The sequence below is a fragment of the Loxodonta africana genome, chromosome 13 (genome assembly GCF_030014295.1).
Source record: "Loxodonta africana isolate mLoxAfr1 chromosome 13, mLoxAfr1.hap2, whole genome shotgun sequence".
NCBI classification, from domain to species: Eukaryota; Metazoa; Chordata; class Mammalia; order Proboscidea; family Elephantidae; genus Loxodonta; species Loxodonta africana.
In genome coordinates, this window is record NC_087354.1 from 46,395,785 (window position 1) to 46,449,383 (window position 53,599).

Consider the following 53,599-nt stretch of genomic DNA (forward strand, 5'->3'; position numbering starts at 1 on the left):
GGGCTGCCAGTTCACTATTACGAAGGAGGAGGGCTGCCAGTTCACTATTAGTATAAAGGAGGAGGGCTGCCAGTTCACTATTAGTATAAAGGAGGAGGGCTACCAGTTCACTATTAGTATAAAGGAGGAGGGCTACCAGTTCACTATTAGTATAAAGGAGGAGGGCTACCAGTTCACTATTATGAAGGAGGAGGGCTACCAGTTCACTATTATGAAGGAGGAGGGCTACCAGTTCACTATTAGTATAAAGGAGGAGGGCTACCAGTTCACTATTAGTATAAAGGAGGAGGGCTACCAGTTCACTATTAGTATAAAGGAGGAGGGCTACCAGTTCACTATTAGTATAAAGGAGGGCTACCAGTTCACTATCAGTATAAAGGAGGAGGGCTACCAGTTCACTATTAGTATAAAGGAGGAGGGCTACCAGTTCACTATTAGTATAAAGGAGGAGGGCTACCAGTTCACTATTAGTATAAAGGAGGAGGGCTACCAGTTCACTATTAGTATAAAGGAGGAGGGCTACCAGTTCACTATTAGTATAAAGGAGGAAGGCTACCAGTTCACTATTAGTATAAAGGAGGAGGGCTACCAGTTCACTATTAGTATAAAGGAGGAGGGCTACCAGTTCACTATTAGTATAAAGGAGGAGGGCTACCAGTTCACTATTAGTATAAAGGAGGAGGGCTACCAGTTCACTACTATAAAGGAGGAGGGCTACCAGTTCTAGAAAGCATACACACTCTCCAAGGAGATGAGGCCCACTCATCCAATGAGCCATTTCCAAACTTGGCCACTATGGGGCAGCACTGAGCCAATATGTGGAAAAAAAATTCTCTTAAAAATTCCTTTTTAAAGCAAAGCCATCCAGCAGGTACGCAATTCTGGGGCTAAATTTTAAAGGAATTTTTCACATAAGGCCTTATTTAGGGGACAGTAATGACACAACACGGAGTCCCAGGGTGGCACAGAGCACTCGACTACAAGCTGAAAGGTTGGCTGTTCAAATCCACCCATAGGCGCCTCGGAAGAAGGCCTGGCAATTTGCTTCCAAAAGGTCACAGCCTTGAAAATTCTATGGAGTAGTTCTACTCTGCACACACGGGGTCGCCATGAGCTGGAACAGACTGGACAGCAACGGACAACAACAACGACTCAACAGGCTCCGCAAGCTTCACAGCAAAAGCAGAAGCGGTTTTCACGTGGCTGTTTCTTCCAACAACCCTGGAGAAGAGCCAGGGCATACCACGGTACCAGAGTGGCTCCGTGACGTTCTTCTTTGTTTTTGGACCAGAAATGAACTTGAGCATATTAAGAGGAAAAGCCAAGTGTGCCAAGTACATTACACAGGAGGCAAGATCATATTAAAGTGCACTTGCTTTCCTCTTGGCTGGGTCACTGGTGAGCACACAAACATGTCTTTCCTTGCCAAGGCTGTGTGCTGACACGCTCACGCCGGGGCCAAGTAATTCCCCACCCACCACTCTCCCATGAGAAGTCCGTTCATCCAGAGCCATTCCTACGTTTGGCCACTATGGGGCAGCACTGAGCCAACTTCTGGAAAACAAATTGTTAAAAAAAAAAAAATTCCTTTTTAAAGCAAAGCCATCCAGCACGTAGGTAATTCTACCAATCTACTAATTTCATTAATCTTGCAAATCCAATATCTGACCACCCCCATAAATATTTAAAGGATGTAAAAAAAAAAACAGCCCAAGAGTAGGGATTATTTCTGATTCCCTTTTTAATATTTTAAGCATCAATTCATCGTAAGATAAAACCCACTGTCGTCATCGTAAGATAGCAAAAAAAAAAAAAAAAAAAGCTAACATTTTTTGAATAGGCACTGTGCTAAGTGTCTTATATGTACCATCTCATTTAATGCTACAAGAATTCTATGGGGTAGGTATCAGATTACCCCCATAATGCATATGAAGAAACTGAGGCACAGAGAGGTTAAACAACTTGCCCCAAATCACACAGCCCTATTTAGTGGCAGAGTGGAATTTGAGTCAACTCAAGCAGTCTGACATCAGAGCATTTAACCCTGCATCCCAGAAGACCTATGGGATCTCACAGCCGGGAGAAGTATCTAGTCCACCAAAAAAAAAAAAAACCATTGCCATCAAGTCAATTCCAACTCATAGTGACCCTACAGGACAGAATAGAATTGCCCCGTTGATTTCCAAGGAGCACCTGGTGGATTTGAACTGCCGACCTTTTGGTTAGCAGCTGTAGCTCTTAACCACTATTCCACCAGGGTTTCTGCATTTAGTCCACAGTCCCTCCCAAAGCAGACAGTCTTCCCCATTCCAACCTCAGCCCAATGCCCAGCACAGTTTTTCCTTATTTTCCTTATTTTGAGTTAAAAACTATCTCACAATTGGTCAGAATTCTTCCTTCCAGTGCTACTTGGAATAGAGCCTCCATTCCATATTTTTGAAAAATTAAAACTAATGTTTTTTAATTCATAAAAGCAAAGCAGGTTCATGGTTTTTGAAAATTCAAGCACTATGGAAGTGGTAATTTGAGACGGAAAAATCTCTGTCTCCAATCCCTCTCCTCAGAGACAATCACTGTTAATTGTCACTTTTGAGTACTTCCTGATATTTGCCTTACACAGAAAAAACATATGCGAATTTTTCTTTTTTTTATCCATATGTTGCGTTAGCTGCCGTTGAGTTGGCTCTGACTTATGGCAACCCAATGTACAGCAGAACAAAATGTTGCTGGTCCTTCACCATCTTCATGATTGCTGGCATGCCCAAGTCCATGACTTCAGCCACTGTAATTTCGAGTGTCTTCCAACCCTGGGGGCTCATCTTCCAGCACTATATTGGGCAATATTCTGGTGTATTCCATAAAGTTTTTGTTGGCTAACTTTCAGAAGTAGGTTCTCAGTCCTTTCTTCCTAGTCCGTCTTAGCCTGGAAGGTCTACTGAAACCAGCCCACCATGGGTTCCCTTCGGGTATTTGAAATACCACCAGTGGCATAGCTTCCAACGCCATGAAAACCTGTTGCCATCAAGTCGATTCCAACTCGTAATTCTATGAGTCCAGCACCACATCGACATGCAAATCCCCACAGTACAACAAACTGACAGGCCAGCTCTGCAAACTCGTCTACAGCTTCCTTTTCCACTTAACAAACTATCTTGGATATCTTTCCATAGCAGTGCTCCCTGCTTGTGACTGCAGGAAAGCATCAACATTTCTGCAACCCACTTCCTATCATTCACTTTTTTTCTGTTACAATGTTTCAATAAAATTGTACATGTATTTATAGGACCCGCCAGCGAAATTCCTGAGTAGAAGGTAAAGGCTGTTTTAATTTTGAGATAAGAACAAATTACCTTCCTTAAAAGTTGTAGCAATGTACATTCAAACCAACAGTCCATTCCCCATTGTTTTGTATATATGCCCTATTACCTAACTTTTTTAATCTTCCTCCAGAATGTGAAGAAAAGAATGTGAAGGCAATTATTAATTCACTCACTCATTAACATATTCATTCATTCTTTCAAGCAATGTTTATTATGCATCTTCCACATGTCAGGTACTGTGCTAGGAAACTAGTTGCCACGATCTGAACTTCTAATGCCCCAGCGACTAAATCTATTGTCCAACCCTCAAAAACACAGCCCTGTGGCAGGAACCGATTTACCAATCTGCCTTGCCCCGTTCCCCATGGTTAATGAAAGTGCTGGAATATCCTGACATACAGGTTTTTCACAACAGACTGGTTGCCTTAACCGACTAACCCAGAGGCTAAGAAACCAAGTAAACCATCCTTAAAACCTTTTATTAGTGGAACTGAGGCCAACGGACATGCGCAAGACTGAGGACTCGCGCGCGCCCCCAGTGGCCAATACGGTTCAGCGCAATCGAGTAGTTCTTGTTTCCTGGGCAACATTCAGCTACTAGCCCCGCCTCTCCCTCCGAGCGCGGACGTTGATTGGCGAGCGGCAGGCTGCGAAAACCTGAGCGCGGGCGTACAGCGTCCCTGCCAGTTAGGTGCTGGGTTTTCCGCGGCGTAGAAGCCCAGAAAACCATCCAGAAAGAAACCTGGTCTCAGTCTCCGAGTTTTCAGGCGTCTTCCCTCTCCTCCTAGGCGATGCACCTGACAGGAGAGGCCGCCGGGTCGCCTCGCGGTTGCTTCTGTCATTGCATCTAATTCCTAGTTGACCCCAAAGTCCTGGCTCGAGCATCTCCTGGAATCTTCACTGATGCACGCTGAGGCTTATTCGACTCCCCGTTATGTCCGCGGGGGCCGGGTCCTGCCGCTTTAAAAAACCCTCCGCCCTCGAGTTGATCCCGACCCAGAGGACAGAACCGAGCTGCCTCCTAGGGTTTCCAAAGCTCTATGAAGGAGACTGTCACATCTCCCACACGACGCCTGGTGCATTCCAACCACCACCTCTGCTACCAGCCAAGCGCTTAACCGCTATGCCAGCAGGGTCCCCTCCCGTCGCTTTAGAATGAATGTGTGAGACCAGACCTGTGCCTCCCTCATCTTGGTGGAAGCTCTCACCATAGGGCCTGAATATTTGTATCGGGAAAACCCGTAAGGTGTGTGATAACGCAATTACGACCGGGCTTGTGTTGGGTGGCAGGCTGTTTTACCATACGGTGGAAAGAGCATTTACCTGTCCAGAGACTTGGGTTCCAGTCATGGCTCTGCTCATCTTTGCTGCTGAGCAGTTTCTCCCGTCTGGGCCCTAGTTTCCTCACGTGTAAAATGGGAGTTGGACTCTGATAAACATACACTGATACCACAGCATACCAGACACTGTGTAGAAAGAAGGTCAGATACCGATCAGAAAACCAGACAGCCCTGGCCCCTTACAAGTTGTTATGGAGTGGGAGACAAAATACAAAACAACCCATCAGACACGCAATTACACGTTTTTAAACAGATGGGACAAGGAGCGCTGTGCTGGGTGGGCTTCCGCCGCAGGAGTCAGTGACTCAGGAGAGGCTACACAGCAAAGGTTTTCTAGAGTGACACACGCTTTTCAGAATGCTTCTTTATTAGACTTTTTAACACTGAAAGCAGTCAGAGAAGCGTCAGAAATTAATCAAGTACAACTTAGGAGACTCTTTGGAAGCCTGCTACTTCAGCAAGTACGTCAAGGCCCCCGGGCCTCTGCCCTAACATTAAATCCTGGATATTGTACATAACACAGGCACCAAGTGCACTGGCGTTTAGTGAAGACTGTAGATTAAAGCCAGTCAAGGTCTGAATTCTATTATGTTTCTCTTGCTCTGCTCAAACCTTTGTTCTTTCCTACTATCCCAACCAACCCTTAGATTTTCTGTCCCTCCCTTCCAGGACCCTGAAGGCCATTTAAGGAACTTGAAGCGGTTCAGCAGTGACCAGTGAGTCTTGCATGTCTTGGCATTTTATAAAGTGAATCAATTTCCATTCCATGCTATTAACTTCGTTAGTTTCTCAAAATACACATCTGAATTCTGCTTTTATCTCGTTGGTGCAGCTGAGAACTTAACTGAATCTTCCCCACTGCTTCAATATTGCTGTGAAAACCGAGCATTTGCTCACTAGGTATGAATTAAACCCTACGGATGCAGCAGCCACCAATCTACCAGAGGGTCCTCAGTCTGCAGATCCTTCCTCCCCCCAGCCCTGTCCTCAATACTGTAACTTGAGGAGATTGTGTTAAGATCTCCCATATGGGGATGGGGACAGGAAAAAAACCAGCTACTATGTCACGGCAAAAGAGGCAAGACCATCATTGCAGGCCACATTACCAAATAGCGGTAAGATCAACAGCAGCAAGGAGTTCAGGTTTTTATTGAACACGTTACAAAGGGGTTTAGTCAAAAAGACCAAAGCCCATGTCATCATCAGACTCTTCAGATTCCTCTTTCTTTGCTTCCACTTTCTTCTCCTCAGCTAAAACAGAAAAGAGTCAAAATCACATCTCAGTGTTTTAAGCTCTGGTGATTGTGCTCCAGACCCTTCAACTTACACAGCCAAAGTTACCCCCCGCCCCCCGCCACTGTACTCAGCACCACTGAGCAATGCCTCAGGTTTCAGGGTTTCCATACATCATCTCCCTGTAGCGATCTTCACCACATGACTATTTGTTGCTCTCCACTCTCCAAACAGGAAAACTTCAAAAGCTTCCTACCTGGGGCAGCAGCAGTGGAGGGGGCAGGTCCTCCGGCTGGTGCAGGGCCAGCTGCTGGGGCAGGTCCACCAGCCCCTACATTGCAGATGAGGCTCCCAACGTTGACATTAGCCAGGGCCTGCGAGATGCGCAGCATAGATAAAAACACACAGTTCTGTTCCTCTCATTGTATTACTCCACTGGCGGAAAAAAAATACTGTGTCTCCTCCCAACTTAAGAGTGGTCTATTCCCATTTTGTCTGCTAGTGAACAGATTTCTAGTTTGACTTTTTATCATCAAGACTCACTTTCCCCTGCACAAAGCTCAGATTTAAATAAGCTGTTTTAACTTGTTGGCAGGGAATTCAAGTTTCCCCAAACACTCAAACCAGTACTCTTTCCACAGTACCATGTCTCCTCAATTTTCAAGTCACAATGCAAAGAATTAGGGGCCGTTATTACTTTCACCTGCCAGAGGTTAAGTGACCCCTACAATGGCAAGCAGCCACTGCCAAAGCACCTGGGGCAGGAACCCAGTCTCCACTAGTCTTTTATATCCCTAGCACAGTGTAAGTGGTCAATAAATCCTATTTCTGTTAAACCAAATACAGGGTCACTAGGAGTGAAACTGACTCGGACAGCACTCATCATCACACTAGAAGGACTTGCCGAGAGTAACAGTGAGGACACATTTTAAAAAGAAATTACCTGGTTAAGTCTTGTTAACCCTGGTTTGAGAACAGTAGGGAAGAGAAACCAGAGTCTGAGATCAAGAGACAAAACCACACGAAGCACGATTAACTGAAACCTCAAGAGAATTATAAAGACAACACTGCAGTGAAAAAGGGGGCCTGCTGACACTTGGTGTGGAAGTCCCCTGGCATGTACATCCGCCCTAAGAAATTAGTAAACAATAGTCTTCCCCACGTTGCTTTAAGTCACTTACCCACCACTGCTGTCGAGTCGATTGCTACTCATAGTGACCCTATAGGACAGAGCAGAACTTCCCCATAGAGTTTCCAGGGAGCGCCTGGCGGATTTGAACTGCCGACCTCTTGGTTAGCAGCCGTAGCACTTAACCACTACGCCACCAGGGTTTCCTCTCAAGTCCCTCGGCCGCCATCATCTTACCTTTGCAAACAAGCCAGGCCAGAAAGGTTCCACGTTTACACCGGCCGCTTTAATGAGGGCATTGATCTTATCCTCCTAAAACAAACAAAATGCCAACCCGTCAGAGAACAAAATGTAGCTTTCGTGAACGTCTCAAAATACTGCAAATCACAAGACTCTTTAAACTCTGTACGATTTCGAGCAAGCGAAATGCACCTGCTCCGGCGAGCCAGGGACACTGCGACGCTGCCCAGCTCGCCGCCGCCACTGCACAGGCTGCGACCAGTAACCTGCCCGAGTCACACAGCTATTTCAAGTTACAAGAGACGGAGCGGAGCGCTCTCCACACCGCGCCGCCTCGCCGCAGGCGGACTACACGAGACCAAAGGGGTTCAAGGCCATCAAAGCTTTAAAAACCCACCGCGTCCCGGAACAAAACCCGGAGCGGACTAAACGCCAGGCGCCGCGGAAGGTTTGAAAGATTCTCAAGGGCAGCGAGCACGGCGGCCAGCGCAACCCAGACCCTGCGGGGCTCCCGCGTGCGCCCGCCCGCCCCGACGTCGCCCGGATGGGCCCGCCCGGTGGGACACGTGGGGAGCAGGCCGCCGCCGCCGCCGCCGCCGCCCGGGCCCGCACTCACCGTCACGGTCACCTCGTCGTCGTACAGGATGAGGGCGGAGTAGATGCAGGCGAGCTCGGAGACCGAGGCCATGGCGCGGGAGTGCTGGGCTGGCGGGTGCCGGGCGCGGTGCTAGTCGCCGGATGAAGTGAGGGCCTCACCCCAACGCGGCCTTAGCTTCCTCGGAAGGACCGAGCACCTTAACGGCAGCTGAGGAAAGGGGTCCGCGCGCTTGCGCGCAGCATCTTATAGCGGCCACGCGGACCAATCGGCGCGCGCACTTGGCGGAAGAGGCGGAGCGGGAACCGTCGGCGATGATGGCTCTAAAGCGCCTGCGCGCATCGCGTGACGCAGTTGGCGTGTTCGAACAGTTGTCAAGCGGGGGCGGGTACACACTCACTTCGTTTTGATAAAACTCAGGGCTTCTGAACGTTAAAAATATTTTCAGGGCGTCGTTCCCTAGGTAAATGGACTTCACCTCTATTGGTTTGACTTAACAAGAGCTACTGTAGCCCTTGTAACACTATTTAGATACTTATTTATGTCACCAGCCAGTCTCTTCCGGCAGATGGTGACCTCTGGGAAGGCAGGAGCTGTGTTACATCTTGGAAGCCCCAGTGGTTGCTCCGTGACTTTGTAAGTAAATATAGAAGGAAAGAAGAAGCTTCCAATTTAAGACAGCTGTAGCATTTGAGAGTCTTCTTACTGTGTATTGATCCACACACTGCAAGGATTCATTTAATCCGGCAATAACAGAAAAGGTAGGTACTCTTTCCATTTTACAGCCGGAAAAAAAAAAAAAAATTTTAATTTTATTTTGGGGAAACTGCTATTTTCAGTCAGTGCAATTATCTCGTAATCATCCCTGACCAAACTGTATCAGACTTCACCTCTTAGGATCCCGCTTGGGAAAATCATAGCCAACAGTGGTAAATACCCCAAAATTTTAAATATATAACCTTTATGTTGCTACTGGAATGTGTCGCATGTTGGCACAATCACTTTGAAAAGCAAATTGGCAAAACGTGATTAAAGTTGAAGATCAGCATAGCCGAATCTCAGCAATTCCAGTCCTAATATCTATCCTAGAGAAACTGTGGAGTGTATATATACACGGGGGTCCAAATACAAGGCTGTTTCCTGAGCACTATGTGCGTAAGTTAAATTGGAACTACTGTCTTTCAGCACGGTTATGGGTAAGTGTGGAATAGCATAAAGCAGTGAACATGAGATTTGTCAATATGGATAAATCTCAAAAACACAATTCAGTGAAAAAAAGCAAGTTGCACAAGGAATCCAAGTACTTAGGCTCCATCCATCCCTTAGCCATATGACCTAGAACAGAGTACTTTGCTTCTGTACAGTGCGAATAATGACGGCCCTCTTTGTCTTCCGCTGGCACAGATCAAATCAGATAATTACTGAAAAGTCCGGAAACTAAAACACTAAACATAAGGTATGATGACCTCACTCCCACTCATTTTTCAGTTTGTCATACTGTGGGGGCTTGTGTGTTGCTGTGATGCATGAAGTTATGGCCCCAGTATTTCAAATATCAGCAGGGTCACCCATGGTGGAGAGGTTACAGTGGAGCTTCCAGACTAAGACATTAGGAAGAAGGACCTGGCGATCTACTTCTTGAAAAAAAACTGGCACATGAAAATCTTATGAATAGCAGTGGATCGTTTTCTGATATAGTGCTCTAAGCTGAGCCTCTCAGATTGGAAGGCACTCAAAAATACAACTGGGGAAGAGCTGCCTCCTCAAAGTAGAGTCAGACCTGAATCATGTAGATGGAGTCAAGCTTTCAGGACCTTCATTTGCTGATGTGGCATGACTCAAAATGAAAAGAAACAGTTGCAAACATCCATTAGTAACTAGAATGTGGAATGTACAGTGTATGAATCCAGGAAAATTGGAACTTGTCAAAAATGAAATGGAACACTTGAAGATATTCTAGGAATCCCATACCCAGTGTCATCGAGTCGATTCTGACTCATAGCGACCCTAGGAATCAGTGAGCTTAAATGGACTGGTGTTGGCCGTTCTGAATCGAACAAGCATATCGTCTTCCTCTGGTGAGAATGACGAAGAGGGACAGCATTACATCCATTGTCAAGAAGAACATTTCAAGATACAGCTTGAAATACGGTGCTGTCAGTGATGGGATAATATCCATATGCCTACAAGGGAGAGCAGTTAATATGACTGTTACTCATATCTATGCACCAGCCACTAATGAAATTGATCAGACGTGCAATCAAGATGCATTGATAATTACCGACGATTGGAACACAAAAATTGGAAACAAAGATGAAGGACCTGGAGTTGGAAACTGGGCTTGGTGATAGAAACGATGATGGAGATCACATGATAGAATTTTGTAAGACCAACAACCTATTCACTGAAAATACTTTTCTTCAACAACATAAACAGCAGCCCTCAACATGAACCTCACCAGATGGAATACACAGGAATCAAATTGACTATATCTTTGGGAAGAGATGATGGAGAAGCTCAATATCCCCAGTTAGAACAACACCGGGGTTGACTGCAGAACAGACCATCAATTGCTCATATGCAAGTTGAAGTTGAAGAAAATCAGAACAAGTCCACAAGACCCAAAGTATCACCCTGTGTATATCCCACCTGAATTTAGAGACCATCTCAAGTAGAAATTTGACACATTGAACACTAATGATCAAAGACCAGAGGAGTTACAGGATGGCATGAAGAACATCAAACATGAAGAAAGCAAAAGGTCATTAAAAAGAAAAACCAAAACGAATGTCAGAAGAGACTATGAAATTTGCTCTTGAACACACAGTAGCTAAAGCAAATGGAAGAAATGAGAAGGTAAAAAAGCTGAACAGAAGATTTTGAAGGGCAGCTCAAGAAGACAAAGTATTAGAATGAAATATGCAAAGACCTGGAATTAGAAAACTAAAAGAGAACACACTCAGCATTTCCCAAGCTGAAAGAAGTGAAAATTCAAGCCTTGAGTAGCAGTATTTAAGGATTCTATGAGGAAAATATTGAACGATGCAGGAAAATGAAAGGAATACACGGTCACTATACCAAAAAGAATTGGTCTATGTTCACCCATTTTAGGAGGTAGCATATGAACAAGAGTTAGTGGTGCTGAAAGAAGTCCAAGCTGTACTGAAGGCATTGGCAAAGACAAGCTTTCAGAAATTGACAGAATACTAGTTTCAAAAACGAATGCAATGCTCACTTACCTACCATGAAATTTGGAAAACAGCTGCTTGGCCAACTGACTGGAAGAGATCCGTATTTGTGCCCATTCCGGAGAAAGGTGATCCAGCAGAATGCAGAGGTTATCGAACAGTATCATTAATATTACATCCAAGTAAAATTATGCTGAAGATAATTAACAGCTGCAGCAGTACATGACAGGGAACTGTCAGAAATTCAAGCTGGATTCAGAAGAGAATGTGGAATGAGGGATATATATCGTTGCTGATGTTAGATGGACCTTGCTTGAAAGCAGAGTACCAGAAGGATGTTTACCTGTGTTTTACTGACTATGCAAAGGCACGGGACTGTGTGGATCGTAACAAATTATGGCTAACATTGCAAAGAATGGGAATTCTGCAACACTTAATTGCACTCATGAGGAACCTGTACATAGACCAAGAGGCAGTTGTTCGGACACAACAAGGGGACACTGCACGGTTTAAAGTCAGGAATGGCATGCGTCAGGGTTGTATCCTTTCACCATGCCTGTTCAGTCTGTATGCTGAGCAGGTATTCTGAGCTGGACTACATGAACAAGAATGCAGCATCAGGATTGGAGGAAGGCTAATTAACAACCTGTCATATGCAGATGACATAACTTTGCTTGCTGAAAGTGAAGAGGACTCGAAGCACTTACTGATGAAGATCAGAGACTACAGCATTCAGTATGGATTACACCTCACCATAAAGAAAACAAAAATTCTCACAACCGGACCAATAAGCAACATCATAATAAACAAACAATAAGTTGTCAAGAAATTTCATTTTATTTGGATCCAAAATCAATGCCCATTGGAAATAGCAGTCAAGAAATCAAACAATACATTGCATTGGGCAAATCTGCTGCAAAAGACCTTTTTAAAGTGTTAGAAAGCAAAGATGTTACTTTAAGGATTGGGTGTGCCTCACCCAAGCCTTGGTGTTTTCAGTCACCTCATATTCATGCAAAACCTGGAAAATGAATAAGGAAAACCAAAGAAGAATTGATCCCTTTGAATTACGGTCTTGGCAAAGAATGTTGAACATACCATAGCCTGCCAAAAGAACGAACAGATGTACCTTGGAAGAAGTACAGCCAGAATGCTCCTTAAAGGCAAGGATGGTGAGACTGTGTCTCACATACTTTGGATATGTTGTCAGGAGGGATCAATCCGTGGAGAAGGACATCATGCTTGGTAGAGGGTCATCAAAAAAGAGGAAGACCCTCAATGAGGTAGACTGACACAGTGGCTGCAACAATGGGCTCAAGCATAGCAACAATTTTGAGGACCAGGCAGTGTTTTGTTCTGTTGTGCATAGGATCACTACGAGTCAGAACCGACTTGATGGCACCTAACAACAACAATGTGAAGTTTATATATGTATTACTAGTTGATGTCAAGTAGATACCTACTCATGGTGCCCCGTGTGTTTGAGCGTGGAACTGTGCTCCATGGAGTCTCAGAAGCAGATCGCCAGGCCTGTCCTCTGAGGTGGATTTGAACCGCCAACCTTTCAGTTAGTAGCTGAGCGCTTAATCGTTCACACCACCCAGGGACTCTTACATATGTACTATTATTATTGGAGCCCTGGTGGTGCCATAGTAATAATGATTTGACCAGACAGTCCTGTTTTGTAAAACATCAGAAATTGCCAACTAAAAATTAACTAGGGCTAAGAAAATTCTAGACTATAGATGAGATATAGTCATTAGCATAGCAAAGTAAGTAAAAGGGCTTTGATGTCAGGCTTGTGCTTAAGTTTCAGTTCCACCACTGACACCATTTCCAACTTTGGGGTCCTTGAGCAAATCCTAACTCTCAATTTCTTTACCTATAAATTATAGATACCTGTACAGGATTCCAGACACACAGTGAACACTCAGTAAACCACAGCTGTTCTTTAGGACTATTTGAGAAAAACGTTAATTGTCCATGCATTTCCCTTTACTTTTTGTAGCCCAAGGACTTAGTAGATTGAACATAGTATTCCTTAAAACATACTTCATCGCCCCAGATTCCTCTATCATAGTAAAAACTTACTGTGTATTAACATACGTATCTTTTCCAAAGAATAAGTAATATGCCATTTAAAAAATTATGAAATAACCCAGAAGTGGAGACTAAACCCTGCTGCACCTGCTGAAACAGGATTTAACCTTTATGGGGTGGGGTTGGGTGGCAGTCGGAAGTAGTCCAAACACACCTCTCAAGGATATTGCTTACTGTTACATGCTTAGTGAAAAATGTCGGTTTTGCCCTTTTCCTTAATCTCTAAATCTGCTTTTAGCCAAAACTAATACCACACCTTCAGCATTAATGAAAAGCTGATTTTAAAAGTATAATCTTAGTAAAAAAATAAACTCCACCTCAAGATATCCAGATTTAATCAGAAAAAAAAATTCGGCGTCATCCGTTCATGAATGAATGATTTCACTGTGCTTTCTGACCATACATTTTCTAATTTGTGTTATCCCCAAACCGCATTTTTGTTTAAATGTCTAAAAGAGCATATTTAATATGTATATACTATTTTTGTCAAACAAATGACATTGTCCATTTAACGGCCAATTACTTCATACTTTTGCTGCTTGCTTTTCATTCATCCCACAGATACCGAGTGCCAGCTACGTGCAGAGGACTCCTCTGGGTGGTGGAGTAAGTGGTGAACGACCCCCATAACCCTCTAGTTCTTGGTGCTTTGTTGTTAACTCTTTTGGCGTGTCTAACTGTCAGAACTGTCAGAAAGTGAACATATACATGCAAAACTCAAAATAACGTCCTAAAATGGTCTTATGATTGGCCAGTCACTGACATCTTTATTCTGAAAGTTTGAATTGTTAAATATGTCTAAAGTGCATTCTTACAGCTAACCAATAGCAGCATTTGTTGTTTATAAAAACCTTAAATATTGAGACCAGAGCTGGAAAAGTCACAGTGAAAAATAAGGTGTGATCTAGATATATTCTTCTTGAATCGCCCAAGACAAACACTTGCATGAATTAGTTTATATGCATACAAGAAATATACAAAAAAAATAGCATTATAAAAAAGTTCATACAGCAATGAGGAAACGGGGTCTCTGTCTCTCTTAATATTAAATACGGCAAGGCATATAATAGAAAAAGGTCGGTGAGTACTAGATGTCTTTGGAACCTAGGGGAAGCTTTGACGTAGGCCAGTGTGTGCTACATCCCTGGTCTGCGGTGCTCCACAAAGCTGGAGTTCCACAAGACGACTCAGAAGAGTGCTTTTGGCATGGCTTTGAAGAAATCACCAACACAAATAAAATGTTCTTTTGTTTCTGGGACTGTGTCAGCTTATGGCTTCTTGCGCCTGAAACATAAAAAGCAGCATTTGGTGATGAATGTTGCAATTACTGACGTGTTCATAAAACTGTATCTTTAGGAGAGCTTTGAGAATTCCTATTTTATCTTAAGGAAATTCACATCCTTCTGAGAGAGCAGGTAACTTGTAGTATAGGCTTATCTAGCATTAAATTTAATAGAAATCAGGACTTACCGTCTCTGTCTATCCTGTCTTTATGCTTTTCCAAATTCCCTCAGGAATGCGTGTGTTAAAAGTACACACATAGGCTTGTATAGGAGATATTTCAAAAGAAGGGCTTTTACTAAAATATGGAAAAATAGGCCAGACTCCGGAGTGTGTTTAATAAACCCTTTGCTGTCAAGTCGATCCCCCCTCACAGTGACCCTAATGGACAGAGTAGAACTGCCCCATAGAGTTTCCAAAGAGCGCCTGGTGGATTCAAACTGCCAACCTTTTGGTTAGCAGCCGTAGCTCTTAACCCTTCCGCCACCAGGGTTTCTGAGTGTCTTTAATAAGGGGGTAAAAAATGCGACTCCTTTGCCTACCATAAATTTCACCATTCGGCTTTATTTACCGTATTGAACATTTCTTGCTGTAACAAGATCAAGAGACAGGTCAGGAAAGAATGAATGGCACTAAATTCCACAGTAAAGCCTTGAGCCTTCCTTCATTACAGGCGATCTCAGCTCAGCCTCTGCAGGCCTTCTGAGCGGGCCAAATATCAACACTGTCCATCACCTCCTGTTCTTATCACTCTAAATGCTTTTATCCAGCCCTTCCGAGGCTCTCAGCACTGCTGCTGCCTACTGCTGTCTTCCCAGCTATCCCGAGGTGTAAACAGAAATCCCTTCTTTCCTCTTAAAAGCAAGTGGTTGGTAGGGAGAAGACGTGGTGGTGGGAACATAGAAGAGGGCAGACATACACAGCAAGGCTCCAGCTACTCACTTGGGTTGTGCGTGATGCTGATACCCAGGTCCCAGCTGAGATCCCGCTCTCATCTCCACAGCCACGGAACACTGACAGGAAAAACACAGAGAGGAAAAGATGGCTCTTCTCAGCTCTTTTTAAAGAAGAGGCTCAACCAAGATGAAAGCCAACCTTGCTTTCTATACTTCAGCGAAGATGCCTATGTTAAAACACCAGTCAGATACTTGCAATTTGTTTCTGACAAAGGCCACATCCTGGTAACTTCTCTCATTTCAAACGAGAGGAAGGGGAGTTCTTGAGAACGTCACTGGCCAGGGCTGGAACTTGGCCTCCTCGCCCCCACAGCCCCCACCTTCCCATGCTCTTTGCACATGAAGCTGTCATCAGGAACACCACAGTCACCAAGGGAATTCCCAGCAAGCTGCTTCTGAGACGATTCTCATCAATTTGATGTGAATTCTTGTTATTCTAGAGTGATACTCTCTGACTCAGCTCTGTGGCTCTGTCCCTGTGCACAAACACAGGCTTTGAACGGCAGAGCCCCATCATGGCCAGACCTAAACAAATACAAGGCATCTTCAAAAGTCTGGTAACTAACAAGCCTATAAGCTGCACGGCACCAAGAGACTGTACCTCAGCTTCTTCAAAGAGCATAATAAGCTATAGCTGTGGGGGTTAAAACATGACACCCCAATTTCTATGAAGCAGATATTTAATGTACCCCTACCCTTGTTTCTACATCGGTCCATTCGCACTCTGTACCATCTGGCTGGGCAGGTGCTTCTGTGGAAGATCTCCGCTTTCGACTACTGAAAAAGGGGAAACAATTATTTCTGCCTAGGAACAGGAAAAATATTAGAAGGTGGGAAATACTATCTACAGCCCTTTGGATAATGAATGATAAACGTTACAGGGTATTTTATACCTTAAGAGAGAGCAGCTAAGAAAACAACAGCACTGTAAAGACAGCTCTGATGATCACTCACCCACTTTGTGATTCTTGTTTTAAAGTCTCAATATCAGTAAACTGAACAGATTGTCCACCACCCCTTGTTTTATAAACATCACCCTAAAGCCAAGAGAAAAGGTCACTGTTACACTTTGATACATCCAAGTAATAAACACACATAAATATTTCAAATTGATCTCAAGGTCTGCTGTTTTATGGAAACTCCCACCCACAAAACCAGATGGTACTTGGGACTGATGAGGCTGTACTATGAAAATCCTTTAGAAATTTAAGTGTTTACCTCTTATTAAATAAGAGAAGTCAATACAATATAATCAGTAGCATTTATACTTGCAGGACAAACAGTTCCTTTTTGGTCAGTCTATATTTTAAAAACTAAACTGTACTAAGGATCAAGAAATCTGCCAGAAGCTTCTAAAAGTCCTAAGGTATTGTATTCTCTGGGTGGTGCACCCCTATATTCACTGTCAGTACTGTAATGATAAGAACCGTCCTCTAAATTGAATTCGAGATGAAAAGCTCCCCACCTCCAAGTCTTGTGTTTGACTTCCCTGATTATTGACTTGTTGATCAAAAGAGCATTCTTCCAGCGACAGGCTAGTCTCCTGGGACAGCGCTTTGCATGGCTCAGTTCTGAGTCATTGTGACAGGTCACATATTAATGTGGGCATTGAACTGACGGTAGAATTAGGAGCTCTTTGCTTAGGTTTACTTTTCCAGACGGGGTTAAAACTAAATGTGCAGTAATTAGAGAGCCAGTGTATTAAAGATCTAGCTGAAGTTCCTCTCACAAACCTGAGAATGGAAACCCCATACAGAGGAAAACAAGCAGATTTCGTCCCAGTTTAGTAGATCACAACTTAAGCCACTGTTTTGGTTTACTGCTAATAAACAAAAGTTACGTCAAATGCCCATTTATGTTGCAGCTGACACTGCCTAGTGTCAATGGAATAGTAGGGCAAATGCTTTGTATTTTTTTGGTTAGTTGACTTTTTATGTATTTTTTCCTCCTGTGTAAATTTGTTTTTACCTTAATTAGTTTAGTTTCAATCTCCCCATCGGAGGCTAGTTCCTGGTGGGTCAGCATGTACTTGTCACACTTAGCTAGAGCCTTTTCATTGGCAACAGATACTGTGATGGCATGAGGGACATGTGGCTGCATGACTGTTTCAGTTTGCACGTTAGAGGCAGGCTTATGATCTACCCATCTGTCCCCTGCAGAGCGTGATCGTCTGTGTCGGAGACGAACTGGTGGTGCGTTCTGATCAGATTGAAAGAGGAATCAAGAAACAAGCATAACCCAGAATTAGTTCAAGTGAATTGTTAGAAGTGCAGCAGGTTTGGCTGTATTAATTGATGACAACATCAAAACACATGTGCAAACATTTTCAAAAGCTAAATACGCTACTCAGGTAATTTAAATGTTCTCTTTGCGTTTGAGCACAAAAGCAACAAGTATCTTTTAATACCAGCTTGTATTTTATATATATATATATATACACGTATACATATATGTGTATATATATACACACATGTACGTGTGTGTGTGTGTGTATATATATATATATTTTTTCCTACCAAGGAGCTTCCCTTTCAAGACACAGAATGGAAGGAAAAATTCTAGTAATGCTGCTGAATCTTTCCTGCTCAGGTGGTATTCAGGACAAATAATTCATTTTGCATCCTAAATCAAAAACCAACATTTGTGTCTGGTATTATGAGGCAATCTACTAAGTCCACAACTCTTTTAAAAGCTTCAATAAGATCCATAAAAGCCCTAAACTTATCACAGACCTCTAAACAAAAGACGATGACAATCCTTACACAAAGACAGGGACAAAAAATAATAAAAGCTGACTAGGCTAAATTTTTTTTTAGCTAAATAGTACAAAATACTAAAGAGCATAAGGTATACTAAGAACTCAATATATGAGACAATTACAAGAATATAAAGTGCTTCTGAGTACTTCAGTTAATTCTTAACATTTCAAAATAGAACATGAAAAGTTCAAGGTATAGTAATGGCTAAAACATAACTGAATTTTTCCCCTAAACATTTCATAAAGATTCCAAGGTCCCAGTGAAGAACGTAGTGTATCAGTCTCTCCCATGCAATAAAAAGCTAGCTGCTTCCAGTCAAATGTCATATAAATCTGGGAAACCCAAATGTAGCACATTCAAAAAAACCAAAGCAAACCCACTGCTGTCGAGTCAATTCCGACTCCTAGCGACCCTGTAGTTCAGAGTAGAACTGCCCCACAGAGTTCCCAAGGAGCGCCCGGTGGGTTCAAACTGCCGACCTTTTGGTTAGCAGCCGTAGCACTTAACCACTACGTCACTAGGGTTTCCTAGCACATTCAGCCTAAGAAAATATCTTTACATAGTTAATAATTTGAAGCAATTAGTTATCCTTGGAATATTGTGAACATCATCTGTTTATAAAACTGAAAATAAGTGAAAAGGTCTGTCACAGCTGAAATCCTTCAAAGTTGGGCAAGTATCAAGATTCATTTTCAAAATCCATACCTGGAGAACTGCAGCATTCCCCTCTATAATGACAAGATACAGATGAAGCACTAGTGACAGCTCAAATCGTTACACTGTAAAACACGGTCGGTCTAGTTTGCCACTAAAGATGGCTGAGCCTCATAGCAAGAAACTTTCCATTCTTAAAATGGTTCCATAAAAGCTGAAGAAAAAGTCTGGCTCTTGTGATCTAACATTTAGCAAAGGCAATTGTTTTCTTGAATACATTTAGGAATATATTCTGAAACCAGCTTCAAAGCACCATGCAGGGACTTTTCGGGAAGATGTCTTTACAGTCTACTAGTATTTATGAAATAAATGATGTTTCAAATTTCTTCTTCACTGAAGTATATAAATTCAGTCCACCCAGTGTAATTTTTGACAAAAAAAAACTGAGATGCTTATATGTTAGTCTTATAGTAACTTTTCTGCTGCACTTCTAAAGAGATTTTGATTTTGGGCACGAAGTTAAAAGATCTCCAGTAAATCCTCTTAGGTATTTCCTAGCCAAATTAACTGTTACATTACATTAGTGTTGACCAGACACAAGCAGTCTGTAAACTTCATGAAATAAGGGGATTTACTGGAGTTGATCAGAAAGACCATTCACCATCATTTGTTCCCTAAAAAATGTTTGAGGCAAAATCAACACAGTGAAGTACTTAAGAGATTTTAGAATAATCTGTTGCCATGTTGCATATTTTAGCTTTCATCACCATCCCTTAATCAGGAGTGTGGGCCACATTTACAGGCCTGAATTATACAAGAAAATCTACAGCAAATATTTACTATAAGATTAATTTGTCTAGAGAAAAAAATTCTAGATGAGCTATGTTTTTACTAAATGTAAATTCACAGTATCAACTTGGTCCGTTTATTCAGATTCAAGGGAAAACTTTAATCCTTAACAACAAAAATGTAAGTGAATTTGTTTAAACACCCTTGAATGAGGCAGAGCCCTTATAAATTTGGATAAAGCAACTAAAACTGAGATTAGAAGCAATTTCTGGACATCCAAACCTTCAGTAGTTACAAAACAATAGGCCTGGCCTCTTAAAACAGTCAGTGTCATGAAAATTAAAAAAAAAAAAAGGTAAGGGGACTATTTTATACCAAGGAGATTAGAGACATAATGACCAAATGTAGTGCATACACCTTGACAGGATCACAGATTGAAAAAGGGAATTTGGGGGACAATGGGGAAAATGTAAATATGAACTGTATATAGAAGATACTTATGAACTGTCTTAAATGCTGTAAGGATAGTGGTTATGAAGGAAAATACCCTTACCCTTAAGACATGGGTGGTAAACAGTTTAGGGATTAAGTGTCATAAAGTCTATGATTTACTTTCAAAAGGTCCAAGGAAAAAATGTATATACAGCGATAAAGTGACAGTTGGTAAATCTGCATAAGGGTCACATGTTACTGTAGTAGTTTTTCAACTGTGGGTTTGAAATTTGTCAAGATAAAAGACTGGGGACAAAATGATCACTGTGCAATAAAAGTGTACAAAGGAAAAAAAAAAGACTGGGGACAACAGTTTAAAAAACAAAAGTTCAAGAACAGGAAAATAATTTGGAGAAGACAAAACCCGTTGACATTTTGTCAATTCTGACTCATAGCAACCCTACAGGACGGGGTAGAACTGCCCATAGGGTTTCCAAGGCTATAATCCTTGCGGAAGCACACTGCCACATCTTTCCCTGAGGAGCAGCCAGTGGCTTCCAACTGCTGACTTTTCGGTTAGTAGTTGAGCGCTTTGACCACTGATACCAGGGCTCCAATTTGGAGAAAGGGAACCAAAAGAAAAAATACTCAATGTGTACTCTGATTTTGATTCACTGATTTTGTGCACTACTCAGTAGCTTCTGCAGCGGAAAACCATATTGCCTTGGGACGTGCCAGATGGAGCTAAATTCACTGAATGCAAAAGGCATTATTTCTGTTCCCAAACACGTTTGTGCCTTCTCAGATGAAGAGCCAGGCCTCAATTTCAGGGTGACTTGATTCTCTGAAATTAAGATAAAGACTAGACCTTGTTTGTATTGGAGGCCCCCCCCCCATCTTTCCGTTGAGCTTTCTGAACCAAGTTATAAAAAAACATAGTAGATAAAATCTGTTGCTTCAATGCTTTAAAACAACACTGGCACTAACCCTGCAGCAAGGATCCTCTTCTATTTCTATCTCCTTTCTGAATGTAGGAACCACCTCCCTGCCTTCAGTCCAGTACATCCCTCGCCTTCTGTCTGACACGATACAAGTTTTACTTTGTCCTGGCTCCTGCTGCCTACGCCTCGCAATAGATGTGACATTGAGAGGCGAGTTGTACGGAGGAATTTTCTGCTCCCATTCCGAAATACAGGAAGCTACAGAAATGCTGCTGCAAGAGTTAGAGCGCCTATGTAGTTGTGGCTGGCTCATGAGTTGCTGGCCGTTGGAAATCTGAGCAATATAGTTACTAGAAAGCTAAAAAAAGTGAAGAGAAATTAATGAACAAGGCTGAAAAACTGAGAAACAATTCATTACTTTTCTATAATTTTAGCAAGTGAAGACAACATTATAATTATACTAAATTATTCAATTTGTGCGCTAAATTTGTATTGCGCTAAGTTTAGAAATATTTAAAAATAAAAAGCTAATAAATAGTATAAAAATAAAAATTTATATCTGCACCGAAAGTCACTTAAGCAAAGCAGATTTTCTCTAGGACTAAGTTACCGCAAAGCAGCAAGTAACTTACGGGCACTGGCGATGGAGACACCGGTCTTTGTGTAACTTTTTCTCGGTCCCGCTCCCGAGAGGGTCTCTCTGGCTTTTCCGTTTTGGGTTCGGTAACAATAGCCTTCAGTTGTTTCAATTTCTCATCTTTGACCCAGAGTTTATTCTGCATCTCCAGCTGCTTGGCTGCTACTCGCCGCTCCTACAAGTGATCAGCACCAATTCATGCCCCAATTCAGTCACAGCAGACAAGGCCCGGGCTGCCCAGTCGCTGTATTCCTCAAACTGCCAGCTCTCCAGTCCTCCTTCCCGAGAGCTAGCTGTGCTTCAGCATGCTGCCTAACCTCTCCTGGATTTTGAGGATCGTGAGATGAACTCGGTAGTGGCTATTACTGCTGGCACCATCAACACCCTACCCCAAGTATAAGGATTCAAGAATTTAAACTACAATTTCGAATAAATCGTCCAACTCAGAGATAGACATACAAGAATGACACTTACGCATTCTTTCTCCCACTTCATTGTTGTTTCTGTCACCATGCCTTGCAACCTGGCCTCTAATCTGCGCTTGTCAGAAAACTGTCGCTGAAGTTTCTGATTCTGGGTTTCAAGTTCCTGCTGCAGATTGCGCTTATCTTCTTCATAAATAGTGGTCGTTTTCTCTAAAATCTCAATCTGCAAAGGTAGAGCGTTATGTTCCACAGGTGGTAGGTACACATTCTCTATAGCTATAACACAGTGTCTGTCTTAGTTTGCTTATACAAGCATAGGTCTCGGAAGAAAAAGCACGTTTTCTCCTCTAGCATTTCATCTGTATTTCCACCTCCACTCCTAGAAATAAGAACCTATTAGACAAGTTGCTCACTGGAAGACAGACTTGACTTTCCTCTAAAATTAAGGCCTAACATTTTAATTTTCTAGGTTATTTTCAGAATAGAGAAAACTGCATTGAGATTAGCTGTGAATGTGTACCCCAACCCCTGAATGACCCCCTGTAAACGAGAGAATGAGCCTGTGTTACACACGCTGCAACAGTCCCCGACGAAACAGTAGTTCCTTCTGCCGCACAGGAAGGGGTTAATCCTGAGTTTATGCTCTTTTACAATCTGATGTGGAAGCCCAAATACGGATCCAGTTAACATTCACTGAGTATCTGTCAGACCCAACACACTGTGCTGACACTGTTATTTCATTTAATCATTTATTTCATGTGATTATTTTAGAAAATATACCGAGGAAATATTTCTAATAAATCAACAAGCAAGCCATAATTAAAGGTGAAGTCTAGAAAGTCCTGTAGAAAGCTCGCTTGTTTGGGCTGGGGAGCATTCTCTTCAGTTGCTAACGTCTAACTCACAAAGCAGGCCTGTGTATTATCCCTGTTCTCCCTTTCCTGCTTTTCACGCACATCTCCTCTTCTTTGGGATGGGATAAAGATGAGCAAATAACCAAGTGATGACTACAGTAAGCAGCAGTCAGAGACCACAGAGCAGCACAGGAGACCAGTGTTAAACGGCCAGCACATAGTTACAATAACGCCAAAACAAACCTTATATTCTAAAGTTTTGTTTTTCTTTTCCAGCCGTTCTAATTCCAATTTCTGTCCTGAGATCACCTTTTCTTTTTCATTTAGTTTTCCTTGAATGTAGTTTTCTTTATTTAAGACAGCATTGTCAAATTCTTGTAACAAAGCTTTAAAAGTAACAGCTGAAACAGAGGCACATGGGCAAAGTTTTACTCCAAATCCAAAATTACCAACAAAATAAACTTTTATTAGCAGATACTTTATAACCTATCATGGTGACCCCATGTGTGTCAGAGAGCTGCATTCCATAGGGTTTTCAATGGCTGTAATCTTAGGAAGCAGATCGCCAGGCCTTTTTTCAGAGGCACTTCTGGGCAAATGCAAACTTCCAGTGTTTCAGTTAGCAGCTGAGTGTTAACTATTTGCACCACCCCGGGAAGAGAGTTACAAACATGGAAAATAAGTTAGAATGAATTCTGAGGGGTTGGACTGCAGTTAGAGGTAGCTGTGTGAAGTCACAGGTAGATAAATCTGCTGCTGGGTGGCTTCATTAGCAGCCAAGTGCAAACCATTTGTGCTACCCAGGGACTTTATGGTGTCACTGTGAGTTGGAATTAACTCGAAGGCAACGGGTTTGGTTTTGGTTTTTGGCGTGTATGTATATACATGTGTATGTGTATGTGTGTGTGTGTGTATAAAAAATATGGCCATTCAGCAAATCTCTATTTGAAAATCTGGCTATAATCAGAAAACAAATTTGAAAGGAAATCAGGGATTTGATTCTCAAGTCTACAAAAGAGACATTCAGTTTCGCTTATTTTGGGGGATGGAGGGGAGCTAAGTCCTTCATTTTGCACTGTGGCCACCCCCTCCCATCCTGTATGACCCCTTTACTCCAGGCAGGACACCTGCTTCAGGACAACAGATGTCAGCTTAGAAACAGCACTAGATTTGGGATCAGACCAGAGCTCACCTCTAAGTTAGACCAGAGTTGAAATCCCTGGTATACCACTTACTAGTGATGTGACTCGGGGCAAATTATTTAATTTTTCTGAGTGTATTTCCTCATTTCAAAATGGGGGCTTAAGTACCACCCACCTCACAACTTTAAGATCAGAGTGCATTAGTGATGACAGGAATAGTAGGCACATTGACTGAGCACTTACTGTGTACCAGTTCTCAATGTTCTGCGTGATTTTCACACTTTATCTCATTTAGCCTCACAACCACCCCTGAGGTAGGAACACTTAATATTATCATTTTGCAGATAGGAAAAATAAGGAATATAGAGATTAAGTCATTTGCCCAAGGACACAGTTATTAAGAGGTAATAGGTCAAGTGCCTTGCAAATATACAACTACTAGGAATTAAAAACAAAGTAGCTATTATTGGCAGTGTCCATGGGAGGGCACACACACACACCCTTTTTCTTTTGTGTTACCTTCCAGGAATACAAAAGGAGCTGTGGAAGATACCCCTCCTCAGTCTCCTGAAACATTGCCTTGAGCACTATAGAGTACAGAGACAGAATAACCCCTTCTTAAATACGCACCCCACCACAGAACTGAGATTCACTGCAAAGCCCTTCAGTTTCTGAAGTGGAAATGATGACCAACAATTTTTGCTCTTACATTGTTTGTTAAACTCGTCAATCATTACTTGTCGTAGGTGATGTCGTTTCTCTAAGGCTTCAATCAGCCTGGGAAGTGTCTGCTCGTCGTTGATATCCAAAATTTCACAGGATGGTAAAGGCGGAAAACTCTGCAACACCACTTCTATAGCCAGTGGTTCTGTATAGAATTATAAGAAGTTATAACAGTTACAAAAGCTACACAGTAGAGAAAGAGCTTATTTAAACAGGTTTAACACTGTTTTCCAAGCCCCAGCCCACGTAACCATGTAATTTCTTCTCACAATCACACCTCCAACAAAATGAGAGGCATCGTAAAGTATGTAACAAGAAAAATCTCATTTATACTTGGGTTCAAATTTTTTGCACTTGGTTCTTAAAAGGATGGAAGCAGACGGTTCTCTTATGTGGAAAAGACTTAAAAAAACGAGCCAGTCAATGGTCAAGTGATAATACCACTAAGTCATACCATCTCCAACTGGACCGCCCCGAGCCTGGTTTCTGAGTCGCCTCCCAGGGGTTAAGCCACAGATTGCCTTGTCTACTGGTCTTGCTACTTCAACTTCTTGGGTCACTTCTGCAAATCTCATTACTTGCTAAGATACAAAACAAATGGAATTTTTTTTAATGAAGTCTTGCTACTTCAACTTCTTGGGTCACTTCTGCAAATCTCATTACTTGCTAAGATACAAAACAAATGGAATTTTTAAAACATAAGCATATCCAAGTCCTTCTTCAGAAATGATCAGAAAAAGGAACATAGCTTGGGTGTAAGTTCACAGTTCAGAATGTCATTCTTTGTATCCAAATAACTGTTTTCCCTACAGAAACTATGATACTTTAGAGGACAAATAAATTTAAAATTACCAAGCTTTCTTCATAATCTTCAGCCTTTGGATTCACACACACAATCATGCGCACTTTCCCTTCCCCGTCAAAGTAGTTCTTGAACAGATGGGTTAACTTGGAATCTCGATATGGAACCATCTATAAATACATTCAAATCCAAACACATAAGGCAAAAAACGCACACAGATGAAACTATAGAAATGATTAAAGAAGACTGTTGTCTACCTTGTTAGTTCCATACATTTGGTTCTCTCTGAGGACTTCCATACATGTTCTCAGCGTCATCAGTGACTGATTAATGTTACCTGACAGAAACACATAGAAGACATTTGAAAACAACAATCTAGTAGTTAAGGTATGTTCTGTTTGCCTATAAAAGCTATACTTCATAAAACCATTAGGTGGAAATTACAATAACAGATTGTGGTAGCTCTATTTAAAGAGCTGTCCATGTGCGGCCCAGCTCTTTCAACAGCCGTATTTCAGGAGAAGTTTTTTTTTTTTTTTTGAGATTCTATTAAATGGATTCTTATCTGAATGAAATGTTAGACTTAATGATCAGTGAGATTTCTTCCAAATTCTAAGAAAGAGGATATTAGATGCAGATGTTTAATATCCTCATATTAAAATATTGTCTGAAATATGACCATTTCAGGCTAGCGTTGACTCCAAGAGAGATTGCCCTTCCGCCCCAGAGGGGTTACTGCTGTTTCTAACCATCAGGTATCTTAGGAACCAGCTAACTCCGTCCCATGGACATCTGAACAAGGATTTCTTAGGAACCCACCCAATGCCGTCGAGTCGAATCCGACTCATAGCGACCCTATAGGACAGAGTAGAACTGCCCCCACAGAGTTTCCAAGGACTGCCTGGTGGATTTGAACTGCCGACCCTTTGGTTAGCAGCCATAGCACTTAACCATTTCGCCACCAGGGGAGGCATGATTAATTCTAACCACTCTTGTTTGGATTTCTGAGCAAAGGCAAGTCTGACTAATCAGCCAATCCTCCAGTAATTACAAGGTCTCACCAGCGTAGACCCCCAAAATACTTAAGAATTTGTTTATTTTGGAACATTGATTAAGTCAGCTAACTCTACCATTGCTTTTATCCTTGGCCACCTCCCAAAATATAAAACTTATCTATACACCCCATAATATTTCCATGGCTCATGATTTCTGTTCCTTGGCCCAAACTCCCAGTGATTCTTTCCTCTCCCAGTGTGCTATCAGGAACCCATGTTCCTGTCAACAGATACCTCTACTTCCTCAACCCTCTCGTAGAATGATCCATTCACCTCCCTCCCTTAACGGCCAGGGGTCCTTAACCCAGGGTCTGTGTTGTCCATGGGTAGATTTCAGGGAGCCTGCATACTTGGATAGGGATATAAATTACATCTTTATTCTCTCTGACCCCTAACTTAAATTGAGCAGTTCCTTCAATTATGAACCCAGGCCAAAAAAAATCTACAGTAGTACCTGTGGTTCTGTCAACAGAAATTTTAGGCTTTTTAATAGCACATTCCAGTTTATTGCAGATATCTCAAGATAGCTATGTTCTTCCGTACTTGAAAATTGTGTAATTGGACCTGCTGCAAGGCTATTCAAGCTCTTATTATAATACGCACATAAATTATTATAAAATGAGTTTTTTAATATTTTTAAAAAGTATTTCAGTATACATAATTGGTTGCCTTTGTAATTCTATGTATTTTATGCTACACGTGCAGAATTATTCCGAGAAGGACCCACAGGCTTCCTTCCTGCTTCCGTGGCACAAAAAAGGCTAAGAAGCTATGCAGCGTAACTGTGTCTCCCAGAAGTATAATGCTCCCCCCCCCGCCCCCGCAGCCCTGTAGCCCTTTTGAGTGAGGCTGCTTGTTTTCTAAAGCCAGACATTCTACAAGGGTGGCGAGCACAGGGAGGCAAGCAGCCCTTTCCTGGTTCCTTGCTGTTGCCTTCAAATGTTCCTCCTACAAGCCAGCTCCCAGGTTAACCTGGTATCTGTCTATAAGGATTGTCACTTTACCATGCTGGCATCAGCGGGCCCTATCCTCATCAACTCCAGTATAAACCTTCATCTCCCTGTTCCACTTTAGATGCACAGCCATGCTCAGGCCCTGAACTGTATCGCTTAGAACCGCAGCACCTCTGCAAACCGAATGCCTGTCATCGCCCCAGTCCCAATCCATTCATTCTGGTTTTCTCACTCTAACTCCTGTCACACCTATCCTTCACCCATGGTAACACTGATAGTCCTTCCCATTTTCTCCCAAAAGCATCCTTCAGGCTTTTACTTCATTCTCAATCCAGCTAAACTTCATTTCTCATCAAGGTTAATCCTACCAAAGGCGCCTAAGTGAATTACTAAAAAAGCCTCCTAAACTGTTCTTCCATATCTCCTTACTTGTTCCTGGTAAATTCATGTTCTACACTGGCAAAATGATCTTCCTAAAAGACTAGTCCTCCTCTGATTTTAAAGGAAAGTTATTTAATATAGTAGAAAGACCAGCTTGAATTTGAACCCAGACTCCGGCCTTCGGAAAATTATTTAACCTCCCCCAACGAATTCCCTCATCTGAAAAATGGGGATGAATCAATCCTGAAAAGTCAGAACCAAGACATCAAGCCTATGCCTAGTACATACTATGATACACACTAGACCCTAGACCGTCAATAATAGGTAGCCACCATTATTCCTTCGAGATAAAATTCAAGGTCTTAATATGATAGACAAGGGTCTTTATAACCCTGCCTTATTCCCCTACCTGAGTGCTCACCCACATCTCAACCCACACCTCCACTTCGGCTAAGCTGAGCTGTCATACTCTCTAAGTGTCTTCCTCCCCTGGCAACGATGCTGCCCTTAAACCCATCCTTCTTCACATAGCTCCCTGCTACTCTAAGTGTCAACTCCATGAATGCTTCCAGGAACCCCCTCCCTAATCCCAGAGGAGATCAGACCACTCTATTCTACTCTCACAGTGCCCTGGGCTCTCTCACATCACATTCCACTAGTCTACTCACTGCCTATCTCTGTACTAGGCGGGGCTCTCAAGGCAAGGCTTCATCCTTTACATCTGTATTCTGGCACACAGTAGTATTCAATAAATGTTTGTTAACCTAAAATACAACATACATGGCTGAATCAAATCAAAGATTAAAAAAACATAGATTTTCTTCAGTTGGCTTTTGTGTGAAAAGATATTTTTCCCTATCTCCAAAAGCTGATTCTTACCACTATGAATATTTGAATAACTGCTAAGTCATTTAATTTCAAGGACTCAATAGTGACCTATAATACTATCAAGAGATACTAACAGACTCTGTCAATATGAATATATATTTAGTCAATGTTCCTCATTCTTAAAAAAAATTAGATCAATACCAAAACAGTATTGCTAACGAAATAACATTGACCATTCAACTTAGTCTCTAAATGATCTAACTGAAGACAATTATGTTTAAACTCCCTATCAATAAACAGATGAACTGGCACTGCAAATTTCCGACAGCTGCAGCAATAAATAAGTACTATGCTTTATTCACCAGCTTCCCGTAGTCTGTTCCCTTCTGCTTTTGTCCGGTTGGTTCTTTCACTTCCCGCAAGATCTACCAAGGACAATTGGCTTATAGTGATTTGTTCTTTTTCCTGAAAGAAGATCATAAAGCCAGTAACGTGGGTTATAACTTGTTTACAGTGTTTAAATAGATCCAGAGGAACAAATTATTAAATCACATGAATACAACATTTGTATAATACAAAATGCAGAGAGGCAAAGGATGAATGTTTTGAGGAGAGTTTGCTAAAAGTATAAATAAAACGCATGACATTAATGATCACATGTGTATTGCCTGGTCTTCTACATTGGACTGTAAGCTCCATGAGAGCAGGGACTGTATCTGCCTTCCTTACCACTTTATTTCCAGCTCCCTGCACAGTGCCTAGCACTTACCAGGAACTCAATAAATATTTGCTGAATAAACAGTCTAGAACAGCGATATCCTAAATTTTTCTATAACCAGTTTAATAATTTTATAACAATTTAATGATTTCATAATACTCTTTATGATTTTTATAATGAATGAAAGTCAAGACGTTCATAAATGTTTTAATATTCGATGTGATTCAAACGAAATCAAGTGTATATGGAGGCTTGCCTTATAACCATGTTCTACCTACCATTTAAAAATACTGGCACTCAATTAACAACTGTGAATGCATTACCTCTTTTAAGGCTCACAACCTAGGGGGTAAGGTTCTGTTACAGGTAGGTCAGAACGTGAGTAAACGCACAGGAACCGGGACTCATGGCAGTCCTCACTCCAGAAGCAGCATTGAAACTGGCACGCTGTACCCTCTCCTCTCGCCCTCTGTAAACCTGCACAACTACAGCTCCATGATGTAACTTGAATGGAATTACACTTCAATAGCTTGAAGTTATTAAGTGACTTATATTTGGCCTCCAATGCTATTACTAATTGGTGTAAGCCTTGTAGCATGACAAGGCCCAGCAGCAAGTAGTGATCAACAGATGGGCCCTTCCTCCTCCCCGCCACGGCCTATCAGCCAAAAAGACGAACAGTTTAGAACCCAGGCCACCTCTGGAACTCTATACCCTAGCAAGTTAATTGGTGACCTTTTAAAACCATTAACTGAGTTTCCTCTATAAAATGAGTCTACGGAGATAAAATAATGAATTACACATCCTTCTCCTTTTATCTCCTTTATTAAAGAGATTTATAAAGCTTCGTAAGCCTTTCTCACAGCAGAATGCCAGGTTCTGAGGTCTACTACCCTACTTCCTAAAACTACACTATTTCATAGTACAAACATACCAACAAAAAAAGTTACCACCTACACATACATTAATTCTAGAGCAATCTTTCCTGCAATGAAACCTCCCTGATTTAACTCCAAAAATTAAGGATTCAGTTAGAACTAGAAAGACGTCACACACAACTGTACCTGTAAGACATTATCTCCGTCTGCGTCCAAGGGAGCCTGAACTAATCTAATGTTGAACACACTATGGGAACGGCTGGACTCACGATTCAAATGGGTGTTAGCAATACGCCTCTTCTTCTGGCCTGTGACAGAGAAACCACTGATCAACCCTGAGCTGAGGCATTTCACCATACATGCTTTCCATTCCTCAGAAAGGGCTGCTGTCGAATTGTAGTAGCATCTCAGAATTACATTTGTTATTTTAGATTTTTTGTAATTCTGTTTCTAACCTCTCCAGAACACTTCAAAAGCCTCCTCAGTAGATTTCACTTCAACTTCTGTACATCCTGCAACATACATGTTGTGGTTCTTATCTTCACGAAGCAATTTAGATTGTGGAGGTCTAAGAGAAAAAAAAAGTTAGCGTCCTAAATTATGAGATTCTAGTATCTTCACTTAACACAAGGACTAAAAGGACTAAAAAGAATGATCCATTCTTAAAATGAGACTAAGGTTAAGACAGACCCCAGAGAAGTGTTAAACTTTAATAAAATAAGAATACAGTCAAGATTAGTTACATAACAGGGTAACAGGAACCAATTTTATTTTAAAAGTTTGTTCTAACTCACAAAGCACATTAAACAACACTCACTAAACAACTAGAGACCAAAGCAGCATTACAGGAACACCACATGCACGGGTTACGAAGCAAAATCTAGCTTGTTTTCCTAATTTTAAAAGATCAGCAGATAGAGCTGATTCTGACCTCCTCAGCAACAGTAAAATAATGATAATAATAATTCGAAAGAATTTGGCATATACCAGGAATGGCAGTCCTTTTAAAGTGGCCTGTCAAGTTTTAGTCTGTGTGGTAGGATGAGGGTGGGAAAGGGTGCTGCTTGTTTGGCCTCAGGTCTTGCAAATAGTGGAGGTAGAACATTTTCCAGCTGCCATCATAGATGCAGGCAAGATTTTTCAGGAAGCAAGGAGGGGCTTAGAGGAGGTAGCAGCCAGCCCACTGCCAATGACAGACAATCGACATGCAAACACGCTACAGATGCCAACTACTAGTATAACTGCACCCTTCTCCCTAAGAGCCAGCCCCATCACATACATAAAATCTGTGTTCCTCATGGGAATGCTGCCACTGTTCCACCTACCAAAGGAATAAGGTATAAGTTACTGTTTCTACAGTGGCCGCCTCACAGCAACACGTTCAGTGCAGCCCATGTGACAAGGAACTGCACCCTTGTAAGTTCATGCAGGGGGTTACCAGAAAGGTTACAAGGTGACTAAGACACATTTGTCAGCCTTCCTTTTGTACAACTAAATGAAAACCATGAACGTCTCCTTTAAAATTAATCTCATTGAGTACAAACTAAACAAAAACTTGGCTCATGCACAGAAATAAAACCGGTTGGTAGCGATGAATGATATCAAAGATTTAGAAAAATAAGTAAACACACACAAAGCCAGAGTCAACACAACTGATACTTTGAAAGTAATTGGTTGGATACAAAACCATTGTTTCATGAGTTCTGTGTCATGAATTTCTCTATAACCTTACCCAAGAATCTCTTTCTTAAATACCAGCATTCCAAGGGTACATAAAGATAGGTCGCTTCAGGATAAGTCCCTTTTGTTAAAGTTCTCATTTGCGGAAGGATTAAAGAGAGCAAAAGCACAAAAGGGAACAAAGTCATCCTTCATATAAACTTGTAATCTAAATACTATTAAATCTGGTTTACTTAGCAGTTTTGTAATCATTTCCCTAATTAATGCAAATGAAAATTCAGGGACTCAAGATAACTACACCAAAATGTGACTTAGTAAGAACCACAGAAATACTTTTATCAAGTGTGGCCTCAACCAGTCTTTAAATTGCTGAATGTAAATAGAAGTGAATATACCAACATCAGTTCTCAGTCTAACGGTTTTGTAAGTCCAGCTATTTCCCCAATAATGTTTCATTAGGCGTAAACACAAAGTCAAATATAAGATACAGGTCAGCACATTATTTATGTGCTAATAGACCCTAGTGAAGACGGTATTTAAGATAACCTAAAACTCTGTCTTTAGAACACAGCCAGCAGCTAGGGAACAAGCTACTAGTACTAGACATAAGGTTCCTGAGTCAGCAGTGGCCCAAATGCAGATTTATAATTCCTGATGTCAGATATAGCTGGTCTTCAGTCCCAGCAGGGTGAGACCCTAAGAAATCTAGGAAGCAGTAATTTAACTCTGCCTCTCACAGGGGATCTGTGTTAGTTGTACAGACAACAGTTTTAGGCTCTATTATGTACAGATCACTGAGACGTAAGATGGTTACAGAGGCTACAAACTTCCGAAAGCTAGTGTCACGTTTTTCAAAGGTAACCCTTTCATAGCTCATTCGTAGGGATGCTTTCTAATTCATTAAGATCCTTCTCAAAACATAGCCCAGGGCCACAGATTTTCAAGTTATTCCTAAGATGGATATTCGGATCACTTTTTTCCTTCAATGCCTTGTCCCACTGGTTCCCTAATACAGCTGCATGTATTTAGTTAAAAAGACACACTGAGCACCAATAACTACGTGATACACAAATATCATTTCATTCTGACAACAACCCTCAAAAGTAAACATCACCCCCTTTAAAGATGAGGAAACAATGGCTCACTGAGATGAAATGACTTTCCGGAGGTTAATCAGCTAAGAAGGGGCTCTCTTCACTACTTACTTTGGCTTTATGGGATCAAATGGCACCTCTTCCAATAGATCATATATGTAATTATTATATATTTCAATATAAGAGACAAATACGCCATAAACACTGTCTTCATCAATTTCTTCTGCTTTGCAAAATTCTTGTACAGTTATCATATCTGCAAATTCTGGATCTATTTGTCGTCTGGAAAAAAAAAAGTCAAAAAAGTCTGATCTTTTACATTGTGAGTCAATATCAAAAGTAGATGATGACCCTATGGGGCATCTAAAAGATATAAACGATTTGCCATTACAAGCAGAAACGCACAAAGCAACTTTATTCACAGTCACCACCCCCAAGCAGCACGCTGTGTCCTCCCAGATACACAGCAGTCTTGGACACCCTGTCCCCACCCAGAGTGGCACCGTCTCTAACCAGTGATTGAATGGCAATGTGCTCCAAACCAAAGAGAAAATACGAACAAATAAACTTAAGAACATTCTTCAGCTTTTACCGCACTAAAGTCAACCGTCAGACCAACATCTCTATTTATTGTTCACCATTTCCTATGCCCAAGGAAACTACCTGACAAAATCCTGTGCCCCTTAGGCCAATGTATATACAAATGTAAGTACTTACTTGCTAGATGGAGTCTTTGGGTTGGGCATGGCTTCCCTTTTCTGACGTTCTAATAAGGCATCAACCTCACACTGTATATCCATGCTATTCCTATCATTAGATTTAAAAACCTGAAGTGGGGCAAAAAGCAGACCAAGTTTCTTAGACTTTGACTTTAATAAGAAGCATATTTAACATTTAGTTTACAAAATGGATCCAGCGCTTTAGTTCTTTCTTAATACCATTGTATCCATAGGATTCTTAGTGCCTGTGCTGGTAAGTGAAATGGTCACAACACAAAATAATTACTTACATATCGTTTAGCTTGAAACAACCCTATACTGTTAAAGATCATGTCCAAACAACGAGGAAGCAGCCCTCCTTCCCCAGGTGAGCCAGTCATTGTGTGAGTTTTTCCACTTCCGGTAACACCATATGTAAAAAGAAGACCTGCAATGTAGCCAGTCACAGTCAGTCAAATCTTAAAAGTTCTCCCCATATAGTTATTTCTTCATTGTATTAAAGACACTAAAAATTAACCAGCTCAAAAAAACAGGATTAATACCACCTTAACAGTTCTGAATTTAATGGCAAACATAAATCAGTCAAAAAGTTTTATCGGAAAGGGGGAAAAAATCCAACAAAAACTCCAAGAATCATACCATTTTTGCCATGAAGGAGGTCATCCACCAAGGGGTTAGCAACAACATCAAAGAGCTCCTTCTGGGTTGTGTGAGTACCAAATACTTGCTTAAATGAATACTGAGTCTGTGGAAAAGGAAAAAATGAAACTTGCATATATGGGATTCTGCTATATGTAAGTGAGAAATAATATTGGTTCCAACTTATTAAGAAAGTTCTTTATAAACATGTAAGAGCTAAACACACAAGCAATATGAATGCCTTTAAACTTGGAGCCCTTTGTTTCTTAACAACTCTCTAAAAAGTCATGACATACCTAAATTTTACCACTTACAAATTGGTAAGTATTTTCAGTGGCAACTATAGGGAATGTAGAAAATCTTAAGTCCACAAATGCTTCATAAACCAAGGCTGATTTTGTTTTAATGAAGTGATAAAGAACATCAAATGGTATCACAATGAGTCATAGTCCTAGATTTGTGAAAATCTTCAAGCATTATTTCACACACTATTTTACTGATTTTTCTTTATGAAGGCATCATTTAAAGTAGCACAGCAGGATAAAACCAAGTGTTCTGATGTACTGCATTTTAAAACCAGAAATAAGATGTTAATAATCTTACCTCTAAATTCTTATACAAAATAAATTCTGACTTTTAAGAAAGCAAGGCTACTTCAATTGTCAAATATTTTTCAAGATAAATTATAAAGTATAATTACAGTGAAACTGCCCCTGAGGCTTCTCCCCGCTCCGCTGCCCGTCAAACCTTGGTTTCTAACTGCAGTTTGGCCCGCTCGCACGGCAGCCCTAACTGCCGTTTGAATTTGGCACCGGAATCCCACGTGTGGGCAAACCAGGATCTTGGCACATGCACGGGACCTGAAGAGCAGTGGCCCTGAACTTGACCCCGGACTTCAACATCGTTGAAGAGGAAAATGTTCTCCAGCACACTGCTGCACCCAAGCCCATTTGTAAAGCTAAAAATTCCCTTGCTTTACAAATGACCCAGCACCAGGATCTCCAAATATGGACATGGGAGGGATTGGGGTGTTGAATTTTGGGCGCAAATCCTGCCTCTTGGGGACTGGCAAGCATAAAAGCTCTAAGGTCCCCTGGGGCAGGGAGCGTGTGGTCTTTCAGCTGCTAGGCTCCAAGTTGCTCCTTGTTTTCGTAAACAATAAATTTCCACTTTGTTTCCCTTGTAACTGGTGGTGTGGCGCCCATCTTATTTCAATTTGCTAATAGGACAGGACAAGAACCCTCATTGGGTTAAAATACTACCAAAAACATTACCAAACTCCCATTTGGAAAATTAGATTGGGATTTTTTTTTTTTTTTTTTTTTTTGTACTTTAGAAGAAGGTTTACAGAGCAAACTAAAAAACAAACTAGCTTCTCATTAAACAATACACATATTGTTTTGTGACACTGGTTGCCAACCCCACATGTTAACACTCCCCACTTCTCAACCTTGGTTTCCTATTAACAGCTTTCCTGTCCCCTTTTGCCTTCTTGTCCTTGCCCCTGGGCTGGTGTACCCCATCTTGTTTTGTTTTATGGGCCTGTCTTATCTTTGGCTGAAGGGTGAACCCTAGGAGTGACTTCATTACTGAGCTAAACGGGTGTCCGGGAGCCATACTCTTGGGGTTTCTCCAGTCTGTCAGAGCAGTAATTCTGGTCTTTTTTTTTTTTTTTTCTGAGCTAGAATTTTGTTCCACATTTTTCTCTAGCTCTGTCCAGGACCCTCTATTGTGATCCCCATCAGAGCAGTCGGTGGGTGGTAGCCAGGGCACCATCCAATTGTGCTTGTGCTGGACTCAGTCTGGTGGAGGCTGTGGTAGTTGTGGTCCATTAGCATTTCTTTTAGTTAAATTAAAATGTCTTAATTGCCAAGGGAATGGGAGCCCTTTTATTTCTATTTTTGTTTTAATAGATTGTACATTGCAGTTATTTCTGCAGGTTTCTTGAATTTCCTGCAGTTTTTGTTTCATGAATTTCAATGCTAAGTTCTTTGGTGCGTGAGTATATAAAATTTAATATGGTTTATAGCTTTGTCAAATGTTCACCTTTATCCTGTTTAACATCCTTTACCTTAAAATCAAGCTGCTCTGATATTAATATCATGAACCTTTGTTTTAAAAATTGGCAGTTTTATCCCTCAAAAGGAGACATGTATGGACTAGTGCTTAAATATATAATAGTAATAACCAACACTTAGTTGGCACTTACTATGTCCCAGGCCCCTTCCTAAGCACGGCATTGAATCATTTAATTCTTACAACCTCTGATGTAAATACTACTAATTATTATCCTTATTTTATAAGGATAATAGAAGAAACAGGTTAAATAACTTGTCCAAGATAATATATCTACATCAGCTAGGCAAACTCCCACCTTTGTGAAAGTTTTTATTCTGATTCCATAAGGCAGCTTTACCGTTCACAAAAAAGAACAAAAAATCTTGGGATTAAAAGGATACACACAGAATGGTGCTGAGAGGTTGAATGGCTGACCTCCAAGTCCTCATGAACAAGCCCCCCCTTAACAGGTGAAGATAACTGAGGCCCCCTCAGAGGAGGAACCTGCCTGAGCCACAAGGTAAATGGTATTAATGCCATTTCCAGTCCAATGTATTTCATTATTATATAATCTTATATTTCCATTATACAATACTGCATTATTCCGTCAGTAGTAAGAATTCTTAATCTCCACCAAACCTATTCTAAATACTTGAAATTAATTCTAACAAGTAAAATTCAGTAAGTCAGTTTTCAACTATTTCACATCCTCAAAGCCCTGCTCCTCCATGAATTCTTCCTGGACTATAATTTATTTATTTTCAATATATTTGTCCTATTTATTGAGCATCTGACAACCAGGACAGATAAGGTACATATCTTCTTGAAGATTACATTGTAATGGGAAAGAGAGACAAAATTACATTATAACGGGAGAGACAGTAAATGAGTAACTATAGATTGTGGTAAATGTGGAAATACTCAGGGTACAGACCAAGGGAGAAGAGAGGGCAGGGTGCTACTTCTCATAGGACAGACAGGACAGGCATCTCTGAGGTAACAAGCTGAAACCTAAAGATGAGGAGCTATCCGTGCTAAGATCCAAGGGGAAGAGCAGGCCAGACAGAGCATTAAGTGCCAACACGACCCTGAGGCAGGATTCTGCCTTATCCAAGGAACTTAAAAGATTGGATGAGTCAGAGTGTGGACAGACAGGCGGATTATGCCTGCCTTTTTGCCCAGTTTAAAGACTTTATTGCTTGAAAGTTTTTAAATAGGAAAAAGATGAGATCTGACTTACATTTTTAAAAGATCACCCTGGCTGCTCCATGAAAATAGATTAAAGAAAGTGTTTGGAAATGCTTCACAGTGGAAGCAGGCAGTCCAGGTAGGCATCAGGTCTTGTCAGTGCTGCTCAAAGCAAAGTCAGCAAACCAGTGGCTGCCAACTGTTTTTTGTTACCAATGTTCGAAAAGATAATTACAGAAATCTAAGATTAAATGTGTGGAAACTTTTGTAGCCATTTGACATTGCTGCAACATCCGTGCTTTCCATCTCCCGGACAGATTATAAACAGGTTCAGTGTTGTCTAACTAGCATAGTTAGTTGTGGCAAACATTTATAAAAGCATCTGTCTGTAATCATAAAGAGGCTATTCTTCCACCACAGATAGTTTGAGAAGCACTGGTCTCAGTGATGAATAGTGGAACTCAGACTAAGATGGTGGCAGTGGAGATGGAAAGGACAGTTTCAAGATACACGGGAGTAGAACCGATAGGATCTGCTGATGAACTGGATATGAGCAGCAAGAGAAAGGCTGGAGCAAGGTTTCTGGCTTGAACAACTGGACAGATGTAAGAAGAGAAGACACAGGAAGAAGTGACTTAGAGGAAGAAATATCAAGAATTCCTTTTTGGAAACAGAAAATAACAAATGTTGGAGAGGCCGAAGGGAGATTGGAACCCCATATGCACTGCTGGTGGGAATGCAAAATGGTACAACCATTTTGGAAAATGACATGGCACTTCCTTCAAAAGCTGGAAAGAGAAATATCATATGATCCAGCAATCCCATTCCTAGAAACATACCCTAGAGAAATAAGAGCCATCATATGAATAAACATATGCACACCCATGTTCACTGCAGCACTGTTCACAATAGCAAAAAGATGGAATCAACGTAGGTGCCCATCAACAGATCAATGAATGGATAAACAAACTACGGTACATAGACACGATGGAATACTACATACACAATGATAAAAACCGATTCTGAGAAGCATCTCACAACATGGATTAATCTGGAGGGCATTACGCAGAGTGAAATAAATCAATCGCAAAAGAACAAATATTGTATGACACCACTACTATAAAAACTCATGAAAAGATTTACACAGAAGAAGAAATAATCTTTGATGGTGACAAGGGAGGGAAGGGATAGGGATGGAAAAAAGCTAAATAGACAATAGATAAGTGATAGTTTAGGTGAAGGGTAAGACAGTACACAGTACTGGGGAAGCCAGCACAACTTGACGAAGGCAAGGTTATGGAAGCTCCATGGACACATCCAAACTTCCTGAAGGACCAATTACTAGGCTGAAGGCTGCGGGGACCATGGGTCTCAGGGAACATCTAGCTCAATTGGCATAACAGAGTTTATAAAGAAAATGTTCTACATCCTACTTGGTGAGTAGCATTTGGGGTCTTAAAAGCTTGTGAGCAGCCATCTAAGATACTCCACTGGTCTCACCCCATCTGGAGCAAGGGAGAATGAAGAAAGCCAAAGACACAAGGGAAAGATTAATCCAAATGACTAATGGACCACAAGTACTACAGCCTCTACCAGACTGAATCCAGCACAACTAGATGGTGCCCGGCTAGCACCACAGACTGCTCTGACAGGATCCACAATAGACGGTCCAAGACAAAGCTGGAAAAAAAATGCAGAATAAAATTCCAACTCACAAAAAAAAAAAGACCAGAGTTATTGGTCTGACAGAGACTCGAGAAACCCGAAGAGTATAGCCCCTGGACACACTTTATAGCTTAGTAATGAAGTCACTCCTGAGGTTCACCCTTCAGCCAAGGATTAGATAGGCCCCTAAAACAAAACAAGACTAAATGGGCACACCAGCCCAGGGGCAAGGATGAGAAGGCAGGAGGAGACAGGAAAGCTGGTTATGGTAAACCCAAGGTTGAGGAGAAGGGGAGTGTTGACATATCGTGGGGTTGGCAACCAATTTCGCAAAACAATATGTGTACTGATTTTTTAATGAGAAGCTAGCTTGTTCTGTAAACCTTCATCTAAAGTACAATTAAAAACAAAAACAAACAAAAAAAAGAACTCCTTTTTGGACTACGGCAAGCTACAGCTGCTAACCAAAAAAGGTCGGCAGTTCAAATCCATGAGCCACTCCTTAGAAACCCTATGGAGCAGTTCTACTCTCTCCTATAGGGTTCCTATGAGTCAGAATCGACTCCACGGCAACAGGTTTGTTTTTTTTGGTTATGTGACATCCAAGCAGTGATGACAAGTAAGTGGCTGGATATTGGAGATTAGAGCTAGAGAAAAGACTAAGACTAGAGATAAAAAATGTCATAGTTATTACCATATAATTGACCTTTAAAGCCATGGGGAAGTGTAGCTAGAGAAGAGAGCCCAGGATGAGTCCAAGTAGGTATTTAGAGGTTGGAAAAGGAAGAGGAAAAGGAAAAGGAAGCAGCAAAGGATGGCCAGTGAGAGAAGAGAACGTGGAGAGTTGGAAGTGGAGGCAGGAGACTGCTCCTGGAGGGAGGGTGCTGCTGAGAAACAGACCATAATGAGGACAAAGTGTACATCATATTTAGCAGCAAAGAGGCCTTCTGAAGAGCAATTTCACAGTGTGTGGGCAAAGGGGTAAAAGGAAGTTAGAAAATAGAGAAAATAGCCCAAATCTCTACTTTCTGCATTCCCATACTTCACCCCTCTTCAGCACACCCACCTTTCTGCCTTATTTACATGACGGTTACTGGTTGACCATCTGTCCCCACGACTAAGCTGTAAGCTCCATAAAGACACTATGCCTTACTCCTTTTTAAAAATCTCCCTCTACCCTCCAGCCACTAGCTTAGTACAACATATCTGTTGAGCTGAATTGAGCTCACTTTGCTCAATTTTGCTAAAAATACTTAAGAGGTTGATACAAATATATAATGCCTATTAATAAATGTTATTTTAATCATGAAATTACATATATATAAGTGGCCTAGCACAATCATAAATCATTCCATAGTCAACTATTCCTGGTAGACATTCTAAAAAGCAATAAACCCCCAGTACAAGAAATTATCCTGTAAAAGCAATCCACTAACTCCAGTATACAAAGATGTGTCTGTACATCCCATAAACCAAAAACACTTTAGATCTGGTGAATGTAGTGAATGAATTTTGTTCAGTTAAAAAATGGAAAAGTCATTCAGGAAGCAACATTTCAAGTAAAGACAACTTGGTTCCAATAGGAATTACCTCCTTATAGTCTCCATTTCGGTTTAGTCTATAACCCTCAGGAGTGTGAAGCTGAACGGTTGTGTTATTGATCACTTCTATGCAACACTCTTGATCAGGAAAGCTCAGTGGGCGAACCCTACAGTATACCTGAAAAGACAGGAAGGTACTTAAAGAATGAAGGCTGACTTCTGCCTTCTGATTTTTCATTTAAGCTGCCCATTCATTCACTCGACATTTGTTCTCCCAATTAAGACAGCTATGAAAACTCAAATCCACTACTCAAGATTGTCAAATGCAAACAGATACATTAGCTATGACAGATTTAAAATGCACATAAAATTTGATAACAAAAGCATCAAATTACACAGCTTCTCTTCAGTATTATATTGTGTACAAATAATAAAGTTATTACTAATAACATAAGAGTCACTCTAAAAACCAACAAGCTATCACACAATGAGAATTATTTTAAAAGCTGTTAGAATTCTTCAGAACTGGATGCCAGCTAAAACTTGCCAGCGTAACCTAACACTTAATGCACCAATAAGTAAGTGCAAGATTTGAAATCTGTGGTCGCCTTGATCAGTGATCGGGCTGAGGAAGACTTACTCAGCTGCGTGTAAAGCATTGGTTCTCTCAGTTCCAATCCAGAGACAAGCTCCAATGCCAGTGAGGGGTAGATTTAAAATACCTCAGACAGACTCCTCAGCAAACCAGCCCTCTTTTATTTGCCATTTGCTTTTAAAAGCAAGTTCCCAAGCCTGAAACTAGTGAAGTACTTGCTATTATGAGCAGGCAATACACTGAATTAAGCTATTCTAAGTCTTTATGAAATTTGGTCCAAGAAGCATGGAGTCTGGGCTTTCCTTATGAAGCCTTCCATCAGTTATTGTACGTAACACTAAAGATGGGAGACGTTCACCCAAGCAGAAAGATCCCCCCTATGGCAGGGAGCATGAACCAGGTTGAACAATATTTGTAATTATCTAATTCCTCAAATTATAATTATAGGAGGCATGCAATTGACAACTGAAGATTCCATTTTATTGGACTAATGAATCTTACACAGAAACAAAATTTCACAGCTAGAACCCGCCTTACGCAATTTAACAATCTTTAAGCTAGCTAAATGTTTTTTGACTCCACTTCCATCTCTCTTCTCTCAGTCCTTCCCAAGTGTACCCCAGACGGAAAAGAACTGAAGAGAAAATACACACATAAATGCACAAAGCGACCTTACCCCAACTGGGTCTTTGAGATTCGTTTGGGATCCTTTCTTCACAAGAGGTTTCCTGGGTGTCTTAGTCCTCCTGATGGATCACAGATTAAAAAAAGTTTCAGTTCAACACTGACATACAAAAACCTCATCTTTAGTTTATACAAATACAACCTTCCTAGGGTTTATAAAATTATTCTGTAGCAGTTCCAAAACACTGTTCCCCCAAATACCATGAATAATAATAATAATAAATTCATGAGTAGAAGGGTGTTTGTGGCATGAGAAATCCAAAAATAATTAAAATTGGCTTAAAATACAGTTTTGGTACTTACTCTTTGATTAGTTCTATATTTCAAATAGCTTGCATACTTTCTTGAGCAACAATTTTAGAGGTACTACAAATTTGAAAAATCTACGGTAATTGACCACACTTATGTGAGCATAAGGACACACTGCACCAACAGCCATTGGCAAGGCAGAATGACAAGCAATTAACTTCAAAAAATTATAAAAATGCGGATAGAGAAATTCATTCTTTCATCAAGATTTATATCTGTACTTTCAAGGAACAACTGGTCATTGAATTCTCAAAACTATCATCCTTTATGATCAAACTGTGGTCCCAAACTGCAAATTTCTTGCTCTTAGAACTTGCATTAAAAAAAAAAGTGCCATAGGGACGATAGAAAAAAAGATTAATTGGATGTATTTCACCATTTCTCTAGCATGCCAATTTTCCCCACGTTTATCTATCAGCTAGATGAAAATTTAACACCGAAATTAACTAAAATTTATGGACTTGGATTGTAGATTATTAAAAGATTTTTCTCAACATTTTCCCAGATGAAATGGAAGCAAACTAGAGTTATTATGAGCAAAATATTGTGGTAGGCTTATTTAAACTAAACATTTGATTTTGCTTTTTAAGATCTTGGCTTTGGTCTCTAAATAAAACAAGTTGCCTTCTGCAAACAGCTGGCTAAATGATGATTATAAACTCAACCCTCTTCCTTGCCCAAGTACTTCTTTAGGCAGTATCGTCAAGGAATTACAGTTTTCTAAAAATATTCTGTCACCTACTCAGTGAAGAATGTGGGCGTGGGTGTTTGTGTATGGGGGCGGGGGTTGTCTGCCGCCAAAAAGAGAGCAAAAGCAACTGGCCTCAGTCTAAGGTGCGGGTCCCGGCCTCACGGCCACGGTGCTAGGCTGCGAACAGCACGCAGTGCCCACGAAGGCCAGGGCTTTCTAGGGGCTGAGACCACCCAACCGGCCCCCGACTCCCGGAACACAACGCTCAGCTCGACGGTCGCCGGCAGACTCGCACTAACTGTGCACAAAGCGATCTGAAAGGGTGGGCACTAAGGAAGGAGAAATCCCCAAACCAAACCCGTTGCGGTCGAGTCGGTTCCGACTCATAGCGACCCTGTAGGACAGAGCAGAACCGCCTCAAAGGGTTTCCAAGGAGCGCCCGGTGGATTCGAACTGCCGACCTCTTGGTTAGCAGCTGAGCTCTTAACCACTGCGCCACCCGGGCTCCATAGAAGGAGAAAAGGAACCTGAAAAAGGGTTGAGGGAGGCGGTTGCGAAGCCAGGTGGATGGCAAGTGGCTAAGGGGAACCGGAGCCACAGCCCAGAAGCCCCTGACTTCGGGCCGACCTTTCCGGGCCGCTGGAGGCCAGGGCGGGGCAGTGGGCGCCCGGCTCGGTTAAGGTGGGAGCCGGGGGGCGCCGAGGACCCGGCTCCGCGCCTGGCCCACACCCTGAGCGGCCCCACGTGGAGGCTCCCACTTTGGGGGTCGCGGACCCCGCCGCGGCGAGAGGGGACGCCGGCCCCTCACGCCCTCCCGGCCCCGGGCGCCCGCCCAGACCGCCCGCCCTCCCTGCTCCCCGGCCCCTACTCACGCCGGCTTCATGGCAGCAGGCTCCGTCCGGCCCCAACGCGCGCGCGGGTCGCCGGGCTCGATCGGGCGGGCTGGCGAAGACGGCGGGACGCGGGCCGAGCCGCGGGAATGAAGCGCCGGGTCAGTCGCGTCGCTCCGTCAGGCCCGTAAAGCCCAGGTAGGCTCGCGCCCGGCGCATTTCAAACGGGCCAATCAGCGCCCGGCCTCTGGTAAGGGGCGGGGCCTCCGAAGACCAGGAGCTCTGCCGGAAGTGGCGCTCGTTGCCTAGGCGACCGACGCTGAAGGGTGGAGAGGCGTCAGGGTTTCAGGGCTGGAGGGCTGGAGGAGAAACCTTAGGTGTTAGGAAATCCAGCCGCTTCCATTTCCCGATGAGGAACCGAACAATTACTTTTCTACAGGAGAAGAAGTCCAATGACAGGCCAATTCCGGGGTTGATTAGGAGATCAGCACCGCCGTTCCGGCCCAGGCGCGTCCTATTCTCGTGCTGTGCCCTCCTCAGTCTGAGGCCGCACTGCCTTCCAGGTCACCACAGCATCTTGGCTTCCTTTCTCTAATTCGCCCCCGGTTCTTCTTCTCTGGTTTCTCCAACTCTTTCCTATACATACATTATTTTATGGAATTCTGTATCGTAGTTATGTGTATGCCCTGGGCATAAAGATGGGGGAAAAAATGGCTTCCTGCCCTTGAGCAACCTGCAGAGCCTGCTCTTTTCATAGATGAACTGACCCCATTTTCAACCTTTGTCCCTAAACTGCTGACTATCAAATACGCGCCCACATGTGTGCTGTCTTGGAACTCTAGTCGCTTCTCTTCAACTTCCTACAAGAACACTGCGCTCGTAAGGATATTAGTCTACCAGCTCCTCTCCAGCCGACTGTGACTCATGGCACTCCATGTGTGTCAGAAGGACTGAGTTCCACAGGATTTTCAATGGCAGATTTTTCAGTACATCGCCAAGCTTTTCTTTCTAGGGGCCTATGGTGAAATAGAACCTCATACCTTCTCGGTAGCAGCTGAGAGCGTTAACCGTTTGGGGACATCACTGGTAAAGAGAAAAACAAAACCCGTTGCCACGGAGTCAATTCAGACTCATAGCGACCCTATAGGACAGAGTAGAACTACCCCATTGGCTTTCCAAGGAGAGGCTGGTGGATTCAACCTGCAGACCTTCTGGTTAGCAGCCAAGCTCTTAACCACTGCGCCACCAGCGCTCCTCTGATAAAGATAGACGTAATTTAATATCCTTGACCCCTTTTGTTGGACATTGAGGTGGTTCTGCTCTTTGCTATTACAAACATCTCTACAGCGAATAAGCTTGTAAATACATGATTTTATACAAGTAAATCTGTAGTGGAAATTCTTAGAAGCAGAATTGCTGAGTCAAAGAGCATATGTTTGTGCAGTGTTTCAAAGATATTGCCAAATTGTCCTCCGTAAGGGTTGTCCAAAATGTACACTCCCACCAGCCATGTATGAGACTGCCTGCTTTTCCACAATTGTCAGACAACAAAGTGTTATCAAACTTTTCAGTAGATGTTAATCCCTAATATGTGAAAAAAATCACATTGGGGTTTAAATTTTCAATTCTCTTATGAGTTTGGGCGTCTAGTCATATGTTTGAGAGCAATTATGTTTTCTTCTCTGTGAACTGTATTTCTGCCCTTTCCCCCATTGTTCCACTGGGTTGTTTTGTTGTCCCGTTTTTTGTTGTTGTTCTGATTTGTAAAAGTTCTTCTTTGATCAAGGAAATTTGTCCTCATCCAAAATATGAGTTCAAATATTTTTCTAAGTCATATTTTGGTTTTTATTTTAATTTGGTTATGTTTTGTGACAGCTTAGAAAAAACGTTAGGGTAGCCAAATTTATCGGTCTTTTATTTTATGGCTTGGTTTTTGTGTCAGACAAGGAAAAGCCTTTCCCACTCCAAGATTATTATTTTTTTAATCTTCCATATTTTTCCCCAGTACTTTCATTGCTTTGTTTTTTATGTTTAAGTCTTTGTCCATTAGGAATTTATTTGTTGTCAGATGAGAGGGTGGGATCTGTATCATTTAGGAATTGGGCTTGACTGCTGGTTGTTATTACCTGCCGTCAAGCTGGCCCCCGTTTCATGGCAAACCCTACGCGCAACAGAACAAAACACTGCCCAGGAGGCCTGTGCCATCCCCACAATCACTTGCAGATAGAACCTTTGTGACCCACAGGGTTTTTATTGGCTGGTTTTCAGAAGTAGATTGCCAAGCGTTTCTTCCTGGTCTGTCTTAGTCTGGAAGCTGCACTGAAACCTGTTCAGCAGCATAGTAACGCACCAGTCCCCACTAACAGGTGGTGGTGGCTGCACGTGAAGTAAAACTGGCCAAGAATTCTACCCCTAAACGAGTGCCCTCTGGCTGCTAATGAGTCACCTCCTAGTGGCTCCTTAGCCTGGCTTCTACTCACCAATATCACCACCTCTTTGATGCGAAATCTAATTGCTCCCTACCCTTATCTTACCTGACCTCTGAACACCACTAAAAGAGTGCCCATTCCTTTCTTCCCACGCCCTTGTTTTTTTCTCCTAGCTCTCTACCTCTCTTTCCCAGCCTCATTTGTGATTTTTCCCCCCCTCACTTAAATGTTGTAGCTCAGGGCTTTGACCTGGTCACTAGCCATGGCCTGTCCCCAGGCACTTTCAGCCACTCCCATGGCTTCACATACCATTCACATTTGCTCTTCTGAGCTCCAGACCCATATATCCAACTGCCTTCTAGATGTTCCACTTGCCTGGCCCACAGGCACCTCAGATCTATCACATCCTAGTATCTTCCCCCGAAGAGACTAGACTTCAGTGGATGGCATCACCATTCACCTGTTCAAACCAGAGTCTAAGGTACCGTCTTAGATGTATCTTTTGTCTCTCCTGCTTTAACATTCAATGAGCAAATCCTGCCAATTCAACCTTCTAAGTAGCCTCCAGACATCTCCACTTAGCTGCATCCCCTTGGCCACTACTATCTCTGGCACAGATGCCTACAACACTGTTTTAACAGGCCTCCCAGATACCACCCTCCAACCCATTCTCAATTTTGCAGCCAGCAGACCTCTAAATCACAACTATAATCATGTCGCTCCCCTGCATGAAACCCTGCAGTGGCTGCCCATCGCTCCAGACTCTCCACAGTGTTCTGTAGTCCTTCCTCTCCAGGCCCACCTGGCCCCTGCACCGCTCCAGCTGTGTTAACTACAGTGCCCCAAACACACTGGGCTCACACACCCTTTCCCCTGCTGCCATACTCTCCTCTCTGCCTTCCTCTGACAATGCCTCTTTATCCTCAGTTCTCAGCAGATCCTTTGCCAGACCACCCTGCTCTGGGTGCTGGACCCCTGTTGTACGCCTAGGACCTCTGCTGTATGCCCCAGCCCCCTGCCTCCCCAAGTCTCTGCACTCATTGATTTACTTCAGAGCTCATATCCCGATGTGCAACTTCAAAAAACCAAACTCACTGCCATCGAATCAACTCCAACTCATTGCGACCCTGTAGGACAGGGCAGAACTGCACCATAGGGTTTCCAAGGCTGTGAATCTTTACAGAACCAGACTGCCACATCTTTCTCCCATGGAGAGGCTGGTGGGTTTGAACTGCCGGCCTTTTGGTTAGCAGCCGAGTGCTTGACTACTGAGCCACCAGGGCTCCTCATAGCGACCCTATAGGACAGGGTAGAGCTGCCCCATAGGGTTTTCAAGGAGCAGCTGGTGTATTCGAACTGCCAACGTTTTGGTTAGTAGCCTGGCTCCTAACCATTGCACCACCAGGGCTTCAATTTGCAGTAAGTATTTACTTATTCCTGTTCTCTCTCCTCTGTAGGATTGTAAGCTCCACAGACCAGGCCTGTTTGTTGACCAGCTTATCCCTACGGCCTCACTATATGTCACTGTTACATCCCCGGTGCCTAGCAGTATAGTTGCTCCGTAAACGTATTGAAGGAATGAGTGAATTCATCCCTTCCCTTCAGAGCACAGCCCAGTCGAGGACCCGATTACATTGCACCGACCCCAGCTTGTCTTCAGGACCGTTTCTTCTTCCTCCCTGGCTTCTACCCAGTGGCCGTGACGAGCTGCCTTCTAGTCACTTCTGGCTGTGGCGCCCCATGTGCGGCGGAGCAGAACTGTGCTCCTCAGGGGTCGACAGCTGGTTTTCAGACGTAGATCACCAGGACTTCCTGCGGAGGTGCCCCTGGGTAGACTTGAACACCCAGCCCTTCAGTTAGCAGTTGAGCACATTGACGTTTTGTATCACCTAGGGACTCCCCCTCATTTCCACCCATGTTAAAACTCTTAATTTTCTTAACCCATGCCCCATTGCTGTCGAGTCTATTTGGTTTGGAATTTTCTTAAAAATCCTAATTTTATTATGTCACTTCTCTGTTCAAAAATGGTCAAGGGCTCCTCACAAACAGGTAAAGAATTTATATTTTCCCCAAATGAGTTAGCGATCCAAGCCGGGGATGAGGGCAGAAGAGGTGTGGGGAAAATACTGGAAGGTTGTTTTTAGTCAGATGTATTGAGGTATAATTTACAATAGAGGGAAATGTAACCTTTTTAGGTGTTCAATGTGTTTTGACAAATGTATACTGTCCTATAATCACCACCACAATTAAATGTATGTTTTCATCACCCCAAAAAGTTTCTGTGTTCTGCCCCTTTGTAGTCAGTCATGCCTCCCTAACCCCAACCTTGGAAAACACTTATCTATTTTCCTTCCATATAGTTTTGCTTTTTCCAGAATGTCTCTTCTTTTACTCAGCAATCTCTGCTTTTGAGATTCGTCCATGTTGTCGCATGTTGTTATTGTTAGGCGCCGTCGAGTCGGTTCCAACTCATAGCCACCCCATGTACAACAGAAGGAAGTACTGCCCAGTCCTGCGCCATCCTCACAACTGTTGTTCTGCTTGAGCCCATTGTTGCAGCCACTGTGTCAGTCCGTCTCATTAAGGGTCTTCTTCTTTTTCACTGACCCTCCACTTTACCGAGCATGATGTCCTTCTCCAGGGACTGGCCCCTCCTGATAACACGTCCAAAGTACGTGAGATGAAGTCTCACCGTCCTTTCTTCCAAGGAGCATTCTGGCTGTACTTCTTTCAAGACAGATTTGTTCAGTCTTCCGGCAGTCCATGGCATATTCAGTGCTCTTCACCAACACTATTATTAAAAGGCCTCAATTCTTCTTCCGTCTTCCTTATTCATTGTCCAGCTTTGGCATGCATATGAGATGATTAAAAATACCATGGCTTGGGTCAGGCCCACCTTAGTCCTCAGGGTGACATCTTTACTTTGCAACGCTTTAAAGAGGTCTGTTGTAGCAGATTTGCCCAATGCAATCTGTCATCTGATTTCTTGACTGCTGCTTGCATGGGCGTTGTCTTCTTAGTCATCTAGTGCTGCTATAATAGAAATACCACAAACGGATATCTTTAACAAAGAGAAATTTTTTCTCTCACAGTCGAGTAGGCTACAAATCCAAATTCAGGGCTTCAGTTCCAGGGAAATGCTTTTTCTCTGTGTCGGCTCTGGAGGAAGGTCCTTGTCATCAATCTTCCCCTGGTCAAGGAGCTTCTCAGCACAGAGACTCTGAATCCAAAGAACATGCTGTGCTCCTAGTGCTGCTTTCTTTATGTTACAAGGTCGCCATGTCTCTCTGCTCTCTTCTCTACTTTATATCTCAAAAGAGATTGCCTTAAGACACTATCTAATCTTATAGATCTCATCAATATAACTGCGACTAATCCATCTCATTACATCATAGCGATAGGATTTACAACACATAGGGAAATCACATCAGATAACAGAACGGTAGACAATCATACAACACTGGGAATCATGACCTAGCCAAATTGACAGATATTTTGGGGGGACACAATTCAATCCATGACATTCTACCCTTTGGCCCCCCAAAACTTATGTCCTTGCCACATGTAAAACATATTCACCCCATTACATCATGGCAAAATCTTAATCAACTCCAAGTCCGAAATTCAAAAATTCTTCTTCATCTGTGAAATCCGGAATACAAATTACCTGCTTCCAAAGTACAAAGGCAGAACTAGCACAAGCTAGACATTTCCTTTACAAATGGGAGAAATTGGAGAGAAAGAAGGCACAACAGGCACCAAGCAAGTTGTTGTTAGGTGCCATCGAGTCAGTTCTGAGACATAGCACACTACGCACAACCGAACGAAACACTGACCAGTCCTGCGCCGTCCTCACAATTGTTGTTATGCTTGAGCCCATTGTTGCAGCCACTGTATCAATCCATCTCTTTAAGGGTCTTCCTCTATTTCAATGACCCTCTACTTTTACCGAGTATGATGTCCTTCTCCAGGAACTGATCCCTTCTGGTAACATGTCCGAAGTATGTGAGATGTAGTCTCGCCAACTTTGCTTTTAAGGAACATTCTGGTTGTCCTTCTTCCAAGACAGATTTGCTCATTCTCTTGGCAGTCCATGGTATATTCGATATCCTTCACCAACGCCACAATTCAAAGGCGCCAGTTCTTCTTCAATCTCCCTTATTCATTGTCCAGCTTTCACACGCATATGAGGCGACTGAAAGCACCAAGGCTTGGGTCAGGCCCACTGCCATGGATTGAATTATGTCCCCCCAAAAATGTGTGTACCAACCTGGTTAGGTCGTGTACGGTTGTCCTCCATTTTGTGATTGTAATTTTATGCTGGGAGGATTAGGGTGGAGTTGTAACACCACTCTTACTCAGGTCACCTCCCTGATCCAAAGTAAAGGCAGTTTTCCTGGGGTGTGGCCTGCACCACCTTTTATCTCTCAAGAAATAAAAGGAAAGGGAAGCAAGCAGAGAGTTGGGGACCTCATACCACCAAGAAAGCTGCACCAGGAGCAGACTGCGTCCTTTGGACATCAGATCCCCCCTCCTGAGAAGCTCCTCAGCCAGGGGAAGATTGAGGACAAGGACCTTCCTCCAGAGCTGACAGAGACTGAAAGCCTTCCCCTGGAGCCGGTGCTCTAAATTTGGACTTGTAACCTACTAGACTGTGAGCAAATAAATTTGTTTTTGTTAAAGCCATCCACTTGTGGTATTTCTGTTATAGGAGCACTAGATGACTAAGACACCCACCTTAGTCCTCAGGGTGACATCTTTGCTTTTCAACACTTTAAACAGGTCTTTTGCCATCTATTTGCCCAACGCAACATGTCTTTTTATTTCTTGACTGCTGCTTCTGTGGGTATTGATTGTGGACCAAAGTAAAATGAAATCCTAGACAACCACAACCTTTTCTCCATTTATCTTGATATTGCTTATTGGTCCAACTGTGAGGATTTTAGTTTTCTTTATGTTGAGGTGCAATCCATACTGAAGGCTGTGATCTCTGATCTTCAGCAGTAAGTGCTTCAAGTCCTCTTCACTTCCAGCAGGCAAGGTTGTGTCACCTGCATAGTGCAGATCCTGGTGCCGAATTCTTCTTCATATAATTCAGCTTCTCAGATCATTTGCTCAGCACACAGATTGAATAAACATGATGAAAGGATGCAACCCTGACACGCACCTTTACTGACTTTAAACCGTGCATGTTGCTGCGTATGTAAATAATTCCCTGCCTTTCTACTGCTGAATACAGTTCCTAGCTGCTGTGTGGGTGCCCCACAGTGCATTCATTTGCTAGTTGACATTTGTTGCTTCTGCTTTTTGGTGATTATGAAGAAAACTGGTATGAATATTTGCATAGAGGTCTTTGTGTGTGGACGCGTGATTCTATTTCTCTTGGGTGAGGTTGCCGATCTCGTGGTAAGGGTATACGTCTAGGAGAAGCTGCCACTTGTGACTAGGAGGACGTTATGTGAATCACCGAAGAAGAGCTGACACTACGCAGATTTGAAACCCTGAATTAACCCAAACATCCAGATGAGCAAGTCCAGCTGTGGGGGTTTAATAGCTGCCACTGATGAGAAACTGCTGAAGCCAAGCGTTTGAGGAAAAGTGGTGAGGTGGGGACAGGACTGCCTGGGAGTCAGGGCACACCCAACACCCCCACCTCCCCCCCACCCCACCCCCAGCCCTGCTGTTTGCTCCGTGGCCTGGGAAACTGTTTACATTCCAGGCCATGTGACTGTCTCCAGTTACCACCTGTAAGATGAATGTTGTAGTTAGGTGTCATAGAGTTGATTTTCAACCCCTAGTGACCCTATGTGACAGAGTAGAAGCGCCCCGTAGGGTTTTTCTTGGCTGTAATCTTTACGGGAGCAGGTCACCAGGTCTTTCTCCCGCGGAGCCACTGGGTGGGTGGTTGGATGTTAATTAACGTGTTATATACTCAAAAACGTATAGCAGTGAGGATAGCAAGACATTGTCTCACATACTTTGGATATGTTATCAGAAGGGACCAGTCTCTGGAGAAGAACCTCATGCTTGGTAAAGTAGAGGGTCAGTGAAAAAAGATGGAGTCCCTCAATGAGATGGATTGACACAGTGGCTGCAACGATGGGCTTAAAAATAGCAACAATTGTGAGGATGACACAGGAAGGGCCAGTGTTTCATTCTGTTGTACATGGGGTGGATATGAATCATAAAGAAATAAAATGAACAAACTTGGGGGTGCGCTGCTGTAAAATTGGATACATAAGAAACAAATGATCTGACCCATATTTCAAATGAATACCGTACGCCCCCGGGGGTGGGGGGAGGTGCAGAGAGGGGATAACCAACCTAAGTAATTTAGACTATTTAGACAACATGCCCTCAGGCTCAAGACAAAAAGAACTTGAAACAGATATTGAATTCTAATTAGTAGGCTTTTTTGCCCAGGCATGGGTTAGTAATTCTTAAGCAATATTCTCTACATCCCAGGATTAAGTAAAAATGTTGTCAATAATGAGAGCCGGGTTTCCATGTGTGGGAGAAAGTAGTTACAAATATGGAAAATGGGAAGTATAGATGAAACCTGGGACGCTGGATTGCAATTAGAGGTATCAGCGTGAACTCGTGTTCAGAGATAGATACTCGTTGCTGTCGAGTCGATTCCGACTCACAGCGGCGTATAAGACAGAACTGTTTCCTAGGCACGGCTGGTGGACTTGAACTGCCACCCTTTTGGTTAGCAGCCATGCTCTTAACCTCTGTGACACCAGGGCTCCAGGTAGATAGATATAAGCATGGATGAAGATGTATGTGAATATATATATGCACTCTTAACATATATGTTCGTATGTACATACATGTTGTTGCTGTTAGTTGCCATTGAGTTGGCTCCCACTCATGGCAACCCCACATATGACAGAATGCAAAGTTATCTGGTAATGCACTATCTTCAAAATCTTTGGTATGCTCCAGTCCATTGTTGTGGCTACTGTATATTTTGAGTGCTTTCTAACCTAGGGCGTTCATCTTCCAACAATATATTGGACAATATTCTGTGGTGAAATACAGGGTTTTCATTGGCTAATTTTTGGAAGTAGATCACTAGGCCTTTCTTCCAAGTCTGTCTTAGTCTGGAAGTTCCACTGAAA

General features: G+C 42.4%; 2 protein-coding genes across 7 annotated transcripts; both read right to left on the reverse strand.

The window, feature by feature from the left end:
* Positions 1-5,792: 5,792 nt before the first annotated feature.
* Positions 5,793-8,064, reverse strand: RPLP1 (ribosomal protein lateral stalk subunit P1). Its single transcript, XM_064267329.1, has 4 exons — positions 7,879-8,064; positions 7,260-7,334; positions 6,150-6,267; positions 5,793-5,911 (listed from the first exon to the last, which is right to left on the reverse strand). The coding sequence occupies exons 1-4, from the start codon at positions 7,948-7,950 to the stop codon at positions 5,832-5,834; spliced, it is 345 nt and encodes a 114-aa protein (XP_064123399.1). The 5' UTR covers positions 7,951-8,064; the 3' UTR covers positions 5,793-5,831.
* A 6,256-nt stretch (positions 8,065-14,320) lies between these two features.
* KIF23 (kinesin family member 23) lies at positions 14,321-44,166 on the reverse strand. 6 transcript variants are annotated; one of them, XM_010593710.3, is made up of 24 exons: positions 44,089-44,166; positions 42,209-42,278; positions 40,987-41,115; positions 34,486-34,591; positions 34,137-34,273; positions 33,845-33,954; positions 33,239-33,409; positions 31,633-31,674; positions 30,809-30,921; positions 30,540-30,661; positions 29,120-29,222; positions 25,798-25,877; positions 25,591-25,710; positions 25,193-25,319; positions 24,725-24,883; positions 23,117-23,274; positions 22,069-22,242; positions 21,590-21,769; positions 21,004-21,315; positions 17,351-17,581; positions 16,337-16,419; positions 16,078-16,156; positions 15,369-15,439; positions 14,321-14,429 (listed from the first exon to the last, which is right to left on the reverse strand). In XM_010593710.3, exons 1-24 carry the CDS (start codon positions 44,097-44,099, stop codon positions 14,414-14,416), a joined length of 2,904 nt encoding a protein of 967 aa, XP_010592012.1. In that variant the 5' UTR covers positions 44,100-44,166; the 3' UTR covers positions 14,321-14,413. The 6 variants fall into 6 exon arrangements, with proteins under 6 accessions (XP_010592012.1, XP_010592011.1, XP_010592013.1 ...); XM_010593709.3 differs by having other exon boundaries at positions 16,078-16,159; XM_010593711.3 differs by lacking the exon at positions 31,633-31,674 and having other exon boundaries at positions 16,078-16,159.
* Positions 44,167-53,599: the final 9,433 nt, after the last annotated feature.

What these genes read in the sequence shown, in the direction of transcription:
- RPLP1 (XM_064267329.1), bottom strand. Translation starts at nt 7,950, where the DNA reads ATGGCCTCGGTCTCCGAGCTCGCCTGCATCTACTCCGCCCTCATCCTG. An exon ending in GGCCTGGCTTGTTTGCAAAG is followed by an intron (nt 6,268 to 7,259) that starts GTAAGATGATGG and finishes CGCATCTCGCAG; the next exon opens with GCCCTGGCTAATGTCAACGT. An exon ending in CTCCACTGCTGCTGCCCCAG is followed by an intron (nt 5,912 to 6,149) that starts GTAGGAAGCTTT and finishes TTTCTGTTTTAG; the next exon opens with CTGAGGAGAAGAAAGTGGAA.
- KIF23 (XM_010593709.3), bottom strand. An exon ending in ACAAAACTTTAGAATATAAG is followed by an intron (nt 22,243 to 23,116) that starts GTTTGTTTTGGC and finishes CTACCTTTGCAG; the next exon opens with ATTGAGATTTTAGAGAAAAC. An exon ending in AAACAAGAATCACAAAGTGG is followed by an intron (nt 16,160 to 16,336) that starts GTGAGTGATCAT and finishes CCCCTTTTTCAG; the next exon opens with TAGTCGAAAGCGGAGATCTT.